The sequence below is a fragment of the Hylobates moloch genome, unplaced genomic scaffold, assembly GCF_009828535.3.
Source record: "Hylobates moloch isolate HMO894 unplaced genomic scaffold, HMol_V3 SCAFFOLD_15, whole genome shotgun sequence".
Lineage (NCBI taxonomy): Eukaryota > Metazoa > Chordata > Mammalia > Primates > Hylobatidae > Hylobates > Hylobates moloch.
The window spans coordinates 49,626,089-49,691,480 of NW_026652290.1; the positions used below are offsets into that span (position 1 = coordinate 49,626,089).

The 65,392-nt window shown below is 49.6% G+C and overlaps 1 protein-coding gene across 2 annotated transcripts; it reads left to right on the forward strand.

Moving 5' to 3' along the window:
* Positions 1-7,320: 7,320 nt before the first annotated feature.
* On the forward strand, positions 7,321-51,906 carry NT5M (5',3'-nucleotidase, mitochondrial). 2 transcript variants are annotated; one of them, XM_032177622.2, is made up of 5 exons: positions 7,321-7,763; positions 10,505-10,605; positions 26,823-26,883; positions 48,442-48,556; positions 51,048-51,906. In XM_032177622.2, the coding sequence occupies exons 1-5, from the start codon at positions 7,497-7,499 to the stop codon at positions 51,188-51,190; spliced, it is 687 nt and encodes a 228-aa protein (XP_032033513.1). In that variant the 5' UTR covers positions 7,321-7,496; the 3' UTR covers positions 51,191-51,906. The 2 variants fall into 2 exon arrangements, with proteins under 2 accessions (XP_032033513.1, XP_032033512.1); XM_032177621.2 differs by having other exon boundaries at positions 7,497-7,763; positions 48,442-48,574.
* The last annotated feature ends 13,486 nt before the right edge of the window (positions 51,907-65,392 follow it).

A 65,392-nucleotide genomic window follows, 5' to 3' on the forward strand; every position in this document is an offset into this window, starting at 1 on the left:
AACAAAAATACCCTGAAAGGAATACCCTGAAACACCCTGAAAAAAGGAATAAACATAAAAGCAGAAATTAATAATTAGAAATGTTAAATTAAGTTTAGCCTAAAGCTGCCTTCATACATACTTTAAGTTCAGCCTCTAGGTTCCTCCATACATAGTGAACTGTAACCTAACAATGTGCAAACAGACTGCATGTAACCTACTCTTCTGCTAATCACCGAGTTTCAGCCAATCACAGGCATCAACTGTTTAAACCCTGTTCAAATAAGGCAAAAGCTGAGCTGTAAGCCATCTGGCTGTTTCTGCACCTCACTTCCATTTTCTGTATGTACTTTCTTTTTTCTGTCCATAAATCCTCTCTGACCACGTGACAGTGCTGCAGTCATTCTTAATCTATTCTGCTTAGGGCAGCTACCAGATTTAGGAATCAAATCATTCTATGCTCAAACTGTGTCTTAAGTTTTTCTTTTAACAGGGAACAATAACAACAAAAATAGTAGATGAGCTTCAAGTTAGTCTAAAAAGAGAGGGAAAAAAGAAAAATATTTTTAAAAGAAGAAGAAAAAAGCTCCAGTATAACCAAAAACATAAACCTAAGAGCTTGTTCTTTAAAAAAAAAAATACAATTTTAAAAGTTAACAAAATAAGCAAAAATACACAAAATAAGATATTTGGGAGAAGTTAAAAGATTCACACAAGACTACTTTCCTCAACTTTATGCAAATACACTTGAAAATCTGGAAAAAAAAGGATAATTTGTTTTAAGAAATACAGGCTTTATTAAAATTAACTCTAGAATAATTTTTAAAATGTAAATTATAAAACTGCCACAGAAGAAACGTTTCTAGCCTTAAAAGATTTACCCTCCACAAAGAAAGCATCAGGCTGGGAGGGACATTTTTAACTGGGAAATGATCAAACCTCAAAGAATAGATAAATTTTAATGCTCCTTAAATTGTTCAGAGTAAAAGGAAAAAGCAAACACGCCCAATTTTTCTTTTTTCTTTTTTTTTGTAGAGATGGGGGTCTCACTATGTTTCCTAGACTGGTCTTGAACTTCTGGCCTCAAGCACTCCTCCTGCCCCAGTTCCAAATTCTTTATGATGTGAGCATAACATTGATTCTGAAACCAAACAACATTAAACATTCAAAATAAAAATTATTGCCCATCTCATTTTTGCATATCAATGCAAAGCTTATAAATATTAGCAAACAGAATCAAGCAGTATATTTTTAAAAAATATGACAAGTTTATTGCACGGACAAAGTGGGTTTTTATTAGGAATTTATTATAACTAGGACTCATTACTTCAATATGAGGAAATCCGCTGTCACCCGGTTTGCTCGTCCTTACAGACATCTCCCTCCTCTTCCTCTCTTCCTTTCCGGTGAAAATGTCTTCAAGTTACCTCTACCAAACCAAAACTTCACCCCTCTTCTTTTATTCTTTCCTCCTCTCTTCTCAGAACAAAGGGGTTGTTGCTGACCAGCCCAGGGCTTCTTATTTGGGGCCAGATCATTCTTCCTTGTGGGGCAGTCCTGTCCTTCAAGTACGATGTTGAGGAGCACCCTCGTGTCTACCCACTTAGGTAGCAGTAGCATCTCCCGCATCTTGACAACCAAAAATGTCTCCAGAGCTCCCCAAATGTCCGCGGGGCGGCGAGGAGGGGCAACACCGGCCCTGGTCGAGAACCACTGGTCTAGCTAGGCTCGCCCCTCTACCTGGGCACCGCCACTTGCCAGAGTTGGTTATTCTCCCTGGATCCTTTCCTTCCTCCTCATTTGATCTTCACGCCCTCAAATATGACCAAAGGTCCTGTCATTCCACTCCTGCAGCTTTCACTAAGATCTTAGGCCGCTTCCATGTCAAGAAACACAGTGGCTCTTTCTAACGCCTGGCCATGAGGCACCCTGGAGGAGGAGCGGTGAGGGTAGGGAAGATGCTGAGTGGGATGTTGACCTTGCCGACTTCCAGGCGCCTCCACGGCATCCCGGAGGAGGCATTGGGCGGTGAGGGTGCAGCGGCGGGGTGGGGGGGTGGGCCCCGCAGGATGAGGTGTCCGTGTGCGGCTAGCGCCACAGGCAAGACTGGGCCCCTTGCGGGGCAGAGGTGAGGCCGTGAGCATAGCTCTCAAACTGGAGGGCGCCTCAGAATCACTTGACGGGCTTGCGAGAATGTGGACTGCTGGGCCCCACCTTAGTGCAGGAAAAACCGAATAGCCTCGGTGGGACGGAGAATCTGCATTTTCTCGAGTTCCCAGATGAGGCTGAAGTTGCTGGTCCGGGCACCACCCTTAGAAAACCGCCGGTCTAGAGTGCGGAAATGGGGCCCATTTCCCCATTTCTGTCTTCCATAGATTACTCTCGCTGCAGTGTTGACAAGGTTAAATAGGAATCTTTGTCTTGGGCTTGGTTTTAGGGAGCATTCCCTCTGTATCTTCACCGAGTGTATTCTATCACATTAAGTACATTTCTGTTTATGCCTAATTACTAAGAGTTTAAAAAGTCAAGGGTGGGTGTTGGGTTTTTTGCCCAAATGCTTTTGTGTATCATGCATTGATATGATCCTGTAGATTTTCGTCTTAAAATTGTTAACATAAGTGGTCACATTGCTAGATTTTCTTTCTCTAAAACCCTGGGCTAATTTAAAATGCACTTTTGGATTGTTCACATCAGTAAGCTAGCATCTTATTTAGGGTTTTGGTATCTGAGATTGGCATATAGTTTACCCCATTTTTATCTGTGTTCATAATTAGGATTAGGCTGTCCTCTCTGATTAAATTGGGAAACTTTCCATCATTTTCTATGCTCTGGAATAGAAGAATTATCTGTTCCCTCAAGTTTGGCAGAACTTGACTGCAGACTGCCTGGGCTGCTGCTGGTGTTTTTTTTAGGAAGTTAGTATCAGTATTTAATTACCTTTTCTTTTTTTTTTTTTTTTTGAGACGGAGTCTCGCTCTGTCGCCCAGGCTGGAGTGCAGTGGCGCGATGTCGGCTCACTGCAAGCTCCGCCTCCCGGGTTCACGCCATTTTCCTGCCTCAGCCTCCCGAATAGCTGGGACTACAGGCGCCTGCCACCGCGCCCGGCTGATTTTTTTGTATTTTTAGTAGAGACAGGGTTTCACTGTGTTAGCCAGGATGGTCTCGATCTCCTGACCTTGTGATCTGCCCACCTCGGCCTCCCAAAGTGCTGAGATTTCAAGCGTGAGCCACCGCGCCTGGCCCATCCTTTTCTTTTTTTGTTCCTTTGTATATAATGTGTCTTTATTTTTCTGGATGCTTTTAAGTTTCTGTGTATTTCTGGCTTTGAGCAATTTGATTATGATGTGTCTAGTTTTCCCAATCAAAATAATTTAAATTTAAAAAATACTGCCTGAGTGCAGTGGCTCATGCCTGTAATCCCAGCACTTTGGGAGGCCGAGGCGGGCAGATCACCTGAAGTCGGGAGTTTGAGACCAGCCTGATCAACATGGAGAAACCCCGTTTCTACTAAAGAAAGTACAAAATTAGCTGGGCATGGTGGTGCATGCCTGTAATCCCAGCTACTCTGGAGGCTGAGGCAGGAGAATCACTTGAACCTGGGATGTGGAGGTTGCGGTGAGCCGCGATCATACCATTGCACTCACTCCAGTCTGGGCAATGAGAGCAAAACTCCGTCTCAAAAAACAAAAACAAACAAACAAAAAAAAACAAAAAGTGAAATATTTAGGTATAAATCAACAAAACACATGCAGGATCTGTATGTATACTGAAAACTACAAAACATTGGCGTAAGAAGCCAAGGAAAACTTAAGAGGGATATACTGTGTTCATGGATTGGAATAGTCAACATAATTAAGAAGTCAAGTCACTCCGAATTGATCTACAGATTTAGTGCACTTCCAACCAAACCAAGGAAGTTTGTGTGTGTGTGTGTGTGTGTGTGTGTGTGTGTGTGTGTGTGTGTGTAGATACAGACAAGCTCATTCTAAAATTTATATGGAAAGTCAATGAAACTAGAATAGTTAAAACAATTTTGAAAAAGAAGTTGTGGGACTCACAATACCTAATATTAAGACTTACTATGAAGCTAAAGTAATCAAGACGGTTTGCTAATAGCACAGGGAGAAACACACAGATCAATGGAACAGAATAAGAGAGTCTAGAAATAGATCCACAGAAATATAATGGATGGAGTTTGTTTTTGAGACGGAGTTTCACTCTTGTTGCCCAGGCTGGAGTGCAATGGCGTGATCTCTGCTCACTGCAACCTCTGTCTCCTGGGTTCAAGCGATTCTTCTGCCTCAGCCTCCCGAGTAGCTGGGATTACACGCATGCGCCACCATGCCCGGCTAATTTTGTATTTTTAGTAGAGACAGGGTTTCTCCATGTTGGTCAGGCTGGTCTCGAACTCCCCACCTCAGGTGATCCGCCCGCCTCGGCCTCCCAAATCCTGGGATTACAGGCGTGAGCCACCGTGCGCAGCCTGATGGATGGAGTTTTTTAAAAACTGCAAAGGCAACTCAATATAGAAGGCACAGCAGGAGCCCCGCCCCTCTTGAGTTGGCGGGGCGGGAGTTCCCCAGGTGCAGCTGCAGTCGCCCTGCTGCGGCTCTGGCCCAGCATCTCTGTGCTCTTGGGAACCTGGGAAGGCTCCACTGCCCCTCGCAGGCTCGGAAGTGCCTGCTCCTGCTGCCTGGCTTCTCCCTGCTGTTGATGCCTGCTTCAATCTCGGAGCAAAGTCGGGCTGAGCCAGGGTGCTGTCACAGCCCGGTCGGGAGTGCACACGCTCGGGGCAGCACTGACACGCCAGCCCCCTGCCTCCTTGGCCCCCTCCGGACTTGGGCGCCAACAGGCACAGGAGAGCGGCCGAGGTGGGGGCATGAGGACAGCCTGGTGTTGGCCTGCAGGTACCCCTTGGCATGAGCAGCCTGGGCACCATGAACAGCAGCAGGATGCAGACAGCTCCACGGTGGAAAGGGGCGGGTCCCTGGTGAAGCCCCACCTTCAATCCTGGAAGGGCCTGAAGCCTGGGGGCCAGGTCACCAGTCCCTGTACCAGAGCAGGGAACTTGTGGTGCTTTTCCCCAGGCCTGCTCATGGCCACCTACGGCCGCCCATGGACCAATCAGCACTCACTTCTTCCCCTCTGAGGTCCATAAAAAACCCTGGACTCAGCCAGACTCAAAGAGAGGACAGGTAGATGGGGAAAAAAACAGCTGCAGAGAGGAACTACCCTTTCTGCTGAGAGCTGGACACTTGTTGGGATGAGCTGCCTACCAGAGAGGAGCTACCCTCTCTGCTGAAAGCTGAACACTTGTGGGGAAACTCTGGCTATGGAGAGGAGCTGCCCACTGCAGGTCTCTTCTGAACTATTCTGTTGCTCAATAAAGCTCCTCTTCATCTTGCTCACTCTCCACTTGTCTGCCTACCTCATTCTTCCTGGATGCAGGACAAGAACTCGGGACCTGCCAAATGGTGGGGCTAAAAGAGCTGTAACACAGGCTGGGTGCAGTGGCTCAAGCCTTTAATCCCAGCACTTTGGGAGGCTGAGGGGGGGCGGATCACCTGAGGTCAGGAGTTTGAGGCCAGCCTGGCCAACATGGTGAAACCCTGTCTCTATTAAAAATACAAAAATCGGCCGGGTGCGGTGGCTCACACCTGTAACCCTGGCACTTTGGGAGGCCGAGGCAGGCAGATCACAAGGTCAGGAGTTGGAGATCAGCCTGGCCGACATAGTGAAACCCTGTCTCTACTAAAAATGCAAAAAAGCTGGGTGCGGTGGTGGGCGCCTGTAAAACCAGCCACTTGGGAGGCTGAGGCAGGGGAATCGCTTGAACTTGGGAGGTGGAGGTTGCAGTGAGCTGAGATCCTGCCACTGCACTCCAGCCTGGGCAACAAGAGCAAGACTCCATATCAAGAAAAAAAAAAAAAAAAGAGAGAGAGAGAATGTGGTACATATACACCATAGAATACTACACAGTCAAAAAATGAGTAAGATCATGTCTTTTGCAGCCACATGGATGGAGCTGGAGACGATTATCCTAAGCAAACACAGGAACAGAAAGTTAAATACCTCACGCTGTCACTTAAAAGTGGGAACTAAACACTGAGTAAACATGGACGTAATGATGGGGACAACAGACACGGTGACCTGCTTGAGAGTGGAGAGTGGGAGGAGGGTGAGGATGGAAAAACTACCCAGCAGGAACTATGCTTATTACCTGGGTAATAATAATCTGTACACTAAACCCCCAAGACAGTCAATTTATATAACAAATCTGCACATGTATCCCTGTACTTAAAAGTTGAAAAGAAAATTGTGCTTTTTTTGGCCTTCTCTCCCTCCTAAGCCCTCAGGCCTTTGAGCTTGCTGCCCTTGTGGATGGGGTCTCGTCTCTTTGGTTCTTGCCTGCCCTTTCTCATCATGTCTCTTTTCCAGCATCACTTCCTAGGAGAGGCCCTCCCTGCCCACCCCTGCTAATCCCTCCACCTCTCTCCACCATCCCATCGGCGTGTGGTTTTTGTTTTGTTTTTTTCTTGCAAAGAAAAAAAGTGGGCTGGACGTGGTAGCTCACTCCTGTTATCCCAGCACTTTGGGAGTGGGAGGCTGAGGTGGGAGGATCGTTTGAGCCCAACATAGGAAGACTCCTGTCTCAAAAAAAAAAAAAAAAAAAATTACCAGGGTGTGGTGGCAGGCCCCTGTGGTCCCAGCTACTCAGGAGGCAGAAGCAGGAGGATCCCTTGGGCCCAGAAACTCAAGGTTGCAGGGAACCGAGATCACGCCACTGCCTCCACGCCGGGTAACAGAGCAAGACCCTGTCTCCAAAAAAAAAAAAAAAGCAGACTATACAGGGGTACATAATATTTATTCATATATTTACCTGAGAATCATCAGTTTTACTAAGGCTGTATGATGTTAGCACGATATTGGTTCTATCAGTCTCTCCGCAGACACTTGCTGTAAATAAAGCAGAGAGGCTTTCAGAGTGCACCCTGTTTTGGTTCCTCCATACTGTTGTCTGGATCCCCTTCTAAAACATAAGTTCCAGAATGGCAGAAACTTCGTCTATTTGGTTCACACTCGACACAGTTAGTGCTCAAAGTCTAACGACACAGGCCTGCTTCTCGGTTTGCACTGCTCCTCCATGGTAGTCTGTGCAGTGGGAGGAGGCAGCCCGGGCAGGGTCCACGGAGAAGACGCAAATCGACAGCGCGGCAGCGCGGACCTTCCAGAGGCGCCCGGCGCCCGGCGCTTACCGCTGTCCGTCCTCGAAGCCCCGCCCTGGGGCTCCGCCCCCGCCGGCGCGTGTTCCTTTAAGGACCGCGCGCGCCGCGGCCTCGTTCTGGGGCCGGTACCTGCGCGCCCGCGCCCCGGGTTCCCCGCCCCGCTCCCCGTCCCGCGCCCCACGCGCGCCCCAGCGTTAGGGGCTTCTCCTCCGCGGCGGGCATGTCTGGCTGGCCCCGGCAGCACGGCGCGGCCCAGGTCCCCGCGCCCACGACGGGCTAGCGCGCTAGGCCATGATCCGGCTGGGCGGCTGGTGTGCGCGGCGGCTCTGCAGCGCGGCGGTTCCCGCGGGGCGGCGCGGGGCGGCGGGCGGGCCGGGCCTGGCGGGAGGCCGCGCCCTGCGGGTGCTGGTGGACATGGATGGCGTGCTGGCTGACTTCGAGGGCGGATTCCTCAGGAAGTTCCGCGCGCGTTTTCCCGACCAGCCCTTCATCGCGCTGGAGGACCGGCGCGGCTTCTGGGTGTCGGAGCAGTACGGCCGCCTGCGGCCAGGGCTGAGCGTGAGCGTCCCCGCCCCGCCCCGCGCCGGGCCTCCTTCTCGCCCCGGGCCTCCTTCTCGCCCCGAGCCCCAGACCCCGCCCCTGCGCGGGTGACCTTGGACGGTCAGCGCCCCAGCCTTGGGGTGGCCCTCTGGTAGAATGGAGTCTGGGGGGGACTAGGGGCCACAGCGCGCCGGGAAGATGCAGCCCCGCGCTCAGGATCTGTTGGCTGCCATCCAAGGCTTCTGAAAATGCCGGAGAGTACAAAGTGTTAATATACCTAACTCTCCAACTAAAGCTGGCTTCAAAATTTGTGGCATATTTGGCCTCAAGTCGTTTGTTAAATTTTTAGAAAAATAAACGTTGTAAGTTGTCCTCTTTCACCCCGACCGCAGTCACATTCCCACTTCTTTGTCCCCAGGACTTTGATGGGTGTCTTTACCCATCTTTTTTGCTGTTGTCCATCAAAGCATAGCTTCTAGGGGTATTTGAGGTCCAGAGAGGTTGTGTGACTTTCTGGGGGTCACACAGTGAGTCAGTGGTCCAGGTGAGGTGGGATCCACCTCATGTCTTATCCCCTTGCAGAGCTGGCCTTCCTAAACACCTGAGCTCAACCCCTACCATCCGACTCCCAAGGTGTTCTGTCCAGGATGGATAGAGGGGAAAGATCCAAGGAGGGACCTTTACACACAGATCTTGGTTGGTAAATTTGAAGTATTTTGCAAAAGGAACAGGGGATTTTGGTATGCACAAAATTAAAGAGGCTGAGTGTTTTCTGGCATCCCTTGATTGGCCACCTAGGGTTGCTGCTGGAGGGTTTGATAAAGAGGAGAAGGAAGTTACAAGAGCCCGTTTTTTAGCCACAAGTTCACTGCATCTTCTCTTTTGTTGGGTAGATATTATTATCTCTGTTTTCCAGATGAGGAAACTTGCCCCAAGTCACATGCTGCTCAGGGGCTCAGTCAGGACTCAAACCCAAGTCTGTCTGCCTCCCAAGCACAGTTAGTGCTCCCCACTCCACAGTCCTGTTCTCCGTACTACTGTCTCTAACAAGTGACATTTCTTGTGACTTCAGAAAGATGCCTCATCAGTAATGTAGTTTGTTGAGGGACAGGTGTTAAAAAAGGAAAACAAGTACCATTTGTCTCCATGAACACCAGGCACTTCAGAAGGTGACTTTCACAGAGCCCAGTGTGCTGAGCTCTTCCAGGGCTGATGCCTAATGATAAACTTTAAACCGGAGAAAATGCCCTGGTACTTTCTGCAGCCTCAGGAATAGGCTCCAGTGTGCAGCGAGTGTTCATTTATAGACAGCGCTCGGCATGGGGAGTCTGGACACCATATATCCACCCAGGAGTGTATTAACGTAGAAACCAAGCCCACCCCCAACTCTGAAAAGTGCAGCAGCTTTTCCAGTTCTTTGTGCAAATATGTAGGCTCTGTACGTGCGGGGTTACTGGTTTCCAAGCACAAGGCAAAGGCACGGGGCAGTAAGGAGGGTGCCCTGGGAGTAATCTGCTGGCTTCCCCTACTTCCCTTCCTGAGGCACGGCTTGCTGCTGTGGACATCCCTGGGCCTCCCCTTGGCCAAGCTGGCCCAGTATCTGTGGTTAAAACAATCCCCTCCACACACGTGGCTCCTTATGTGTATGTAGGCATTTCTACTTTTCAAAATTCTGCTCTGTGTGTATTCCCTTTGGTCTTCACAGTACTCCATGTGGGATGTGAGGATCAGATGTGTTTCAGTAATAAGCACACATTTGCCTAGTCCCTGTGGTTGCTGAGAGTGTTGCTGGTGTGCTGTCAGGGCATCCTCCGGCCGTCCATGTGACAGGGTGGCTGTCTTTCTGTAGTGTGCAGAACAGCTGGCAGAGGCACTTACTGCACTGCACACGTGGGATTTAGGCTCCTGCTTCTCATAGGCCGAGATGTGTCTCCCCTCTGGTTGTGACTTTCCCCTTGCCTGACCCTAGAAAAGGTGCTGCATTCTGGCCCTGCAGCAGAACAGGGGAAGGAGAAAGGCAGTGGGGGTTGGGGAGTGGGGAGGAGAGGGTTGGTGTTGGGGGTTCACCTCCCAGCTCAGCTGCTGTTTTGCTGTGTGACATCAGGTGGATCTCTTCCCCGTTCTGAGCCTCAGTTTTATGACATGTAAAATGAGGGTCTGCATTTTTGCTTTGCAACTCTAAAAGCAGCAGGATCCTTTTTTTTTTTTTTAATGTACTTATTGGCACCTCAACATATAAAACTGATAAAAGCAGAGCTCTTCTGATTAATGTGGGGAGGATCCTCGAGCTCCCTGAATTGTCCTTTTACCCTGTCTCCCCCTCCCCCTTATCCCTCATGGCACCTTAAAGATCTCTGAGTCCCTCCAGTTCTCAAGTTTAAGGACTTTACTACCATGGTAAGAGCTGGTCCAGCCTCAGTTTCCACAATGCTTTTGGCCACTCGAATCCAGCCTAGCAAGCACGCAGTTCCTGACGATTGTCCTCAGGTCCCAGAGAGCTCCGGCAGATGTAGGAGTCCATGGGCCTGACACCTTAGCTGGTCTCTGCTGGATCCCAACGAAGTCAGGTCCATTCTGGAAAGGGGTTCGAAGTCCACGTACTCTCTGCACTTCCCCCAGGAAATACGTCCTTGGGTGTGTGTTTGGGGGAGTGAGAGGAATGCAGAACCACTCCCCCTATAGCCTGGATATACTTCCCAAGATGAGGGCAGTAAGGTGCTGAGGACCCTAGAAGTAACTTGCTTTTCTCAACTTCTCAGGAGAAGGCCATCAGCATTTGGGAGTCAAAGAATTTCTTTTTTGAACTTGAGCCTCTGCCAGGGGCTGTGGAAGCTGTGAAAGAGATGGCCAGCCTACAAAAGTAAGTTTGTCCTCCCAGCCCTGCCCGGCCGGGCCACTCAGCCCTGTACCTCCTTCCTGCTTCTTCCCTCCTCTGCCTTCTCCTTTCTCTCTCCTTGGCCCTTCGCAAGGCTGCACTTGCTTCGTCATTACTGAGCCTGGGGAAAACCACCAAATACAATGATCTCAGTTTGTAGGCTGTGATGTTTTGATCCAGGAACTTGAGGAAATACCCAGTTTAATTTGATCTGGTTCCCTGGGTGTTCAAAGCTCATTTATTCAATGGCCGGATGTGGTGGCTCATGCCTGTAATCCCACTTTGCTGAAGTGGGCGAATCACCTGAGGTCGGGAGTTTGAGAACAGCCTGACCAACATGGAGAAACCCTATCTCTACTAAAAATACAAAAATTAGCCGGGCACAGTGGCGCATGCCTGTAATCCCAGCTACTCAGGAGGCTGAGGCAGGAGAAACACTTGAACCTGGGAGGTGGAGGTTATGGTGAGCCGAGATCATGCCATGGCACTCGAGCCTGGGCAAGAAGAGCAAAACTCCATCTCAAAGCTCATTTATTCAGCAAATATCTCAGAACTGACTGTGCTAGATACTGCAGGCCCCAGTGTTTCAGCAATGAGCAAAGTATAGTCCTTGCCTTCATGGAGCTTCCAGTCCAGACAGAGCAGACATTAAAGAATCACAAAATGGCCGGGCACGGTGGCTCACGCCTATAATCCCAGCACTTTGAGAGGCCGAGGCAGGTGGATCACCTGAGGTCAGGAGTTCGAGACCAGCCTGGCCAACATGATGAAACCTTGCCTCAGCCAGGTACGGTGGCTCACGCCTATAATCCTAGCACTTTGCGAGGCTGAGGCAGGTGGATTGCCTGAGCTCAGGAGTTCGAGACCAGCCTGGGCAGCATGGTGAAACGCCGTCTCTACTAAAATACAAAATCTTAGCCGGGCGTGGCGGCATGCAGGTGTAGTCCCAGTTACTTGGGACTCTGAGGCAGGATAATTGTTTGAACCCGGGAGGCGGAGGTTGCACTGTGAGCCAAGATCGTGCCACTACACTTTAGCTTAGGCGATAGAGCGAGATTCCGCCTCCAAAAAAAAAAAGAAACCCTGTCTCTACTAAAAATACAAACGATTAGCTAGGCGTGGTGGTGGGCACCTGTAATCCCAGCTACTTGAGGCTGAAGCAGGAGAATCTTCCCTGTTCTGAGCCTCAGTTTTATGACATGTAAAATGAGGGTCTGCATTTTTGCTTTGCAACTCTAAAAGCAGCAGAGTCCTTTTTTTTTTTTATGTACTTATTGGCACCTCAACATATAAAACTGATAAAAGCAGAGCTCTTCTGGTTAATGTGGGGAGGATCCTTGAGCTTGAACCCAGGAAGTGGAGGTCTCAGTGAGCTGAGATCGCTCCATTGCACTCCAGCCTGGGCAATAAGAGTGAAACTCTGCCTCAAAAAAAGAATCACAAAGTGAAGACAATCACAGATTGTCCAAAGAGCTGAAGGAAAAGAGGTTCAGCGGGAAACCTCATTTAGAAAAAGCGTTTAAGGAAAGAGAAGTAGTATTGCTTGAGATATTTCTGTTTTGTTCTGGTGAAATGAGTAGTTCTATGGACTGAAGCCCCCACTCAGTGACCTGTTGACAATTACAGAGATGTGCTTCCCTGAGAGCTTTTTAAAAACAGCCTTATTGACATATAATAATGACATACCAGCTGGGTGCCGTGGCTGATGCCTATAATCCCAGCACTTTGGGAGGCCGAGGTGGGCGGATCAAGAGGTCAGGAGTTTGAGACCAGCCTGGCCAACATGGTGAAACCCCATCTCTACTAAAAATACAAAAATTAGCTGAGCATGGGGGCAGGTGCCTGTAATCCCAGCTACTCGGGAGGCTGAGGCAGGAGAATCTCTTGAACCTGGGAGGCGGAGGTTGCAGTGAGCCGAGATTGCACCAGTGCACTGCAGCCTGGGCGACAGAGTGAAACTTTTTTTTTTTTTTTTTTGAGACAGAGACATACCATACAGTCCACCTATTTGAAGCATGTAATCCAGTGGTTTCACAAAACCATCTGCAAAGTTGTGCAACCATCATCATATCCGCTTCAGAGCTTTTTCATCATTCCCAAAAGAAACCCTGTACCCATCAGCAGTCACTCCCATTCCTGTGCTCCCTGCCAGCCGCTGGCAACCACTAATCTGCTTTCTGTCTTTAGGAATTTGCCTATTCTGGGGATTTCATATAAATGGCATCATATAACATATGGTCTTTTGGGTCTGGCTTCTTTCATTTAGCACATGTTTTCAAGGTTCATTCATGTTGTAGTATCTATAAATACTTCCTGTTTTTATGGCTGAATGATATTCCAGCCATTGGATACGTATGGATCTAATGTATGGACTACATGTGTTGATCCATTTATCAGTTGATAGATGTTTGGGCAGTTTTCACTTTTGGGCTACTGGGAATAGTGTTGCTATGAACATTCGTGTAAATATTTGTTTGAATCTTGTTTTCAATTCTTTTTTTTTTTTTTTTTTTTGAGGCAGGGTCTTGCCCTATCTCAAAAAGGCTGGAGTACAGTGGCACAATGACGGTTCACTGCAGCCTTTACCGCCTGGACTCAAACGATCCTCCTGCCTCAGCCTCTAGAGTAGCTGTGACCACAGATTAGCTACTACACCCAGCTAATTTTTCATTTTTTGTAGAGGTAGGATCTACCTATGTTGCCTAGGCTGGTCTCAAACTCCTAGGCTCAAGCAGTCTTCCTGCCTCAGCCTCCAAAAGTGCTGGGATTACAGATGTTTTCAATTCTTTTGAGAATATACCTAGGAATGGAATTGCTAGGCCATAGGATAATTCTATGTTTGACATTTTGAGGAACTGTCAAACTATTTTCCAAAGCAATTGTACTATTGCACATTTCCCACTAGCATCATATGAAGGTTCCAGTTTCTCCATATCTTTGTTGACACCTGTTAATTTCTGTTTTACTTTAGCCATCCTTGTGGGTGTGAAGTGATTTTGTGAGTTTTGGTTTGCATTTCTCTGATGGCTAATGATGCTCAAGCATCTTTTTTTTTTTTGAGACAGAGTTGCTGACCTTGGGTCAGCAATGGCTTCTTCATATGACACAAAAATGCAAGTGACAAAAGAAAAATACAGAAAAATTGGACTACACCAAAAGTAAAAACTTTTGTGGTTTTTTTTTTTTTTTTTTTGAGACGGAGTCTCACTCTTCCACCCAGACTGGAGTGCAGTGGCACGATCTTGGCTCACTGCAACCTCTGCCTCCTGGGTTCACTCTATTATCCTGCCTCAGCCTCCCGAGTAGCTGGGACTACAGGCACCCACCACCACACCTGGGTAATTTTTTGTATTTTTAGTAGAGACGGGGTTTCACCGTGTTAGCCAGGATGGTCTTGATCTCCTGACCTTGTGATCCACCCTCCTCAGCCTCCCAAAGTGCTGGGATTACAGGTGTGAGCCACCTCGCCCATCCTAACTTTTGTGTTTCTAAGGATAAAATTAAGAAAGTGAAACAAAAGTCTACAGAATGAGGGAATATATTTGTAAATTATGTATCTGATAAGAGACTTGTATCTAGAATATATAAAGAACTCTTATAAGTTAACAATGAAAAAAAGGCAGGCACAGTGGCTTATGCCTGTAATCTCAGCAGAAAGCCAAGACAGGAGGATCACTTGAGGCCAGCAGTTCAAGACTAGCTGGGGCAACATAGTGAGACCCTGTCTCTACAAAAAATACAAAAAGGTAGTGGTGTACCCAAAAGTAAGTTATCCTGTGCCTGACCTTGTGGAAAAGCTAACAATAAAAAAAGACAAATCAATTGAAAAACTCAACAAAGGATTGAATGAACATTTCTTTAAAGAAAATTTAAAATGTCCAGTAAGTACATAAAAAGATGCTTGAGGCCAGGTGTGGTGGCTCATGCCTGTAATCTCAACACTTGGCAGGCTGAGGCGGGCAGATCACTTGAGCTCAGGAACTTGAGCCCAGCCTGGCCAACATGGGGAGACCCCGCCTCCACTAAAAATACAACAAAAATAGCCAGGCATGGTGGTGCATGCCTGTGATCCCAGCTACTTGGGAGGCTGAAGTGGGAGGATCACTTGAGCCTCAGGGGGGTGGAGGGAGTGGGGGGAGGGGCAGGTTTGCAGTGAGCCAAGTTCACACCACTGCACTCCAGCCTAGGTGACAGAGCGAGACCCTGTCTAAAAGGAAAAAGATTCAGCTGAGCACAGTGGCTCACGCCTCTAATCCCAGCACTTTGGGAGGCCAAGGCAGGTGGATCACCTGAGGTCAGGAGTTCGAGATCAGCCTGGCCAACATGGTGAAACCCCGTCTCCACTGAAAATACAAAAAATACAAAGATTTGCCCCTGTGGTTTCTTTAAGAGTTTTAGTTTTGGGCCGGGCGCGGTGGCTCACGTTTGTAATCCCAGCACTTTGGGAGGCCGAGGCGGGTGGATCATGAGGTCAGGAGATCGAGACCATCCTGGCTAACACGGTGAAACCCTGTCTGTACTAAAAATACAAAAAAATTTAGCTGGGCGTGGTGGTGGGCGCCTGTAGTCCCAGCTACTCAGGAGGCTGAGGCAGGAGAATGGTGTGAACCTGGGAGGCGGAGCTTGCAGTGAGCCAAGATTGTGCCACCGGACTCCAGCCTGGGCCGACAGAGTGAGACTCCATCTCAAAAAAAAAAAAAGAGTTTTAGTTTTAGCTCTTCCATTTAGGCCTATGATCCATTTTTAGTTAATTTTTGTATATGATGTGAGGTAGGGGGTCAAACTTCATTCTTTTGCGTGTAGATATCTTGTCGTCCCAGTTCCATTTATTGAAAAGACTACTTTTTTCCCACTGTATTGTATTCACACTCTTGCTGAGAATTAATTGAGCATCAATATAAGGATTTATTTCTAGACTTGGATAACTTTTATTGGCCACATTTTTGCTTGAATTTAGCAACCCGAATGACAAATCAAATGTAAGGTATGATTTGGCCCTCATTGTTTCATATAAATGCCTCTAAAAATTGTCAACTTTCAAAGTTCTAATATGATAAATAGGTGTCAGAGAAACACAAAATACAGAGTTTGAGTTGAATCGTAGACCTTATTTGGTAGTAATTTATCTTTGGACGGGAGTCCAAGTCCTGCAGAATAGTGAATTTTATTCTGGTTTATGGTATGAACTTGATGTATTGTGTTCCCATAGCAAGAGTCTGAGAGGCAAAGAATATGTGTACAGCATTCACACTTAAGCTTTCAAAACCCTGCTTGTGGCCTGGATCAGCATGTGCTGACCTGCAGCCACATGGCTGTGTCCTGGGGAGCTGCAGGGCATGGTGGTTTGGAGTGGGGTTCTGGACATTGGCTGCCCAGGCTCACATCCTCACTTCCCCAGAATCTCATTCCCAGATGTCAGGCAAGTTATTAAACTTTCTGGGTTTCAGTAAAATGGAGATAAGGAGAAAGTCCTCAGTATATGTGCCTGGCACATAGCAGGTGCTCAGCAAGTGCTAGCTGCTACTGTTGCCATTCTGTAAGATTTAATAGGCATATCGCAAGAAAAGCATCTTTAAGCCACCACAGTATGGGAAACAATGGATTAGATTGGCTTTTTCACCGTAGAACTTTTCAGAGCTTTTAACTGCTTGTGTGCTTTGTGACACTTCATTGGGGTAGTAAGGGATGCAGCTTTCTTCAAAAGTATTCTAGTGGCCAGGCGTGGTGGCTCACATCTGTAATCCCAGCACTTAGGGAGGCCAAGGTGGGCAGATCACCTGAGGTCAGGAGTTCGAGGCCAGCCTGAACAACATGGAGAAACCCTGTCTCTACTAAAAATACAAACAGATTAGCCAGGCGTGGTGGCGCATGCCTGTAATCCCAGCTACTCAGGAGGCTGAGGCAGGAGAATTGCTTGAACCTGGGAGACGGAGGCTGCGGTGAGTCATGCCTGTAATCCCATCACTTTGGGAGACTGAGGCAGGAGAATCACCTGAGCCCAGGAGTTTGAGACCAGCCTGGGCAACACAGCAAGCTCCTGTCTCTACTGAAAAAAAATAATAATAATAAAAAGAAGCCAGGCATGCTGACCTGTCCCTGTAGTCCTAGCTACTTGGGAAGCTGAGGCAGGAGGATTACTTGAGCCCAGGAGTTCAAGGCTGCAGTGAGCTATGATCACGCCATGTACTCCTGCCTGAGCAACAGAGCAAGACCCTGTCTCTTAAAAAAAGATATTCTAGGCTGGGCGCTGGCTCACGCCTGTAATCCCAGCACTTTGGGAGGCTGAGGCGAGTGGATCACCTGAGGTCGGGAGTTCGAGACCAGCCTGACCAACATGGAGAAACCCTGTCTCTACTAAAAATAAAAAATTAGCTGGGCGTGGTGGCACATGCCTGTAATCCCAGCTACTTGGGAGGCTGAGGCAGGAAAATTGCTTGAACCCCTGGAGGCGGAGGTTGTGGTGAGCCGAGATTGCGCCATTGCACTCCAGCCTGGGCAAAAAGAGCAAAAATCTGTCTCAAAAAAAAAAAAAAAAAAAAAAAAAAAGGTGGGGCGTGGGGGAGCCGAGATTGCGCCATTGCACTCCAGCCTGGGCAAAAAGAGCAAAAATCTGTCTCAAAAAAAAAAAAAAAAAAAAAAAAAAAGATATTCTAGCCTGGAACATTTTTTTCATAGCTTCTCGATTAATACCTTTGCAGAAATTGCAGTTTGGGAATGCACATCTAGACCATACCCAGTGGTCCTTTATCTCCATTTGGCTCTTAACTTGGTAGAAGATTCCTATGGTCAGTTTGTGCCCATTATCTAGACAAAGCGAAGGGACTCATCAGTAACTGAGTGGATAACTGTATCTGGTGCTGAAGTGGGCACTCTTGAGTACAAGAGATGTGGGCCCAGCAGCAGAGACCAAGGCTGATCAGTCACCCTCATGACTATCCAGCATCTGCTGCATGCTCGGCCTCATCCCAGGGGCTGCGGACACACAAATAGGTAAGAGAGTTCTTACCTTCAAAGAGTTCCCTGGTGAACAGGCTTTGGAACATAGATCTCAAAGTAATCGTGGCGTTGGGGCTCAGGCAGGCAGGCAGGAACTGCTTCTCCCCAGGAGGCTGCACCATTGTGCTGCCATCTTGAGGAATGAAAAGGAACCTGCCAGGTAGTGAAGGGCAAGGGGACTCCAGGTAGGAGGGGAACAGTTGAGCAGACGCCGAGGGGACTCTCCTGAGATGGCCTGTGTGGCACGTCCTGCCCTGTTCCAGCAGCTCTGTGCGTGAGATAGGGCTTCCCTGGGCAGAGCCTCAGGTTCTGAGGAGCTTGGTTTGGAATATCTTCAGGGGTGACCATTCTTTTTATTGTTTGGGAATATATGAATATATTCTTTTTTTTTTTTTTTTTGAGAAGGAGTCTCGCTCTGTCGTCCAGGCTGGAGTGCAGTGGTGTGATCTCGGCTCACTACAACCTCCGCCTCCCGGGTTCAAGTGATTCTCCTGCCTCAGCCTCTGGAGTAGCTGGGATTACAGGCGCCCGCCACCACGCCCGGCTAATTTTTTGTATTTTTAGTAAAGATGGAGTTTCACCACATTGATCAGGCTGGTCTTGAACTCCTGACCTCGTGATCCGCCTGCCTCGGCCTCCCAAAGTGCTAGGATTACAGGCGGCTGAAATATTCTTTAAAAACTCAGGCCGGCAAGGCACCTGGAACCACACTTTGGGAGGCCGAGGCGGGATCACGGGTCACGAGATCGACACCATCCTGGTAAACGGTGAAACCCGCTCTACTAAAAAACAAAAAAATACCGGCATGGTGGCGGGCGCCTGTATCCCACTCCTCAGGATCTGAGGAAGGAAGGCTGAAACGGAGGCGGGATTGCATGACTGAGATTATCCACTGCACTCACCCATCTCAAAAAGAAAAAAAAAAAGACTCCAATAGCATGAGCATGTGTGAAAATGTGTCAGTTGACCTGTCTCCCTGCATATACCCACCTTGGCCCATTCTTCTTGCTCTAGTTAAGAATTTAGTGTGTATGCTTCCAGACCTTTTGAAGTGCACCGCCCTACATATTTAAATATAGATTTACAAATTTATATGTTCCACCTAGCAGTCAGAGTGATTTTTTTTAAACCAAATTCAAATGACGTTAGCCCCACTGAAAGCTCTCTGCTGGCTTCATCTTGTGGTGAAATCCCGCTGTGGGCTGGGAAGGCTGTCTACCATCTGACCCTGCCTTCCTTTCCAACCTCTTGTCTTCCTCTGCTCCTGTCACGCTGGCTTCTTTCCTGCCCCTTGGATGTGCCACACATGTTTCTGGTCTTAGGACCTTTGTTCTTGTTACATCTTCCCAGAATGTTTCTGCCCTAGTTCTTTACACAGCCAGATTGTTTCTCTCTTTCCAACTGAGAACCTTGCATGTTGCCTCCTCACAGAGGCCGTCCCTGACCACTGCAGCTGAGGTCTCTGCCCTCCCCTCCTGGTCGTTCTGTCCCATGACCCTGAGTATGTACTCTAAGCTGAAATTGCACGTCTGTATCTGTCCCTTCCTCTTTCGAGTGTCAGCCCCCTGAGGTCAGGGATTGTCTTGGTTCTGGCCCTATTCTCAGTTCCCAGAATGACGCCTGGCACGTCACACACTCAAAATATTTGCCAAATGAATAACTTCATTTGCATAATCCCATAGTAATTGTTGACTTAAAAAAAAATTTTTTTTAACAATTTTGGAGGAAACCACTCATTTAGAAGGATAAGAACTTAAACCTGATTTTAACATGGTGCTCACTGTTGTGGAGCCTAGAGTAAAAGGCAGTTTATTCATGGGTTCATTAAACAGATATATTTTATGACTTAATATGTATCCAGTACTATGCTAGCACTGGGGATATATATGTAAATAAGACACCTAAGGTCTCAAGTTTCAGGGCAGGTCTCACAGCAGGGAAGATGACAACATACAAACTAAAATAATTTCCAATTGTGATAAGCTTAGTGAAGGAACTAAACAAGGGGCTGTGCTGCAGAGGAAACAGGGAAGGGGCTGCTTTGGGTAGGGTGGGAAGCTGGCTCTAGGGAGCTGAGAATTGACATCAGACCTGAAGAGTAAGAATGAACAGGCCAGTGAAGAGTCAGGATAGGCCTTGCAGGCCAGGAGAGGAGCAGGTGCCAATGCCTGAGCTGGGCCAGGCCTTTGTTTGTCTGAGTAACATGAAGGAACTGGACAGCTGGCACTGGAACTTAGGAAGCATGTGGGGGGCGGCGGGGGTGGGCGGAGGGTGAGGTTGAAGAGAGATTGATGTGATCTGACTTAGGTTTTTGAGACAGAGTCTCGCTCCATCACCCAGGCTGGAGTGCAGTGGCACAATCCCAGCTCACTGCAAGCTCTACCTCCCAGGTTCACGCCATTCTCCTGCCTATGGGACAGAATCTCACTCTGTCCCCCCGGCTGTAGTGTAGTGGTACCATCTTGGCTCACTACTACAATCTCTATCTCCCGGGTAAAATCAGTTATCCTGTTTCAGCCTCCCAAGTAGCTGGGACTACAGATGTTCGCCACCATGCCTAGCTAATTTCTGTGTTTTTAGTGAAGACAGGTTTTCACCATGTTGGCCAGACTGGTCTTGACCTCTTAACTTCTTGACTTCCTGACACCTTGGCCTCCGAAAGTGCTGGAATTACGTGCATGAGCCACCGTGCCCAGCTGTAACTTACGTTTTTTATTTATTTATTTATTTATTTATTTATTTATTTATTTATTTATTTATTTATTTATCTGAGACAGAGTTTCACTCTTGTCATCCAGGCTGGAGTGCAGTGGCATGATCTCAGCTCACTGCAAGCTCCGCCTCTCGGGTTCAAGCGATTCTCCTGCCTCAGCCTCCTGAGTAGCTGGGATTACAGGCACCCGCCACCACACCTGGCTAATTTTTGTATTTTTATTAGAGATGGGATTTCACCATGTTAGCCACGCTGGTCTCGAACTCCTAACCACGGGTGATCAGCCCTCGTCGGCCTCCCAAAGTGCTGGGATTACAGAAGTGAGCCACCATGCCCAGCCATAACTTAGGGTTTTGTCTTTTTGGTTTGTTTGGTTTTTGTTTTTGTTTTTTTTTTGAGATGGAGTCTCACTCTGTCACCCAGGCTGGAATGCAGTGGCGCATAGGGTTTTGTTTTTTGTTTTGTTTTGTTTTGTTTTTGTTTTTTTATTGAGACGGAGTCTCGCTCTGTCACCCAGGCTGGTATGCAGTGGCGTGATCTCAGCTCACTGCAACCTCTGCCTCCTGGGTTCAAGCGATTCTCCTGCCTCAGCCTCCAGAGTAGCTGGGACTACAGGTGCATGCTACCATGCCTGGCTAATTTTTTGTATTTTTAGTAGAGACGGGGTTTCACCGTGTTAGCCAAGATGGTCTCGATCTCCTGACCTCGTGATCTGCCCGCCTTGGCCTCCCAAAGTTCTGGGATTACAGGCGTGAGCCACCGTGTCTGGCCATAACTTAGGCTTTTTTTTTTTTTTTTGAGACAGAGTCTCACTCTGTCACCCAGGCTGGAGTGCTGTGGCATGATCTCAGCTCACTGCAAGCTCCGCCTCCTGGATTCATGCCATTCTCCTGCCTCAGCCTCCCGAGTAGCTGAGACTACAGGTGCCTGCCACCATGCCTGGCTAATTTTTTGTATTTTTAGTAGAGACAGTGTTTCACTGTGTTAGCCAGGTTGGTCTCGATCTCCTGACCTCGTGGTCTGCCCACCCCGGCCTCCGAAAGTGCTGGGATTACAGGCGTGAGCCACCGCTCCCGGCCAATTTAGGTTTTTAAAATGTGGATATGGGGTAATGAATTTGGATAGACATTTTTCCAATGAAGATATACAGATGGCCAGTAAGTACATGAAAACATCATCAGTCATTAGGGAAATACAAGTCAAAACCACAAGGAGGAGCTGGGCGAGTGGCGCTCACCTGTGCTCCCAGCTACTCAGAAGGCTGAGAAGGGCAACAGAAGGCTGGAAGGCCAGCCTGGGCAACATAGTGAGACCGTCTCTAAAAAAAAACCACAATTCACATTGTGGATGTGAATATAAAATAGTGCAGCCAGTGTGGAAAAACACCTTGAAAAACATTTTCTCGAAATGTTAGGCCGGGCATGGTGCCTCATGCCTGTAATCTCAGCAGTTTGGGAGGCCTAGGAGGGCGAATCACCTGAGGTCAGGAGTTTGAGACCAGCCTGGCCAACACGATGAAACCCTGTCTACTAAAAATACAAAAATTAACTAGGCATGGTGGTTGGCACCTGTAATCCCAGCTCTTGGGAGGCTGAGGCAGGAGAATCTCTTGAACCCAGGAGGCGGAGGTTGCAGTGAGCTGAGATCATGCCACTGCACTCCAGCCTAGGTGACAGAGTGAGACTCCATGATCAAAAAAAAAAAAGTTAGACATAGACTCACTGTATGAGCCAGCAATTCAACTCATAGGTATATACCCAAAGGAATTGAAAACAGGTATTCAAACAAATACTAGTACCCGAATGTCCCAACAACACTATTCACAGCAACCGAAAGGTAGAAACAACCTCAAGTATCCACTAAGTGATGGATGGATATTTAAAATGTGACGTAGCCACACAATGGAATATGTTTCAGCTATAAAAAGGAATGACTGCCAGGCATAGTGGCTCACGCCTGTAATCCCAGCACTTTGGGAGGCTGAGGCGGATGGATTGCCTGAGCTCAGGAGTTTGAAACCAGCCAGGGCAACATGGCAAAACCCCGTCTCTATTAAAAATACAAAAAAAAATTAGCCAGGCTTGGCGGCAGGCACCTGTAATCCCAGCTACTTGGGAGGCTGAGGCAGGAGAATCACTTGAATTGGGGAAACGGGAGGTTGCAGTGAGTCTGGATCGTGCCACTGAACTCCAACCTGGGTGACAAAGTGAGACTGTCTCAAAAAAAAAAAAAAAAAAAAAGGAATGACCTAGCCATTCATGTGGCAACATGAATGAACCTTGAAAACGTGATACTGAGTGAAAGAAGCCAGACGCAGAAGGCCACATATTGTAGGATTCTATTTACATGAAATATTGTGGGGCAGGCATGGTGGCTCACACCTGTAATCCCAGTGCTTTGGGAGGCCAAGGCAGGTGGATCACCAGAGGTCAGGAGTTCAAGACCAGCCTGGGCAACATGGTGAAACCCCACCTCTACTAAAAATACAAAAATTAGCTGAGCATGGTGGTGGGTGCCTGTAATCCCAGCTGCTTGGGGGGAGACTGAGGTAGGAGAATCGCTTGAACCCGCGAGGCAGAGGTTGCAGTGAGCTGAGAGATCAAGCTACTGCACTCCAGCCTGGGCAAGAGTGAGTCCTTGTCTTAGAAAAAAAAAAAAAAATTCTGAACAAGAGGCAAATCCTTAGAGCTAGGCAGCCACTGTTTCCCCGGGCTGTGGGGAGGGGCTGTGGGAGTGACTGCTTAATGGGAATGGGGCTTCTATTTGGGGTGATGGAAGTGTCCTTAAATTCCATTGTGGTGATGGCCATAAAACCCTGTAAATATACTAACATTCATTTAATTATACACTTAAAATAGGTGAATATTAGGATATATGAATTCTATCTCAATAAAACTTTTAAGAAATGTTTACTCAAACATTTAAAAATTTAGGACAAACTATTGATACATTTATTTAACAATTAGGACACACTGTTGATACATTTATCTAACAATATGGGCGAATATCAGAATAGTTTTCCTAGATGAAAGAAGCCAGGCAAAACAGAGTATAGACTGTACTTTCTTTTATGTAACATTCTAGAAAATACTATCCAATCTGTACTGATGGAAAGTAGATGGGTGGTTGCCTGGAGCCCCAGGGGCAGGGAGGGATGGGAGGGGCAGCTGGGAGAGATAACAAAGGAGAACCTTTGGGGGTGGCGGGTGTGTTTATTTCTTGATTGTGGTGATCTGGGTTTCCCATGTGTCTTTTACTTTTTTTTTTTTATATTTCTTTCTTTCTTTTGAGACGGAGTCTCGCTCTGTCGCCAGGCTGGAGTGCAGTGGTGTGATCTCGGCTCACTGCAACCTCCACCTTCCGGTTCAAGTGATTCTCCTGCCGCAGCCTCCCGAGTAGCTGGGACTACAGGCGCTCATCACCACATCCGGCTATTTTTCTGTTTTTAGTAGAGACAGGTTTCACCGTGTTGGCCAGGCTGGTCTTGAACTCCTGACCTCAAGTGATCTGCTCGCCTTGGCTGCCGAAAGTGCTGGGATTACAGGCGTGAGCCACCACACCCAGCCTCCCATGTGTGTCTTTATGTTCGAATTTATTGAATTGTACCCTTTTAATATGTGCAGTTTATTGCATGTTGATTATTATATTATTTATACCTCTGTAAAGCTGTTTAAAAAGAGTCAGTCTGGATGCTGAGTGGAAATGGCTTGGAGGGGTGAGAACTGGAAGTTGAGGAGTCAGTGGAGGTGGTTGCAGCCACTCAGTGGGAGATGACTCAGTTTGACTGGGGTGAGGTCTGTGGAGAGAGGCAGGTGGATGACGTGTGCTTTGGTGGGACCCATAAGACCTGGGGATGGATCTGATATTGGGGGTGGAATAAAGGTAGGAAAAATAGGTGATTTTTAGGTGTTTTGCTTGAGCAGAGCTCTGTCTTTATCATCTGTTTATCTAAAATAGACTAGGAATGAGGGAAGACTCGGGGAGGGACACGCTTTAGGAGTAGGGGATCACATGTCCCACATTGGAAATCCTGTGTGAGGTGTGTGAGGCATCCAGGTGGGTGGAAACTTGGTGCTGGGAGAGGTTGGGACGCATCAGCACGCACATAGTGTTTAAAGCAGGAGTGCAGGCTGAGAGCTCCCGAGGTCCTAGACCCAACCTGGAGAGGTCAGGAGAGGAATAGACGGGGAGTCTGGGCCAGGTGGCTGGCGGGGATCAGGAGGCCAGGAGCGCAGGCTAGGACCCAGGATAGGGGAGCCCAGGAGAGCTGGCATGACCAGCTGGGCTGAGTACCTGTGGGTGAGGATGGTGAGATGGGCATTGGACAGAGGGACACGAGGGTCTTTGGTGACAAGGAGCAACTTCTGTGGAGTGAAGGGGCAGGCCCAGTCTAGAGTGGATTGAAGCAGGAGCAGGAGGCGAGGGAGTGGAGTCGGCGGGTGGAGGCAGCTTGTCGGGGACATTCTGCTTCGAAGGGAGCAGCTGGAGGGTGGGGGTCAAGGCTGTGTGTGTATATATCTAAGGCGGAAGTGCCAGCACACGTTTGAATGAGGAGTCATGGAGGAGGATAGCAAGCGGGCATTCAGGAGGTGCCAGCACGTGTTTGAGGATCGTGGAGGAGGATAGCAAGCGGATATTGCAGGGCATAGTGTCCGTAAAGGGCAGAAGGGGAGGATCCAGGGCACAGGTGGAGCCCAGGAGAGGGGAGTGTTGTGGCTTCCTCCTATGCAGCAGGAAAGGAGGAAAAAGTGAGCCCGGCGGCAGGCGAGTCTCCAGATCCATGATGAGGTAGGCTTGAGGTGGCTTCTCACCCACAAGAAGGTTGAGGAAATGGGGCGGGTGTGTCCTGGCTGTGCCCAGAGCACCAGAGAGGGCATTGGAGAGAGCTGCCAGGCAGCTGCAGGCCCTGGCTTGGTGTCAGGAATTGAAGGTGAAACAAGTCCAACCGATGATGTGAATTTCCTTCTCCAGCAACATTCAGTTGCTTGGGTGCAGGTGGGAGCAGTGGGATAGCTGGGCTCCTTCAGGGCCTGGCGAGACAGGCCTGGGTGGAGGATGAGAAGCACAAGCAGAGGATGGCAGCGAAGGCTGGGCCCCAGCTGGATGAAGGCAGGCCACCAAGCTGGGATGAGGAGGGTGTCTCCACGAGGCTGAAGAGTTGAGTGCAGGATGAGAGGACGCATTTGCTGAGGCGTCGTGGGTGGTGGCCAGGGAGGCAAAGCCTGAGAGAAGGATTCGGGGGCGATGTGATTCCAAGCTCTGGGGGTGACAATAGGAGAGGTATTGGAGGTTGGGTGTTTGGAGGTGGAGAGGAAGGTGTTTGGAGGTGGGGAGGGTTAGGAACTGAGCGACAAGGTGTTGGATCTGTACCTGTGCACACACATATATGTGGACATGTGTGTGTCAAGTCACTGAGGATGGTGATAGAGCAGGAGTGAAGAGGATGGTCAGCCAGCGAGCAGGGTGCATAAGGGACAGTAACTGGCAATGGTAGGTGACAGTGGCTAGGAAGGGCTGCAGGGGTGTGCTGTAGGGTGTGGGCATTGGCATCAGGGATCTGGAAGGAGCAGTGGAGAAGGCAGACGCCGCCCTCACCTGCCATCTCTGAAGTCTCGGGGGGGGTGAGGAAGAGGCAGCTCTCACTCAGAGGCGAGTTGGGGAGGTGCGCCCTTTGTGTGAGGCCAGTTTTGGTTGGGGCAGGAGTGAGGATGCTGGGGAGAGGCTGAGTCTTTAGGAGAGGGGATGGCGTGGTTGGTGGAGGTAGTGCCAAGTATCAGGTAATGAGAGGGCTCACCCTGTGCCCAGGGGCCCAGGAGTCTCACCTCTGCCTGTTGGGGGACGCGTTTGCCAGAGAGAAAGTGTCAGCAAAGTGCCGTCTTCCAGAGGCTCAGCAAGATGCGCAGGAGGCACAGGCTCCAGTGGCGAACGCCAGGCTCATGAGGGTGTTTGGGACCAGGTGGCCCCATTAGTGAGGGCTGGGACCCTGTGAGCATGAGGGCGCAGGCACCTGGGAGGCTGTTTGGGTCAGCTCTCCCATGGAACTGCGAGCCTGGGGATGTTGCGCTCCTCACACGGAGCCAAGCCAAGCCTGTCTTTCAGGGACTCGATCACTGCAGGGCTCAGCCCGGCATGGAGTAGGCTCCTTCTCTGTGTTCCCCAAGCCAGGGGACTTGCACGCCAGAATCCTTCTTCCTCATGGATTTCTCGACTTACCACTCTGCATTGCAGGAGGCTCTCCAGTCAGATGTCCAGCCCAGGGCTGGCTGCCCATGGTCAGGGCAGGGTCATGTGGCTGCCCAGGGCCATGGGATAGGGCAGACATGTGAGGCTGACGCCTCTGGTGTGGAGATAGTACAGGGGAGTGGGTCTCCCACAGCAGGGGAAGGGTTCAGACTCAGAGGGTCTAGCCCTGTGAAGGCAGGGCAGGTGGTGAAGACCTCGGGGTGGTGAAGTCGTGGGGCTGCAGGCTCAATCTCCTTTCTCTTGTTGACAGCACTGACGTCTTCATCTGCACAAGCCCCATCAAGATGTTCAAGTACTGTCCCTATGAGAAGGTAAGGTGTGCATCTGTTCAGCTGGGCCCTTACCCCATGCATCACAGGTGAGGGGTATGGGGCTCAGCCTGCCCATGGAAAGGGGATGGACCCTCACAGCACTCCCCAACCTCTGTGACAGCGGCTGCTGCTCCCTAAGGCCCTCTCCAGCCCCAGCCTGAGGCTCTAGATGGGGCCTCTTATGACGCAGGTTCTCCAGGAGGGATGCCTTTCACTGTGTCAGGTTAGCCTGGCCCAGAGCAGGCCTTTGAAGGGTGAGAACCGTGCCTGGGGAGGGCCTGGAGGCACATGGATGCATTAACATGAAAAGTCTTAAAAAGGTGAGGTGGGTAAAGTTCATTTTGCTATATACTCACTTTATTATCTTTATTGGAAAGAATTAGAATTGCATGAAATTGAGACCTTTCTGGAAATTGAGAACTTGCAGTTGCCAAACCCAGAGGAAAGGTCTGTGGCCCTGGAGGAGGGCACTCGTGCCGGAGGGGTCAGGGCCGGCCCTCCTTGGGGACGTTGGAGCAGCTCTTCCCGAGCTGAGGAAGGCAAGATCTTCAGTCCAGAGCCCCTCCTGCTCTGGGAGTGTCAAACCTTCAGGCATGAGTTCTTTCATGTTCTTCACATGACCTTTCCTCTCTGGATTCCCTTTTCTGTTGAGACAGAGTTTCACTCTTGTTGTCACCCAGGCTGGAGTGCAATGGCATGATCTTGGCTCACTGCCAAGATCACTGGGTTCAAGCAATTCTCCTGTCGCAGCCTCCTGAGTAGCTGGGATTACAAGTGCCCACCACCACATCCAGGTAATTTTTTTTTTGTATTTTTAGTAGAAACGGGGTTTTGCCATGTTGGCCAGGCTGGTCTCGAACTCCTGAGCTCAGGTGATCTCAGGTGATCTGCCTGCCTCAGCCTCCCAAAGTGCTGGCATTATAGGTGTGAGCCACCGTGCCTGGCCTGGATTCCATATTTAAGTGAAATTCATGGTCAGGCGCGGTGGCTCACACCTGTAATCCCAGCACTCTGGGAGGCCGATGCAGGTGGGTCACCTGAGGCTGGGAGTTCAAGACCAGCCTGGCCATCATGGTGAAACACCATCTCTACTAAAAATACGAAAATCAGCTGGATGTAGTGGTTCATGCCTGTAGTCCCAGCTACTCGGGAGGCTGAGGCATGAGAATTGCTTGAACCCGGGAGGTGGAGGTTGTAGCGAGCTGAGATGGTGCCACTGCACTCCAGCCTGGGTGACAGAGCGAGACTGTCCCCCCACAAAAAAACTTAATAAAAAAAAAAGAAATTCACACATTCAGCCAACATAGTGTGCCCTCTGTGTGCTCAGTTGGAATCACACTTGCTGAACAGTTGCTCTGGCATTATGTGGGTGCTTGGTGCCCACTGTTTCATCATGTCCTCATGACACCCTGACATAGATGACAGGGTTCCCTAGTTACCCTGACATCCCTCGTGTTTTTAGAGAGTGGGTCTTGTTCTGTCACCCAGGCTGGAGTACAGTGGCCACTCACAGGTACCATCCCAGCTCACTGCAGCCTCGAACTCCTGGGCTCAAGTGATCCTCCCACCTCAGCCTCCTGAGTAGCTGGGAACACAGGCGCACACTGCGCACCACGCACCACCATGGCCGGCTTTCGCTGACCCCCTTTTAACATGCTAGGAGCACGAGTTCAGTTATACTCAGGAGAGAGGAGTATCTTACCTGCAGCCAGTCAACGTGGATTCAGAGTGAGGGCCGGGCCCACTGTTTCTGGTTGAGCAGTGATCCCAAAAGGAGTCCTCAGACCAGAGTCAGCATCCCTTGGAGACTCCTTAGGAGTGGACATTTTCAGCCCCACCCTACACCTTCTGAATCAGACACTCTGGGAGTAGCAATGTGGGCCTGATGAGCTCGCCAGGTGATTCTTATATACCCTCAAGTTTAAGGATGGCAAGACTGGAGTCACTATTTCAGCTGGAGTTTCACTGGGTGGCCACAGTGGTTGACCAGCAGTTGTGGGAGTGAGATGAACAACATGGCCTCATTCATCCGTTCCTGGGGATTTAGATACCGTCTTTGTGCCGGCTGTCCCACCGGTGTTTCCTTGGCCCGGGACTGCCCTCTGAGCTCCAGACACTCAGACCCAATGTATCTGTCCCTGGGTTGCTGGTTTCCTTGTGCATGTCCTTCCTTCCCTCCTAGTGGATGGCAGTGCTGTCTGGTGGCCTCAGGTCAGAAATCAGGGGCCGTCCTGATGACGTCTTCCTCTAAGCCCTCACTTCCAGCCTGTTGGTGAGTCCCATGTCCTGTGGGACCGATTTTGAAAACGCGCCTGGCACCTGTCTGCTTCTCTCTCTTCTCATTGCCAGCACCTTGGCATTTACTCCCAGTACAGCTAACGGGGCTTCCTAAACTGCCTGCTCCTTTCAGTTCCATGCAGGCTGACAAGGCCTCTCACACAGCAGATCATGGCAGCTCCTGACTTGAAACTTTTGAATGGTTTCCCTTTAAAAACCACATACACCCTCCTGAGCATGACCTGCAGGGCCTGCCTGCCTCTCCACCCACTGTGCCCTCCTCTGTGTGTGCTTCTCCAGCAGCTTTTGGCTTGGAATGTTCTCCTCCCACCCCCAGGCCTGGTGCCTTCTTGTCCACGAGGCCTTGGCCCAGAAGTCTCCCCACATTTCGTGACTGTCATATTAAAGTGTATTCTTTCTCCATCTTGTTTTTTGGATAACACTTCCCACCACTTGAAATGGGTTTGTGTTTTCGTCTGTGGCTTGTTCTTGGTCCATCTCCTGACTGGGCTGGGACCTGTGCAGGCTGGGCTCTCACCCTCCTGCCCACTGTCAAGCCCAGCACCCTGCGCAGGGTGGCACGCTGGCAGGACTCAGCGTTTGTTGTTAAATGAGTAGATTCATTTGTCCAACAGAGTTATTAAACACCTGTGAGTAACAGTGCTTGCCATTCATTTGACACCTTTGATACGCCAGGCAATGTCCCTTTATTCTCGCTTTTGAGGTTTACAACAGCTGCCTGTGAAACAAGAAAACTCTTCTGATTTGACAGATGAAGAAACTGAGGCTCAGAGGGATGAGGCAGCTCATTTACCAGGTCTGACGCTTGGCCAGCCAGTGAGGCCTTCTCCGGGTCTGCCTGTCAAGAGCCTGTGCCCACCGCCAGTGTGTTCCCGTGGAGGTAGCGTGCATTCACTGGAGAGGATTTGGAAACAGCGCACATTTAAGAGGAAAGGGGTCAGGACCCCAGTCACAGCAACATCAACAGGCTCTGGCTCACTTGAACAAAGGCAGAACTGATTAGAAGGATATTGCTTTGCTCAGGGAATCAAAGGGGAAGCCCAAGGAAGCAGGCCTCAGGCTGCAGGGGCAGAGTCCTCAGACCATCTCTCCAGCAAACAGCCCAAGACGCTGGAGCGCCCTTTCTCCATCCTTGGGTTTCATTGCCCAAGATTCCTAGTCCCCAGGAGAGGGAGGCCCATCAGCTGAGCTTGGGTCGCACACCCAGCCTTGGGTGCCCTGAGGGACTGTCCTAAAAGGCTGCAACTGGTGGCAGAGGCGTGGCTTCCCAGAAGAGTTAAGATGCTGTTGCCAGAAGAAGGGGCACACTAATGGTGGATGTCCTGATCAAACTAAATGAAAGACCAGAGGCAACAAGAATCCATATCTACAATCCCACCACCTGGAGAAAGATGCTGTTAGCACTTTGATCTGTTTCTTTCTAGTTTTTTATGGGGGAGTGGGGGAGACAGGGTCTCACTATGTCACCCAGGCTGGAGTGCAGTGGTGCGATCTTGGCTTACTGCAACATCCACCTCCCAAGTTCAAGCGATTCTCCTGCCTCAGCCTCCTGAGTAGTTGGGATTACAGGTGTGCACCACCATATCTGGCTAATTTTTTTTGTATTTTTAGTAGAAACAGGGTTTCATCATGTTGGCCAGGCTGGTCTCAAGCTCCTGACCTCGTGATCCACCCGCCTTGGCCTCCCAGAGTGCTAGGATTATAGGTGAGCCACCGCACCCAGCCCTCCTTTTTCTTTGATGTGTATTAAATATAATACATGTATTTTAACAAACCTTTCATCCAACATAGTTATCCTTTTCTGCTTATTAATATATTTTTAGCCTTTTTTCTGTCATCAAACACTTCAGAAACATGATTTTTTTTTTTTTTTTTTTTTTTGAGACAGGGTCCAGCTCTGTGGCCCAGGCTGAAGTGCAGTGACACGATCTTGGCTCACTGCAACCTCCGCCTCCTGAGTTTAAGTGATTCTCGTGCCTCAGCCTCCCAAGCAGCTGGGACGACAAGTGTGTGTCACTATGCCTGGCTAATTTTTTATATTTTTGTTTTGTTTTGTTTGAGACAGAGTCCCACTCTGTCGCCCAGGCTGGAGTGCAGTGGTGCAATCTCAGCTCACTTCAACCTCCACCTCCCGGGTTCAAGTGATTATCCTGCCCCAGCCTCCTAAGTAGCTGGGATTACAGGTGCGTGCCACCATGACCAGCTAATTTTTGTATTTTTAGTAGAGACAGAGTTTCGCTATGTTGATCAGGCTGGTCTCAAACTCCTGACCTTGTGATCCACCCGCCTCGGTCTCCCAAATGCTGGGATTACAGGCGTGAGCCACTACGCCCGGCCAATTTTTTGTATTTTTAATAGTGATGGGGTTTCACCATGTTGGCCAGGCTGGTCTCAAACTCCTAGCCTCAAAGTAGTCTGCCCACCTCAGTCTCCCAAAGTGCTGGGATTACAGTTGTGAGCCACTATGCCCAGCCAGAAACATGATTGTTAATAGCTGAAGACGTCTTGTGAGTAAGCCTTTGTATGGTCATGTTCTTAGGGTGAATTCCAAGAAATACAATTCCTGGGTCACGCGAGGAAAGGTAGGGTTCGGGTATATCTCACGTAGAAAGTTGTATTCATTTCCACTGTACCAGCCTTGGGCAGGGTCCTTTCCTCCTGCCGGGGGCTAGGCTGGGCCACATAGGGTCAGTCAATAGAGGAAGCGGGCCACTGAACAAACACGAAGACGGGAAAGTGCGCAGCAGATTTGAGGAATTCAGGGTGAATTTTTTTGGCTGGTGGCTACAGGGGCTGGTTGGGAGTGGAGTTGGGCCGGGTGAAATGGATTGGTTTATCCAAATCTCCCAGCTGTCCTCATGGTTTAGCCACACCACCACCTTTAACCCTAGAACTAAGACAAGGGGAGAAGTGTGGGGGAGAAGTGAGTAATGTGAAGGTTGCTCCAAGCACCCCCTCGCCCACCGTTTGTGCCCCTCCCACCCCTATAGACTGGTACTTCTTCCCTGGCTGAGGGCAGGCAGGTATTAATGGTTCCTCTGTTCCATGCCTGGGGGAGGCAAGGAAGGCTGGAGATGGGTCCAGGGCACATCTGCACAGGACAGAGGTCTCCTCCATGTTAGCCCTGGTCTAGGCTTAGGCCCCAGGGCACTCACAGTTCCTTCCCTAGCTCCTGTCCACTGAGTAAGATCAGCTTTTGTTGCCAGAAGTGGAAACTTTTCTCCTTGGTTGATTTTCTTTCAAGACCCAGTCAGAGGATGGGAACCTGACTGCTGTGAGGTCTCTCACTTTATCACCACATGGAGGGAGTGGAATTGGGTTACCTTCAGGTTGCCAGAACCTTCTTTCTAGCTGGAAAGAAAGTTTCCCAACATTCGAAACCCAGATTGCTCAGTAATAGTTAACAATAGCCAAGCTGGTAGTATACATCTCCAAGGGCTTTCCTTGTAGTGATCCATTTAGCCTTCATAGTAGCCCTACAAAATAGGTATTTTTTTTTTTTTTTTTTTTTTTAGATGGAGTCTCGCTCTGTTGCTCAGGCTGGAGTGCAGTGGCATGATCTCAGCTCACTGCAAGCTCTGTCGCCCGGGTTCATGCCATTCTCCTGCCTCAGCCTCCCGAGTAGCTGGGACTACAGGTGCCTGCCACCACGCCCGGCTAATTTTTTTGTATTTTTAGTAGAGACGGGGTTTCACTGTGTTAGCCAGGATGGTCTCGATCTCCTGACCTTGTGATCTGCCCGCCTCGGCCTCCCAAAGTACTGGGATTATAGGCGTGAACCACTGCGCCCGGCCTCAAAATAGGTATTTTTGTTATCCCTGTTCTACAGATGGGCAGACTGAGGCACAGAGAGTTGAAGCTCAGGGTTAGCGGCCAGAAAGTGGGGAGTCGGACTTCAGAGCCCATGCTCTGCTCCTCGGCCTCACTGCCTCTTCTTGGACTCCCTGACTCGAAACTTAAGCAGCATGACCTGTACCTTTTCACCCCCCAGAGAGATTTGAAAATCCATGGCAGATTCTTCATGAACAGGCATGGCATTTTACTCTGAGATTTTCCAGTTCAACAAGGGGAGTAATCAGAAGCCAAATTAAGGGAAGGGCTTGGGTATGAAGGGAAATGTGCTCTTCTGATTTGAAGTCTGGTTTCCAGATGACATGTCTGCCCGGTTCGATGTTGATTTTTAGAATAAATGTCAAAAATTCCCACTTCAGGCCGGGTACAATGGCTCACGCTTGTAGTCCCACCACTTTGGGAGGCGGGCAGGAGGATCACTTGAACCCAGGAGTTCAAGACCTGCCTCGGCAACATGATGAGACCCCATCTCTACTAAAAAAAATTAGGCAGGTGTGCTGATGTGTGCCTGTAGTTGCAGCATTGTGGGAAGCTGAGGTGGGAGGATTGCTTGAGCCTGGGAGGTCAAGGCTGCAGTGAGCTATGATCATGCCACTGCATTACAGCCTTAGTGACAGAGTAAGTCCCTGTCTCAACAACAAAACAAAACAAAACCCACTTCTAGCCGGGTGCGGTGGTTCACACCTGTAATCCCAGCACTTTGGGAGGCTGAGGTGCACAGATCACGAGGTCAGGAGATCAAGACCATCTTGGCTAACATGGCGAAACCCCGTCTCTACTAAAAATACAAAAAATTAGCCGAGTGTGGTGGCGGGCGCCTATAGTCCCAGCTACTCGGGAGGCTGAGGCAGGAGAATGGCGTGAACCTGTGAGACGGAGGTTGCAGTGAGCTGAGATGGTGCCACTGCACTCCAGCCTGAGTGACAGAGCGAGACTCCGTCTCAAAAAAAAAACAAAAAAACAAAAACCCACTCCTTAATTGAGCCTCTTCCTCTAACCTGAAATAAAAGCGTAGACTTTTTTTTTTTTTTTTTTTTAGACAGAGTTTTGCTGTTGTTACCCAGGCTGGAATGCAATGGCACGATCTCAGCTCACTGCAACTTCCGCCTCCTGGGTTCAAGTGATTCCCCTGCCTCAACCTCCTGACTAGCTGGGATTATAGGCATCTGCCACCATGCCCAGCTAAATTTTATATTTTTTGTAGAGACGAGGTTTCACCACATTGGCCAGGCTGGTCTCGAACACTGTGCCTGGCCAACATAGACCATTTTTTTTAACTTGAGATAATGAATTACATTTCTTTGCTTTCTTTTTTTTTTTTTTTTTTTTTTGAGACGGAGTCTCGCTTTGTCACCCAGGCTGGAGTGCAGTGGCATGATCTGGGCTCACTGAAAGCTCAGCCTCCCGGGTTCACGCCATTCTCCTGCCTCAGCCTCCCGAGTAGCTGGGACTACAGGCACATGCTGCCACACCCGTCCAATTTTTTGTATTTTAGTAGAGACGGGGTTTCATCGTGTTGCCCAGGCTAGTCTCGAACTCCTGAGCTCAGGCAATCGCCTGCCTCAGCCTCCCAAAGTGCTAGGATTACAGGCGTGAGCCACTGTACCCGGCCTTCTTTGCATATTTTACATTGAATTTCCAATTGCTCCAGTACATTTTCCAGTTACTCCCTGTAGGACTTATGCTAAAAGACTTGGCACTTTCTCTTGGCATGTAAAGAAACCCTAGGTTCTTTTGGGGATGGCACGGGGGCCACACTGCCAGCATTCAGGAGCTTGCCCTGGAGCTCCTGAACCCGTCTCACCCCTGCCATCTCAGTGGGGCTCATGGTGTTTTTCTTGGCGTGTTTCTGGCCCATACCAGTGTTTATTTTAAAAATTGTTCATGCTAATTGGCATGGAGTTTCTTTTGGGGTGATGAAAACATTCTGGAATTTAGGTAGTGGTAGTGGTTGCATAACGTTGTCAATACACTAAAGACCATTGAATTGTAGACTTTAAATTGGTGAATTTTATGATATGTGAATTACATTTCCAAAAAAAAAAAATAAAATTGGCTGTTCAGATGGCTAATAATTCCAAAGCTAACTCACTCCTTCTAGTTAGATCTGGCCATTTCATCATTGTAATAGGGATTGTAGACAAAAGTGCATGATCCCTTTATTTATTTATGTAATTTTTTTTTTAAAGACAGGGTCTTGCTGTGTTGCCCAGGTGGATTGTAGTCGATTGATCATAGCTCACTGCAGCCTCTAACTCCTGGACCATCGTGCCTGGTCATAATACCTTTAAAGTGTCCTAGATCAAGCCATTCATTTTGAAAACCTCCAGTTTTATGGTATTATTTTTCTTTTTCTTTTCTTTTTTTTTCTTCGAGATGGAGTCTCGCTGTGTCGCCCAAGCTGGAGTACAGTCGCGGGATCTCTGCTCACTGCAAGCTCCGCCTCCTGGGTTCATGCCATTCTCCTGCCTCAGCCTCCCAAGTAGCTGGGACTACAGGTGCCCACCACCATGCCCGGCTAATTTTTTGTATTTTTAGTAGAGACAGGGTTTCAGTGTGTTAGCCAGGATGGTCTTGATTTCCTGACCTCGTGATCCGCCCACCTCGGCCTCCCAAAGTGCTAGCATTACAGGTGTGAGCCACCGTGCCCGGCCTATGGTATTATTTTTCTAACAGTGTCATTCACCCAACTCCACACCTGCATACCCCACCCTCCTTGATTTAAGGCCTGTCTTGGGATCTGCTCATCTGAGTAGAGCAGGACTCTGTCCCTTCCAACATTTTGCCTGCCAGGGACCGTGTCTAGCTCATAGGTCTCTATTTCTGATGTATGCATTTGGTCATGGGCCTGTGAGCCACGCGGAGCAGGAAGGGCAGGGAGGTGGGGTCGAGAGCTGCCAGCCATCTGCCCCTCTGATCTTTTCTAGCACTGTCCTCTGCCAGCATCCCCCTTTACTCCTATGTCTTCTTGGTAATCACTGAACTCTTTGCTCTCGAGGTGGTTCATGGACTTCCTGCCTGCACTCCTAGGTCTTGGAGAGAGGGCCTCCCCTGGGAGTCCTGCCAGTAATTCTTTAGCTACATGTAGTTTTAGGTTCCATGGCAGGCATTTTTCCTGATTCTGGTTTAGAATGACAGCACCGCTTTATGCTTGGATACCTTTACATTCATCTGGGCTGAACTATTTTCTCCCCAGAGCTTTCAGGAACCAAAATGGTAATCAGGTGATGAGCAGCCCTTCTCCTTCCAAACTGCTGTTGTTAAACTGCTGCTGATAAACCTAACAGACCCTTGTCAGGCAAATCTGAGCTGAAGGCACAATGCCCCCACCAGTGTGCACATTATTATAGCTGATGAACCCACCTCAGCACACCATGGTCACTCAGAGCCCATAGTTTACATCAGGGTTCACTCCTGGTATCCTGCGTTCTATGGTATTGATAATCGGGGAGGCTGTGCGTTGTGTGGGAGCGGAGGGTATATGGGAACTCTGTACCTCTGCTCAATTTTGCTGTAAACCTAAAATTGCTCTAAAAAGTAAAGTCTCTTAAAAAAAATCCACAGTGAATGAGAGTCCCTCTTGCTCCATATCCTTGGCAGCATTTGGTATTGGTAGGGCTCTGGATTTTGGCCATTCTCATAGGCATGTAGTGGTGTCTGGTTGTTGTTTTAATTTGCATTTCCTTGATTAATGATACTGGACATCTTTTTAAGCAAGTAGCCCTTTGTTTATTTTCTGTAACGAAATGTTCAAGCCTTTTGCCTCGTTTCTCATTGAGTTGTTTGTGAGTTGTGAGAGTTCTTCAGACATGCTAGAAACAAGTTCTTTATCAGATAATGTGTTTTACAAATATTTTATCCCAGTCTGTGATTTGTATTTTAATTTTCTTTTTCTTTTTTGAGAGACAGGGTTTTGCTCTGTCACTCCAGCTGAAGTACAGTGGCATGATCACGCCTCACTGCAGCTGTGACCCCCTGGGCTGAAGTGATCCTCCCACCTTAGCCTCCTGAGTAGTTGGGACTATAGGTGTGTGCCACCATGACCAGCTAATTTTTAAAACAATTTTTCTTTTGTAGAGATGGGGTCTTGCTGTGTTGTCCAAGCTGGTCTTGAACCCCTGGACTCAAGCAATCCTCCTGCTTCAGCCTCCCAAAGTGCTGAGATTACAGGTGAGTTTTCTCAACAGAGTCTTTAGAAGAGCAGAAGTTTTATACTTTTAGATTTTTTATTTAGGTTATGATCCATTTGTTTTTTTGAGACGGAGTTTTGCTCTGTCTCCCTGGCTGGAGTACAACGGCATGATCTTGGCTCACTGCAGCCTCCGCTTCCCAGGTTCAAGCAATTCTACCTGCCTCAGCCTCCCGAGTAGCTGGGATTACAGGCACCCACCACCACGCCCAGCTAATGTTTTTTTTTTTGTTTGTTTTGTTTTTTTTTTGAGACAGAGTCTCACTCTGTCACCCAGGCTGGAGTGCAGTGGCACAATCTCAGCTCATTGCAAACTCTGCCTCCCGGGTTCATGCCGTTCTCCTGCCTCAGCCTCCCAAGTAGCTGGGACTACAGGCGCCCGCCACCACACCTGGCTAATTTTTTGTATTTTTAGTATTTCACGTGTTAGCCAGGATGGTCTCCATCTCCTGACTTCATGATCCGCCCGCCTCGGCCTCCCAAAGTGCTGGGATTACAGGCGTGAGCCACCAAGCCCGGCATGTTTTTGTATTTTAGTAGAGATGGAGTTTCACCATGTTGGCCAGGCTGGTGTCAAACTCCTGACGTCAGGTGATCCACCTGCCTTGGCCTCCCAAAGTATTGGGATTACAAGCGTGAGCCACCATGCCTGCCTCGTTTTGAGTTAATTATCATATATTGTAGGAGGTAAAAATGGAGAGGTTTTTTTTTTTTTTTTTTTTGCTTATGGATCCAGTTGTGCCTCTGTTGGAAAGGCCACCCTTTCTCACTGAAGTGTCATGGTAGCCTGAGGTCCATTTCTGGAATGTATGCTGCTTCTCTGATCCAAGTGTCCCACTAATGTAAATACCACACTGTCTCAGTTACTGTCATTTTTTTGTTTTTTTTGAGATGGAGTCTTGCTCTGTCGCCAGGCTGGAGTGCAGTGGTGCGATCTCGGCTCACTGCAGCCTCCTCCTGGGTTCAAGTGATTCTCGTGCCTCAGCCTCCTGAGTAGCTGGGATTACAGGCACACACCACCACACCCAGCTAATTTTTGTATTTTTAGTTGAGACAGAGTTTCACCATGTTGGCCAGGATGGTCTTGATCTCCTGACCTTGTGATCCGCCCACTTTGGCCTCCCAAAGTGCTGGGATTACAGGCGTGAGCCACTGTGCCTGGCCACTGTAGTTTTATAGTAACTTTTGAAAGCAGTGTGAGTTTTCCAAAATTATTCTTCATTTTAAAAATTGTTTTGGCTATTCTGGGTCCTTTATATTTCTATAGAATGTTTAGAACAAGCTGGTCAGTTTCTACAAAGAACCTGGTGAGAATTTGATTGCAAGTGCATTGTAGCTATAAAGCTTAACAATATTGGGTCCTCTGATCCACAAGCACATACACATCCTCATTTATGTAGGCCACCTTTACCTTCTGTCAGCAATGTTTTGTAGCTTTCAGTGTACCAGTCTTGCACATATTGTGTTAAATTTATCTCTATTTCATGGTGTTTTTTTTTTTTTGGCATAGAGACTATCTTTATAAAAATATTTTAAAATATTTTATAGTGGTAAATACACATGATAAAATTTATCAAGTATACAGTTCAGCTTATTTCATTTTTAATGCTATTATAAACTTTGTTTAATTGCAATTTCCAAATATATAGAATACAAGTGATTTTTTTTTTTTGAGATGGAGTCTTGTTCTGTTGCCCAGGCTGGAGTGCAGTGGCACGATCTTGGCCCACTGCAAGCTCCGCTTCCTGGGTTCATGCCATTCTCCTGCCTCCGCCTCCCAAGTAGCTGGAACTATAGGCGCCCCCCACCATGCCTGGCTAATTTTTGGAATACAAGTGATTTTTTAATTTTAATTTTTAATTTTTGTGGGTACATAGTAGGTGTGTATAGTTATGAGGTACATTAGATGTTTTGATACAGGCATGCAATGTGTAACAAACACATCAGGGCAGTTGGGGTATCCATCACCTCAAACATTCAATCCTTTTTGTTATAGACAATCCAATTATATTCTTAGTTGTTTTAAAATGAACAATTTTTTTTTTTTTTTTTTGAGATGGAGTCTCTCTCTGTCACTCAGGCTGGAGTGCAGTGGCACGATCTTGGCCCACTGCAAGCTCTGCCTCCTGGGTTCATGCCATTCTCCTGCCTCCGCCTCCCAAGTAGCTGGGACTATAGGCGCCCCCCACCATGCCCAGCTAATTTTTGGAATACAAGTGATTTTTTAATTTTAATTTTTAAATTTTGTGGGTACATAGTAGGTGTGTATAGTTATGAGGTACATTAGATGTTTTGATACAGGCATGCAATGTGTAACAAACACATCAGGGCAGTTGGGGTATCCATCACCTCAAACATTCAATCCTTTGTGTTATAGACAATCCAATTATATTCTTAGTTGTTTTAAAATGAACAATTTTTTTTTTTTTGAGATGGGAGTCTCTCTCTGTCACTCAGGCTGGAGTGCAGTGGCACGATCTCTGCTCACTGCAACCTCCACCTCCTGGGTTCAAGCAGTTCTCTTGCCTCAGCCTCCTGAGTAGCTGGAACTACAGGCACATGCCACCATGTCCAGCTAATTTTTGTATTTTTAGTAGAGATGGGGTTTCACCGTGTTGGCCAGCTGGTCTCTAACTCCCGACCTCAGGTAATCCACCTGCCTTGTCCTCTCGAGGTGCTGGGATTACAGGCATGAGCCACCACTCCTGGCCATGAACAATTAAATTATTTTTTATTATAGTCACCCTGTTGTGCTAGCAAATACTAGGTCTTATTCATTCTTTCTATTTTTTTGTACCCATTAACCCTCTTCACTTCCCCTCTAGATACTCCTCCACTCCCCTTCCCTGCCTCTACTAACCATCCTCTTACTATCTCCATGAGTTCAATTGTTTTAATTTTTAGCTCCCATAGGTAAGTGAGAACATGTATAGCCCTTTCTGTGCCTGGCTTATTTCACTTAACTTAATGACCTCCAGTGCCATCCATGTTGTTGACAACGACAGGCCCTCATTCTTTTTCTTTTTTTGACAGAGTCTTGCTCTGTCACCCAGGCTTGAGTGCAGTGGTGTGATCTCTACTCACTGCAACCTCCGCCTCCTGGGTTCAAGTGATTCTCCTGCCTCAGCCACCTGAGTAGCTGGGACTACAGGCATGCACCACCACACCTGGCTAATTTTTGTATTTTTAGTAGAGATAGGGTTTCATCATGTTGGTAAGGCTGGTTTTGAACTCCTGACCTCTTGATCCACCCTCCTCGGCCTCCCAAAGTGCTGGGTTGCTCTCATTCTTTTTTATGGCTGAATAGTTGTTGATTGTGTATATTTACCACATTTTTAAAATCCAGTCATCAGTTGATGTACACTGAGGTTGCTTCCAAATTTTGGCTATTGTGAATAGTGCTGCAATAAACATGGGAGTGCAGGTATCTTTTTCATATACTGATTTCCTTTTTGGGGGGGGTATATACCTAGGAGTGGGACTGCTGGATTTTCAGAGGAACTGCCATTATATTCCTACGAATAGTGTACAAGGGTTTTATTTTCTTCTTGTCCTCTCCAGTGTTTGTTATTGCCTGACTTTTGGATAAAAGCCATTTTGACTGGGGTGAGATGATATTTCCTTGTAGTTTGATTTGTGTTTCTCTGATGATCAGCGATATTGAGCACCTTTTTATATACCTGTTTGTCATTTGTATGTCTTTTGTGTTGTTGAGACAGGATCTCTCTCTCTAGCTCAGGCTGGAGTGCAGTGGTGTGAACATAGCTCACTGTAGCCTCAACCTCCTGGACTGAAGCTATCTTTCCACCTCAGCCTCCTGAGTAGCTGGGAATATGGGTGTGTGCCACCAAGCCTGACTAATTTTTTTTTTTTCTTGAGACTGGGTTTTGCCCTGTTTCCCAGACTGGTGTACAAGTGGTATAATCATGACTCACTGCAGCCTTGACTTCCCAGGCTCAATCAGTCCTCCCACCTTAGCCTCCCAAGTAGCTGAGACTACAAGCTTGTGCTACCATGCCTGGCTAATTTTTGTATTTCTTGTAGAGATGGGGTCTCACTATGTAGCCCAGGCTGGTCTTGAACTCCTGCCCACCTCAGCCGCCCAAAGTGCTGGGATTATAGGTGTGAGCCATCACATGCAGCCACCATATGTCTTCTTTTGAGAAATGTCTATTCAGATCTTTTGCCCATTTTAAAATCAGGTTATTAGATTTTTTTCTATAGAGTTGATTGAGCTCCTTATATATTCTGGTTATTAATCCCTTGTCAGATGGATAGTTTGCAAATACTTTCTGCCATTCTGTGGGTTGTCTTTTCACTTTGTTGACTGTATCCTTTGCTGTGCAGAAGCTTTTTAACTGGATGTGATCCCATTTGTCCGTGTTTGCTTTGGTTGCCTGTGCTTTTGGGGTACTATTCAAGAAATCTTCATCCAGACCAATGTCCTGGAGAGTTTCCCCAATGTTTTCTTTTAGTAGTTCTTGTATATGGCAAGAGATAGGGGTCTAGTTTCATTCTTTTGCATATGGATATCCAGTTTTCCAGTGCCATTTATTGAAGAGACTGTTCTTTCCCCAGTGTGTATTCTTGGCACCTTTGTCAAAAATGAGTTCAAGTTAGATATATGGATTTATCTGTGGGTTCTGTATTTTTTTTTTTGAGATGGAGTCTTACTCTGTCACCCAGGCGGGAGTGCAGTGGCACCATCTCGGCTCACTGCAATCTCTGCCTCCCGGGTTCAAGTGATTCTCCTGCCTCAGCCTCTGGAGTAGTTGGGACTACAGGCATGTGCCACCACGCCCAGCTAATTTTTGTATTTTTAGTAGAGATGGGGTTTCACCATGTTAGCCAGACTGGTCTTGAACTCCTGACCTCAGGCTATCCGCCCGCCTCGGCCTCCCAAAGTGCTGGGATTTCAGGCATGAGCCACTGCACCTGGCCTGGTTCTGTATTCTTATCCACTGATCTATGTGTCTGTTTTTATGCCAGTAACATGCCATTTGGGATACTGTAGCTTTGTAGTATAATTTAAAGTCAGGTAATGTGATTTTTCCAGTTTTGTTCCTTCTGCTTAGGATAGCTCTGGCTATTCTGGAATTTTTGTGGTTCTGTGTAAATGTTAGGGTTGTTTTTTCTATTTCTGTGAAGAATGTCATTGGTATTTTTTTTTTTTTTTTTTTTTTTTGAGATGGAGTCTCACTCTGTCACCCAGGCTGGAGTGCAGTGGCATGATCTCGGCTCACTGCAAGCTCCACCTCCCAGGTTCACACCATTCTTCTGCCTCAGCCTCCCAAGTAGCTGGGACTACAGGCGCCCACCACCACACCCAGCTAATTTTTTGTATTTTTTAGTAGAGATGGGGTTTCACCGTGTTAGCCAGGATGATCTCGATCTCCTGACCTCATGATCTGCCCACCTCGGCCTCCCAAAGTGCTGGGATTACAGGCGTGAGCCACCGCGCCCGGCCTGTCATTGGTATTTTAATAGGGATTGCATTAAATCTGTAAATTGCTTTGGGTAGTATGAACATTTTAACTATATTTATTCTTCTAATCCATGGACATGGAATGAATATCTTTCCACTTTTTGTGTCTTCAATTTCTTCTATCAGTGTTTTATAGTTTACAGCGTAGAGCTCTTTCATTTGGGTTAATTCTTAGGTATTTTATTTTATTTGTAGCTATTTTCAATGGGATTCTTAATTTTTTTCAGGATTGTTCCTGTTTTTTTCAGATATTGTATCCTGCAACTTTGCTGACTTTATCAGTTCTAGTAGTTTTTTGGTGGAGTCTTTAGGTTTTTCCAAATACAAGATCATGTCATCTGCAAACAAGGATAATTTGACTTCTTCCTTTCCAGTTTGGATGCTTTTTATTTCTTTCTCTTGTCTGATTGCTCTAACGAGGACTTCCAGTACTATGTTGAATCACAGTGGTGAAAGTAGGCATTCTTGTCATGTTCCTGGTCTTAGAGGAAAGGCTTTCAGTTTTTCCCCATTCAGTGTGATACTAGCCATATATAGGTCTGTCATATATGGCTTTTATTATGTTGTGGTATGTTCCTTACATACCCAGTTTTTTGAGGGTTTTTATCATGAAAGGATACTGAATTTTATCAAATACCTTTTCAGCACCAATTGAAATAATCATATGTTTTTTGTCTTTCATTCTGTTGATATGATATATCACATTAATTGATTTGCATTTGCTGAACTATCCTTGAATCCCTGGGATAAGTCCCACTTGGTCATGCCAGATGATCTTTTTAATGTGTTGTTGAATTCCATTTGCTAATATTTTGTTGAGGATTTTTGCATCAGTATTTATCAGTGATATTGGCCTATAGTTATCTTTCTTTTTTTTTTTTTTTTGATGTGTTTTTGTCTGGTTTTGGTATCACGGTAATACTGGCTTCACAGAATAAGTTTGGAAGTATTCCTTCCTTCTGTATATTTCTGAATAGTTTAAGTAGGATTGGTATTAGTTATTTAAGTGTTTGGTAGAATTCAGCAGTGAAGCTATTGGGTCCCGGCCTTTTCTTTGCTGGGAGACTTTTTATTATGGCTTCAGTTGTTGTTACTTGTTATTGGTCTGTTTGTTTTGGATTTCTTCATGGTTCAATCTTGGTAGATTGCATGTATCTAGGAATTTGTCCATTTCCTCTAGATTTTCTAATGTATTGGCATGTAGTTGCTCACAGTAGCCACCAATGATCCTTTAATTTCTGTAATATCAGTTGTAATGTTTCCTTTGTCATCTCTGATTTTATTTATTTGGGTCTTCTCTCTTTTTTTCTTAGTCTGGCTAAAGTTTTGTCATTTTGTTTACCTTTCCAAAAAACCAACTTTTTGTTTTTTTTCACAAAACCAATCTTTTGTATTTTTTTATTTCATATTCATTTATTTCTGCTCTGATTTTTGTTATTTCTTTTCTTTCTTTTCTTTTTTTCAAATTTTGAGACGGAGCCTTGCTGTGTCGCCCAGGCTGGAGTGCAGTGGCACAGTCTCGGCTCACTGCAACCTCTGCCTCCTGGGTTCAGGCGATTCTCCTGCCTTAGCCTCTCAAGTAGCTGGGACTACAGGCAGGTGCCACCATGCCCAGCTTATTTTTGTTTTTTTAGTAGAGACGGGGTTTCACCATGTTGGCCAGGCTGGTCTCGATCTCCTGACTTTGTGATCTGTCTGCCTCGGCCTCTCAAAGTGCTGGGATTATAAGCGTGAGCCACCATGCCTGGCCTGCTCTTGTTTTTCTGTTTCTTTAGGATGCATCATTAGGTTGTTTACTTGAAGTTTTTCTTCTTCTTTTTTTATTTTTTTAAAATTCAGGCCCCCACAAAAGCATTTTCTTCTTTTTTGATGTGGCACTTATAGCTATAAACTTCCCTCTTAGTACTGCTTTTGCTGCATCCCATAGGTTTTGGTATGTTGTGCTTCCATTATCATGTGTTTCAATAAATTTTTCAATTTCCTTCATTTCTTCATTGACCCACTTCATTCAGGAGCATGTTGTTTAATGTCTATGTGTTTGTATAGTTTCCAAAATTCCTCGTTATTGACTTCTAGTTTTATTCCAAAAATACATGTGATTTTTTTATATTGACCTTGTATCCTGTTACTTTGCCAAATTAATAGTTCTAGTTGCTTTATGTAGATGATTTGGGGCTATGAAAGTCTAGTTATAATAATTACATTTATTTAGTACGTCTGTATCAAGCATTACTCCAGGTGTCCTCACAGTTTTTTATTTGATCATACCAGCAACACTGTGAGGAAACTGACCTCACAGTGGAAGTCACTGGCTTGCCCAAGGTCCCCAGCTCATATGTATCAGAACCAGACTTAGGGCCTAATTTTGAGGGTAAGTCAAAAAGCTAGAATCCTTTTTCTGAAGACTTTCTGTGTGCCAGGTGCAGTACTGAGACTTTGATGCATAATTTTCCACTAAATCCCCAAAGGCCCCCACGAGGTAGATGCTGTTTTCATCCCTGTGTGACCACACAGGGACCAGACAACCTGCTGAGGGATAGAGATACTCACGTGAGAAGCTGGTGGTATCTATGCGCAGTGGCCACAAAAGTGATCATGGCTGGGCTCCAGGAGGCTCATGGGGAGCCCCATGCCCTCTTCTATTTTTACCTCTTACAATATATATAATTTAACCCTGGCTGGGTACAGTGGGTCATGCCTGTAATCCCAGCACTTTGGGAGGCTGAGATGGGTGGATCACAAGTTCAGGAGTTCAAGACCAGCCTGGCCAACATGGTGAAACCCTGTCTCTACTAAAAATACAAAAAACTTAGCCGGGAATGGTGGCGGGCGCCTGTGATCCTAGCTACTTGGGAGGCTGAGGCAGGAGAATCACTTGAACCCGGGAGGTAGAGGTTGCAGTGAGCCGAGATCGTGCCATTGCACTCCAGCCTGGGTGACAGAGCAAGACTGTCTCTAAAAAAAAAAAAAACCCCAAATGGGTTAAATACATATATACATATAAAAGCCAAAAGTGTAAAACTTCTGCTCTTCAAAAGGCACGTTCAGAAAATGAAAAGACAAATCACAGATCATGAAAAAATATTTGCAAAATGCATTGTCTGATAAAGGACTGGTTTCTAGAATACATTAACTATTCTCACAACTCAATACAAACAGCCCACTTTGCTTTGCCATTTATGTGACCCCTGCTAAGTCACAGACCCTCTCTGAGCCTCCGTTTCTTCATCTGTACTGGATCTCGTCACCACTGTCGTGGCACATCATTTTCCCACGCAAACCCTTTCTGCAGAGCAGCTCCGTATTTTGTCTGCAGAGTGGCGCCGGTCCAAGATGAAACACGGAAACTGGGTGTGTGTGATTGGAAACGTTCATGGCAATTTGTCAGTGATGCAGTGTTCAGGCACGTGATTTGATTTCATATCTTACAAAAGCATTGGTCACAATGCAGTGGAAATTAAAAAAGCAAAACCTGACCCTTCTCTTCCCACACTCCCAGATTTTCCATGTTCCAGCCACACTCTAGGGTTTTCCCCATTCCTCAAACACCTGAGCACCGGCCTGCCTTGGAACATCAGTGCTTGTTGTTCCCTCTGCCTGGAATGTCCTTGCCGACCTGCGGAGAGCTGGCCGCCTTGTCAGTCGGGTCCAGAGCAGATGCCGCCTTTGCAGTGAGGCCTCTGTGTGAGGCTGGAGCTCTGTGCTGACTGCAGAGCCGTTGCCCCCTGGCTGGCGTTGTCTGTGGCCTGTGTGCCTCCACCTGCTATGTGCACTCCATGGGTCTCCTGTTGACCGTTGTCTCTCTGGTTCCTGGAACTGTACCTCATGCAATATTGGCTAAATTACTACACAAGTAAGGAAAGTTTGGCTACTTGGAAGGTTGCTGTGAGGCTTAGATACGATGGCGGACACTGCATGCCTGTGGAGTAGGTCTGCTAAAAATGTTAGCCCCAGGCTCTTGCTCCCCATCCAGCCTGCACCAGCAATTTACAGTCCTGTGGGGCAGATGTGAAGTAAGTTATAGAGATGTATAGCTCCAACTGTGACATTGCTAGGAAGGACAATTAGACTGGGAAGGCTCAGGGAAGGCTGAGGAGGTGACAGCTTTAGAAGGATAGGTGCTCACTGGGCTAGGAGAAGGGCCCTGTGCATACGCGTGTGTGTGTGTGCATGTGTGTGTGTGCACATGTTCTCTCGTGTGTGCATGTGTGCACGTGTCCATGAAGGAATGTTCCAGTCAGAGGAAATGGCACATTTGAGGCTCTGAGCAGGAAAAAGCATAATACAGTCAAGCAGTGAGAGGAGGTTGTTGTGGGTGGGCGTGGCAAGCGAGGTGGCCACAGGGAAAGGTGGCGCTGAGACAGTGGTAGGGCTGGTCTGCTCTGCAGATCCGGCCCTTTTCTCATGTCCTGTGTGCTGGCCGGTTGCAGAGGGTCATGCGGTGTCTGCCTTTGTGAAGTGGAACTCCTGAAGCGACCTCCAACTGGAAGAAAGCCACCCTAAGGCACCCATGTCCCATCCCCTTGTCATACACAGGGAAAAACGGAGTCCTTGAGAGGGCAAGGACCTGCCCGGCTCTGCCCCAGGGTGGCAGCTGATGCCTTGAGCTCCCTGCGCAGCCTGGGTCGCTCAGTATTTCTGTTTGTTTATGCAGGAACCAGAGGAGCTTTGGGGAAAAGTGCATCCAGTCCTGCCCCTCCTCTGCTTAAAATCTGCTGCTGGTTAACCTCTGTAGTTGTAACAGGGTCTGTGAGTTAAGGCGTTGGTTGCCAATGTCAGAAATCAACAAGGGTGTTGGAATCTGGGTGGCTGTAGAGACAGCCTGGAGCTGGGCAGGGCTCAATCAGGGTGCCTGGGGCCCATGGGCCAGAGCAGGTGCCATGCTTAGGCCATGCCCACCCCTGGCTGCACTGGGGTGGTGAGAGCAGCCAGGACCAGCTACCCTATAGGAAAAAGTCAATTTCCCCGGAATCGAGGAAAAGGGAAAGGATGCCGAGAGGCTACCAGTGGCGAGAGGATGCTGGTGGCTTGCCAGGCCCCGGTCTGCTCCCCGCCCCCTGGGGAACACCAGCACCCCAGTTTGCTATCTGTCGGCCCAGACACACCCTGCCCCATGTCCATTAGCGCCTAGAACGTGCTGTGTGCTAGGGGTGCCCCTGTGGTCAGCTTGCCTCTCCTGAAGAAAGCCGTCCTTGGGCAGCCTGTGGCTTCTTTGTAGGCCTGTCCCAGGTGTTATGTAACCATTGTTTAAGAGGGCCTTGACCACTGTCTCCTCAGCTGTAAGCTCCCTGAGGGTAGGAACTGCTTTTTGTCTTGGTTTTCTTTCTTCAGTGCCTAACAGAACACACTGCCCACATGCATGTGGGGCAGGAGGTGGCAGTGGCCCAGCAGGTGGCAGGGGTGGCACACACGGCCGCCCTCTGCTCCCTGTGTTTGGGTTATGCTGTGCAGTGTTCGCTGGGTGTGAAGGGGGGAGAGGGCTGGGTTTGTTGTGACTCTGCTGCTTTCTAGCTACTGGGGTGTGGACCAGCCACGCGTGCTCCCTGAGTGCTGGCATCCTGGGCTGGACTCCCTCCCAGCACTGACTGCCTGGCGCTGGGCCTTGGCGTCAGGCCTCCGTCCCTCCCTGCCTGTTAGCTGAGATCTAGGCTGACCCCTGCCCTCGGCTCTTGGTCGGCTCCCAGGTCTGATGTCACTTTCTTCTCACCACCCACCCCCGCCTGTTTGCGTCCAGTATGCCTGGGTGGAGAAGTACTTCGGCCCTGACTTTCTGGAGCAGATTGTGCTGACCAGAGACAAGACCGTGGTCTCTGCTGACCTTCTCATAGATGACCGGCCAGACATCACAGGCAAGTGGCCTGCGACAGGTGAGCACGTGGGGAGGGCCCCAGCCTTGGCCCCCTTCTCCTGGGCAGTGAGCACTCAGTTGCTTCCTGCCCCACTTAGTCACCAGCTGTTTGCCAGGCACTGAGCCCCTCCCCTTCGGGAAGACAAGGCCCCCTCTGTATGGGCTGTGGCCTGGTGCTCCTGGGAGCTGGGAGGAGTGGGTGCCAGCTCTAAGGTTAGCTTGAGGGGTGGCCTTGGGGAAGTCCCTTCAGCTTCAAAGCCTTGTCTTCCTCATGTAACATGGGGACTCAACTCTGGTTTCCAAATGTTTGTTTTTAGCAACAAAACCCATTTTTTCCCCCAAAAGCAATGTGGACTGATGCAATGAATGACAGGAGGGCAGAGCAGAGCTCCTGCGGGGAAGATGGGTTGGGACAGAAGACCCCCCTCCCAAAAACCAAACAAGCCAGTCAACCTTGAACTGCCATAGAAACGAGAGGGAGACGGGCGTGGCGACTCACACCTGTAATTTGGGAGGCTGATGCGGGTGGATGGCTTGAGCCCAGGAGTGTGAAACCAGCCTAGCCAACATAGCGAGACTCTCTCTACAAAAAATACAAAAATTATCTGGGCATGGTGGTGCATGCCTGTAGTCCCAGCTACTTCAGGGGCTGAAGTGGAAGGATTGTTTGAGCCTGGGAGTTGGAGACCAGCCTGGGCAATGTGGTGAGACTCCCTGTCTCTACAAAAAAAAAAAAAAAAAAATTAGCTGGTCATGGTGGTGCATGCCTGTGGTCCCTGCTACTCTGGAGGCTGAGGTGGGAAAATCACCTGAGCTGGGGAGGTAGAGGCTGCAGCGACTTGTGATTGCACCACTGCATTCCAGTCTGGGTGACAGAGTAAGACCCTGTCTCGAGAAAACAAAACAAAACACAACACAGCACAGGAGAGGGGAAGTTTTTTGGTTTACCTAACTGGAAAGAGGGGTGAGGAGGGCTTCGGCCGGCCAAATCTAGGCGTTGAAACTGCCCGTGAGTGTTGTTTCTTTGCCTCCTGGCTCTGCCCTGGCCTGGTTTTCGACATCCTCCTCCTGGTAGCCGTCAGTAGTTTCAGGTCGAGTCTTTTGGACACCCCAGTGGGAATATACATTCTGTTTTTTCCCTGATTGTTTTAGAACTGGCTTGGGAAACATGCCCACCTCCATCACTGCATCCAGAGGGTGGACTCCACGAGTGTACCCACCCCACCCCACCCTTCCCAGCCTCGTGGGTTCCCGCCAGAGTCAGGGCAGACAGTGGCCTGTGGGGGGCCATGACCTTGAGGGCCCAAAGGCTGGCTTGGCCTCCATCTCCAGCCACAGGTTGCTGGGGGCAGGTGTATAACCCAAAGGGGTGGCGTCTCACCAGCAGTACCAGTGTGGACACAAGGGATTGAGGCCTGGAGAGGCTGTAGGGGCCTGTGGTCAGCGGCTGGTGAGCTGCAGAGCTGGTGCCACCCGGCCTTCCCACACTGGGCCAGCAGGATGGCGGGGCACGGAGAGGGAAGTCAGGGAACACCATGTGGTGTAAGCCATCAGGATGGCGGGGCACGGAGAGGGAAGTCAGGGAACACCGTGTGGTGTAAGCCATCAGGATGGCGGGGCACGGAGAGGGAAGTCAGGGAACACCGTGTGGTGTAAGCCATCAGGATGGCGGGGCACGGAGAGGGAAGTCAGGGAACACCGTGTGGTGTAAGCCATCAGGATGGCGGGGAACGGAGAGGGAAGTCAGGGAACACCGTGTGGTGTAAGCCATCAGGATGGCGGGGCACGGAGAGGGAAGTCAGGGAACACCGTGTGGTGTAAGCCATCAGGATGGCGGGGCACGGAGAGGGAAGTCAGGGAACACCGTGTGGTGTAAGCCATCAGGATGGCGGGGCACGGAGAGGGAAGTCAGGGAACACCGTGTGGTGTGATTTCATCAGGATGGTGGGGCACGGAGAGGGAAGTCAGGGAACACCGTGTGGTGTAAGCCATCAGGATGGCGGGGCACGGAGAGGGAAGTCAGGGAACACCGTGTGGTGTAAGCCATCAGGATGGCGGGGCACGGAGAAGGAAGTCAGGGAACACCGTGTGGTGTAAGCCATCAGGATGGCGGGGCACGGAGAGGGAAGTCAGGGAACACCGTGTGGTGTAAGCCATCAGGATGGCGGGGCACGGAGAGGGAAGTCAGGGAACACCGTGTGGTGTAAGCCATCAGGATGGTGGGGCGCATGTCCCTTGGCAGTGCTGGTGGTGACGGCGGCCCACAGTCAGTCCTGTTGACTGAGCACTGGCTGCACGTGCTGAGGGCCTCCTTGCCGCATCTCGTGCCATCCTCACACCTGTTGCGAGGCAGGTGTGCGTGCAGTCACCACTTTACAGAGGAAACAAGTTTCGGCGAGGCCAGATGCCTGCCTGGATACCCAGGTTTCCACCCTAGGCAGCTGCGCTCCAGGTCTCCACTGCTGAGCTGAGTGCCACTTTCCCACCCACAGGGGCCGAGCCAACCCCCCGCTGGGAGCATGTCCTCTTCACTGCTTGCCACAACCAGCACCTGCAGCTACAGCCCCCCCGCCGCAGGCTGCACTCGTGGGCGGACGACTGGAAGGCCATTCTGGACAGCAAGCGGCCCTGCTGAGCTGGACTGTGCTTCAGGCTCCTCTGTGGGGCTCTGACCTCAGGGCTCCCAGCTCGGGGCCTGTGGGGCCAGTACGCTCGTCTGGGAGTCCCTCCTAGACTCCTGGGTCCCATGACCTCCTGCTGCATGTCCCTTCCCTTCCCCAGCCCTGCCAGGCCTTAACCTGATCATGGGGCAGGGCTGGGCCCTCTGGGCGCTTGGACATAGACACGTGGTCCCAGGCCATTCAGCTTGACCTCAGGCAGCAGGCTCCAAGCTGCCAGAAGCCCAGGGGCTCAGGACAGGGAGGAGTCGAGGCCACTGTTCAGGGGGCTGGCGGCCGTCTCCACTCCCTAGGCAAGTTCTCTGAGGCAGAGGGGGGTTCCCTGTTCCCAGAGTCTGCAGCCATCAGCAAGGAGGACCAGGAACCCAGCGACTGAGGTGCTTCCAGGTGGGGATGAACCCCTCATGGTCTCAGCCACAGCACCCCTTATTCCGGCTGCCCTGCCCAACCTGCTCACCCCACATGACCTTCTGTGTATTCAGCAAACACTCACTAGGTGACAGCAGCCACCAGGCTCTGTGCTGGGGAACGATACTGGCCCTGGCCTCGACCAGCTCAGAGGTTTCTCACACCTCTGTTCCCAGGGCCCTGCTCAGGGCCCAGCAGAGAGTCCGTAAGCTCGAACATGTGTTGAGTGCATGAAAAATAAATGCTGTTCATGTGTGTAGCTCAAGGCTGTGGCCTGCCCCAAGATCCTCTAGCGTCTGCCCCCCCTGGGGACCCAGCTTCAGGTCTTATAAGTGTCTGGGCAGTTCCACTGCATTGAAGACAGGCAGAGGAAGGCATGACTTCAGCCCATGCCTCGCAGGGTGGGCCCTAGCAGTGGTCTCCTCGGGCCACCCACCCACTCTCGTTGGTGAGACTTACGTGGGTCTTAGCGGTGGTCTCCTTGGGCCACCCACTTGATCTGGTTAGTGAGGCTTAGGAGATGGGTCTTAGCGGTGGTCTCCTCAGGCCACCCACCCCCTCTGGTTGGTGAGGTTTAGGAGATGGGCTCCAGACACTTGGTTGCTCTCTCAAGTGCCTCCTTCCCGCACCTGCCCCAGTGCCCCAGAGCAGGGTCCCCTGTCCTCCATTCTTCTCCCAAGGCCAAGTTTCTGTGGGATGGCAGGAGCCCTGTGGGGAAGGCTGGTGTTAGAGCCTCAGCTTCTGTTCCTTTTGACCCACTGGGAAGTGACAGCTTGAACCAGCCACCTCCCCACTACCCTTTGGAGAGGTTTTGGGACCACTTTCTTGTCCTTATGCCCTTCCCCTTACTGCTCTGGCCACTCTCCCATCATGGCCCTTGAAGGGAACATGGGTTGCCCACGCCCCTAATTCACCCCACCTCTGGGGCCCTCCTGGCAGGCCTCTCTGCCTTATATGACAGAGATGCTTTGGGCTGCCCTGGAGGCAGGGTCAGATAGGAGAGAAGACAAGGGGAAGGCACCCATGGCCCAAGGTTGGCAGAGTTTTTTGATTTTCTTGTTCTTATAGTCTCAGGAGCTTGGGCTCCATCACCCACCTTAGGGAGGACCCCTCCAGGCTCCATCACCCCAGCTTAGGGAGGAAGAACTCTAGGCTTGGCCAAAGGCAGATCTCCACGGCACCCCCACCCCCCCACCCGCTGAACTGACATTTTTCTTTGGGGTGAAGGGGAGAGGCTGGACCAGGAATATAGTTGGGGTTGCATCACATGATCTGAAACCATCTGGTCCAGGCAGGGTGGTGGTTGGAGGAGTCCTGGCTGTCTTGCCACATGGCTCTGGAGGGAAGTCTGACCCTGGGGTGCTGGCTGCCCAGCTGCTCCTGAGTCCCTCTGCCTCTTCCTGCTGTCTGAGGTCTTACCTGTGGGGCCCTGAAAGTCCCCCGTCATGAAGGGCCAGGAGAATGTGCAATGTGCAACTCGTCCCCAGCAGGGCCTGTCCACCTGCTCCACGCCCTGTCCTGAGAGGGACTGCCCCATCAGAAGACTCGAGTCACAGGGACTCCTGGGGCCAGCCATACCCTGAAAACATGGTGACTATTACTTGGGGTGCAGAAAGCAACTTGGCTTGTTTCCATCCTGGGGATCCTTCTGATGACAGAAACTCAATCCTGTCTGGATTTTCTCAGCTGCATCCTGGTTTCTCCCTCCTCCTACCCAGGGAGAGCCCCGGGCCTGGGGGCCGACTTGGTGCAGGGGTGTGGGTCGGGTTGCTGAGAGCGGTGTTCACGGACCCCGAGGGAGCTGTGGAGGGGCCCTGAGGCCTTCTGTCCACAAAGAGGGGAGCAGGGCTTGGCAGGGTACCACTGGGGGACATTCCCTCCTGCCTCTTGCCCCAGCCAGGGGATCTTTGTTGAGTCTAGGGCAGGGCAGGGCAGGGCTGGGCAGTCTCCGTCAGCTCCTAACCAAGCGTCCGCAAGAATAACATGCTCTGAATCCTTCAGGAGACGGACAGTTCCGAAACCTTTTAGACTGATAATTACCATCAGTTTTAAAGGTCAGTTTAGGAACTCCATGCTCCAAATGCCGCATTTGTTCTCTGCTGTTATCATCACTCACCCCGAGGTGGGCAGCTGCTTCAGCCGCATAATTTATTTAAAGAAGAAAAAATAATTGCAGGGGCAAAAATGTTTCAGAACATGACCCCACCCGACAAATGGTCTCAAAGCAACTTGCTGTGACGGTGACAAGCGCTTCAAGGGGTGACTGAGAGGCTGCTGAGGCACTGTGGAGCGGCAGGAGGAGGCCCCTAGGGCCTCAGGTCCCAGCATGGTCTCCCATGTGGAAGAAGGGGCCAGCCCCTGGCTGAGGCGCCCTGCAGAGGCCCAGGGCTGGGGGGAGCTTGCTGAGGTGGAAACGGGAAGCAGGTGTTGACGAGCGAGGTGCCGTCTGCACCTGGATGCTCAGCTGCCCACTACCGTCCCCACTGCACTGACCTCGGCTGAGACCCCAAATTCGTGATCGTGTCAACAGTCTCCTGATTGAGGCCAGGCGCAGTGGCTCACGCCTGTAATCCCAAAACTTTAGGAGGCTGAGGCAGATGAATCAGTTGAGGCCAGGAGTTCGAGACCAGCCTGGCCAACATGGTGAAACCCTGTCTACTAAAAATACAAAAGTTATCTGGGCGTGGTGGCGGGCACCTGTAATCCCAGCTACTCGAGAGGCTGAGGCAGGAGAATCACTTGAACCCGGGAGGCAGAGGTTGCAGTGAGCCAAGATCGTGCCACTGCCCTCCAGCCTGGGCAGCAGAGAAAATTCCATCTCAACAAACAAAAAAATTCTGATTGAAATGAAGGTCACTTTCTTGGAAGCTTGGGAAGCTTGTGTTTTGCATCAGAACCAGTTTTTGAACTCCAGAAAAGAAGATCCACCCACGCTAGGAGAGCTAGGCCTGGTTCTGCCCCATGGCACGTCAGCTCTATCCCTCCCTTATCCACCAGGCTGGCCTCCAGTGGCTCCGCTCTTGGTGAAAGTTGTGATTCATTTGAAAATGTTGGAAAGATTCAGAGCTCTAGGACCAGAGCCCCTGGAAGGGGTGACATCCCCCAGGTGGAGAGGGCGCTGGGAAAGCAGGTTTGTGGAGCATGTAGGAATCGCAGCCGCACCCTTAGGTGTGTGGGGAATGTGCCCGTTTCTCTGTTCTGCCAGAGGGCGGAGGCATCTGACTCCCCCACCTGCTCTTCAGCAGCGGGGCCTCCAGCAGGGGGGGCCTTGTTGTCCCCATGCTGCTCCCCCTTGGCCCTTCATCCCTGTCCATGCAGGATGTCCTTCTGTCCTCGGTGAGGGGCCACTGCTGCCCGGCCTCGCCCCCACCCTGGGGACCCTGCTGAGGATGGGGACACTGCTCCTGGGCCCTCAGACCTCTCTGGGGTTCGTGGTTCCCTGAGCCTGGGGTTCTGACCGGGGTGGGCTGAGCACAGGTCACCTTCTGAGGGACGCCTGGCATCTCCCGCATGGACTCCTCGAGTGCCTGAGCCCAGGGGGAGGGCAGCCTGGGCCTGTCCAGGGCTCAGTGGCCCAGGTCCCCCAGCCTAGGCCAGCTCTTCTTGACACATCTAGGCTATGAGTCCTCACCCTGTGGGGTCGTCAGGCCAGATGAGGCCATGCATGTGAGGAAAGCTTCCGATCCTTCTCTAGCCCACGGCAGCGCCATTCTCACCTGTGGGGGGAGGAGGCAGGCTCGGGAGGTGCAGTGATGTTCCCGAGTCCGTGCGGTGTTTGACCTGGGTCAGCCTTGCTCAGTGTTTCTCAGGAGGCCTTCCTTTTTGTCCACGTGGCCTTTTCCTCAGATGTTTTTGTGAAGGACGGTGTGGCAGAGCCCTTCTGTCTGGGCCCTCTACCCGTCTCCACCCCAGAGGGCCCAGGGGCTGCGCAAGCTGCTGATGGGGACTTCCACACCGAGCAGGGTGTCCCATGCCTCGGAAGGACAGATTCCTTGGCCAGCTTTGCTGAGCCTCTGTCCTGTCACTCACCCCCTTCCAGGCTCCGAGGGATGTGAGGACTTCAGACCACACACTTCCCAGGGCACATGTGTCGCTGGGGATCTCTCATCAGTCCATTTGCACCTGTGCTGTGGGGAGCTGGTCTCTGCTGTGCTCGGGCAGCCCGCCCCAGCGGAGGGCAACCCCTTAATGAGCCTTAGCAGGTGGCATATGGGCCATCGTGTCCCAGCGTGAGACGTTCTTGTGCTGGGTCCCTTCAGCTTTAGCCTTAGTGGGCAATTGGCCCAAGTCCCCGGCTGCTTCCTCACTGCAGCCCCTACCCAGCTTGGGCAGGGTCCTCACTGCCCGCCCCACCCCCCGCCACCTCTCCTCGGCCCCCTTCCGGGTTCCAGACTTCCACTTGCGTGTGTCAGACATGCAGCTCAAACCCACCCATGTGCACATGCGCAAAGCTTGTCGGCCTGGGAGGCCCAGGGCACGCTCACCCCCAGGGGGTCACACAGTCTGACCAGGCTTTCTCTTCCTTCCTGCTCTCTCACTGCACTGTCCACTTCTGCTTCCCGGCCTATGGGCGCTCCCTGGAGGGCAGAGCAGCTGGCGCACCATGCCCATGCTCCGAGTGAGCAGCTGAGCCCTGGCCCACAGTGGTTGCAGATGATGTAGAAAGGGCTCAGAAATAGCAAGGGGTGGTGGTGGCAGCAAACCTGGCAGCAGAGCCTGTGACGAGTGCAGTGACGCCTCGCAGCGAGGCTCAGGGGGCGGGTGGCCTGGTCTGAAGTCACCACGAGCAGAACAGGCTTTGCACCAGGACATTCAGGTCAATAACAGCCGGGCCCAGGCTGGCGATGACTCATGTTGGAGGGGCTCTGGCCAGTGCCCTGGAGGACAGGCGTGGGAGCAGTCTCACCAGATTAAGTTTACTTCCAGCATTTGGGTCTAAACCCTCCAATGCACAGATGGCTGGGGATGTGGCCTGTTTGCCGCGGGGGACAGAGGCTGCTGTGTGGCGAGTACTGCGGCAGGGCCTGCTCTACTTCCCGTACACCCTGGGGTGGCACTAACGGCACTTTCCAGTCCTAGGGTTCCATTGCGTGGTCTTCTTACATGGGCCACTGGGTGGTCACAGGGGGGTCACATGACTCTGTAAAATGTGTCCTCATTCACGAGGGGCCCAAATGCTGGTGAGGGAGGGAGGCCTGGGGCAGCCCAGCCAGGCAGGGAAGCTCGGCAGCAGGAGCCACAGCCCAGGGCAGAGGAAGGGTGGCTGCCTCCCCAACTCCCATCCCAACCGCCCCGCAGACCTCTGTGCTCTGTGTCTACACCTGAGCCTCAGTGGGGGTGTTTTTTTAAATTGCAAAATGGACATTTTAAGGGCATCTCTCTCTGAGTGCCCGGCATATAGATGCGGCTCAAAGGATGGCAGCCGGGATGAGGATGACAAGGCAGAGATGAAGGGGGCACACGTGTGTGCACCATACACACACACACACCCGAAGTGGTGCGGACTGGAGCCCTCCAGGCTGGCCTTGGGCTTCAAGGCAGAAAGACTGTGGGGTTTCTTTAGTTTTCTGGATCAGGATTTCCCATTTGTTGGGACCCCATCAAGCATCAATCCAACAATAGCTGTTTCCTTAGTGCTTACTGTGTCCCGCCACTGTGATCAGCACATTTCACGGCCACAGAACCACCCTCTGGAGCTGTTCCTGGTTAGGGATGGCATGAACCATCTCTGCGTGACCAGGCCTGCCCGGGTTGCCCTAGGCGGTGGCCATATTGGGGCTGCGCTTGTGGCCTCCTGGCACTGTCCTCTGGCCTGGTATTCTCTTGGGCCCCAGGTGTTCCTGGGTAAAGCAGGGCCTGAGGTCAGGAGCTGGGCTTCCATCTGAGGGGGGTGCCAGGCGCTCAGCTTGCAGCAAAACCACAGGACAGGCAGAAAGGGTCAGGCCAGAGCAGGCCAATTCTTAGAGGCCAGAGGGGCAGGCCCAGCCACTGAGGTGACCTCAGTTGTCATCTTGGGGCCGGGGAGGGTGAGGAGAAGGGGATGTGAGCGAATTGACCTTCTACCATGTGACTGGCCTGGCGCTTACATATGCAATGGAGACAGCACTTTGTAGACAACTCCTGTTGCCCCAGTTTTCTTCCCTGCACTCCTACCAATCAGGCCAAGTGATGACCCTCAACACCTCATGGGAAGGTAGGGCAGGTGTCATCCAGGACAGGAAGTCCATGGGGTAGGGAGGAAGGAGGTGACCTGGGGAGAGTTCCCACTAGACTGAAATCTGCCTTTGGTGCTAGGTGGGAGGAGAGCCTTGGAGGGGCCACGCTGTTGGAGGATGAGCCAGGCCCTGCGAAGTGACCCCCATTTGTCTTGGTTCAATAGTAGTTGTATGTGTTGGGGGGTATAAGCAAGAGAACAGGAATCCCACAGAAACTCTGGCTGGTGAGGGGCCGGTTCTGCATGGCATGACAGAGGTTGAGCAGGTGAGCCCCAGGTAGGGCTCCAAGGTCCCCTGCTCTCCCTCAGCCTGGAAAGGGAAAATCCAGGGGATCCTGTGTGCTTGTGGAGGAACCACGGTCAATAACTTTGGTGGGCAACTGCCTGCTTGGAGAAGTGAGCTGGGGCTGAGGGCTGCAGGAGACCATGCAGTCTGGGGTCAGATGGGAGCTGCAGCCAGATGTGAGGGGCTCAGAGCACCCCTGGAGCCCAGTCAGGACTTCACTGGCTGGGCCTCGGGAGCAGGCCCCTTGCTGAGCTTTAGGAACTTGATAGTGGAGCAGGCAGGGCGGAGGCCCACCCCCCGAAACAAGGCAGCACAGCCAGGCCCTGAAGCAGAAGCCAGCTCTTGGATCCAGATGTCCCTGTGGCAGGGAAGGAAATGAGGGAGACCCTCTCAAGTGGAGAGGGATCATCAGCCCCTCCAGGGCATGGAAACTTTGAACAGACTCAGTGCTTCCCCCAAAGAGCCTGAATTAAACCAAAGACCACTTTAATGGAAAGACTGAGTTCATTTTAACTGGCAATTAAAAAAAGTGATTAGTTGTAGTTAATAGGGAACAGTTATTTGCACATCTGAGTTTTCGCATGTGCACCCGATTCTGTTACACCTGCGCCTCATTTAACCCTTCCTACACCCTGCATCATGGTGTCAACCCCAGGAAACCAGGGCTCAGAGAGGCTCATCGGCAAGCCCCAAGCCACACAGCAAACAAGGCTGGGGTGGGAGCTCAGCCCCCAGAGTTTGCTTCAGAGGCGGGAGGGACAAGAAGTCTGCAGGACAGGGCCTAGCGCTGCCATCGACTTGCTGTGTGACTGTTCTCTGAGCCGACTTCCTCTGCTGACAAATGAGAGTGGGTCAGCATCCATGAGAAAGGGTTGAAGGAGATAGGGACATTTATTCCAGAATGTTGCTGCTCGATTGAGGGAACTGAATTCCTCTGTAAAGCAAGGCGGTGGGCTCAGGGGAGGGAGTCCTAAATGGGGAATCGAGGGGCCTTCCACAGGAACTTGGAGTCTTTCCAGGGGCATTGTCCTGGTGTGGCCACCAGGTGGCAGCACAGCCCCCTTCAAATGACTGCTCGTGCGTGCTTATGATGGGGCGTGCATGGGTACAGGCAGCTGTGGGGAAAGAAGGGGGAAGGGCCCCACTCCCTACTTGCTCTTCTTGCCTCCTGGGCCAGCTCTTCTTCCCCTTAACGCCCCGGGCTGCTGTGGACAAATGTCTGATGGGCCCAGGGCGCCAGCCAGACTGAGGACCCGTGAGCAGTCTACCAGGGTAGGGGGCTCACCCTTGGCCAGCAGAAACCTTGTCTCCAGCCACAAACCTCAAGCACCCACTACCAGCAAGACCTTAAGGAGGCCTGAAGAGGAAAGTCGCTCTGCTTCCAAGCCAGGGCTTTGTGCAGGTTTCAGCCAGACCCCGGGCTGCATCTCTAGCCCACCCACAGCTCCCTGTCATGTTGGGGATAAAGTGGGGTCTCCTTAGCTTAGCACTGGAAGAAGACCCTTCAGAACCTGGCCTTCCCCATCTCCCCGGCGCTCTGGGCTCCTGGGGCTCCTCGCATGCCTCTCACCCGCGGCTTTGCACCTGGCGCTCACCTGTCTTTACCGGCGCTTTCTGCACGAGCCCTGGCTCTGACTTCCCTGCAGCGGGGAGGCAGTGTGGGCTGTGTCAGCAGCAGCTTTTGCGGTGTTACCTTTATCCAGAGCTGCCCAAGCCTGGGGGGCTAGGCTGAGGGTGCCCTGCGGCTTTGGAGAGGGAGAGGCTGGGTCTCCACGAGCTACAGTCCAAAAAAGACTTTTCCTCTGGGCTCTTACAGGACCTAAGCCGGTTTATGCTGTAACAAGGTGACTCTTAAGGGTAGAAATATGTACAAATAGTAGCCAAATTGCCTGTCCAGGAATCATCTCTGCCTGGTTGGCAATTTGGGTAAAATTACAAAAAAAAAAAAAAAAAAAAAAAGCCTTGATTAGATTTGGCAAGGCTGGCTTGTACCCACAGGTCGGGGCCTAAAGGAACCCAGCAACAATCAGTCTCCTTAAAATTTGGAGAGAAGCAGGGCTGAGGAGATGCAAACAGGCTGTGGGCAGAAATCTTGTATTCTCACCCTGGTTTTCTGCTGACTCCTGGCAGTTTTGGCCCCTTGGAGAATGATCAGGCAGTGGTGTGGGGCTGCAGTTCACACAAATGGCCACTGGATGATGCCAGAGGACCGGCTCTGGATGCTTAAGTCCTCACTGCCTCCCTGGAGGGGCCTCCCTTGGGGCCTACAGTCACTACCTAGACAAGACCTGCCCCATGTTCTGGTCCCATAAGGATGTTCCTAAAAATCAGCATCTTTTTCTGACCCCAGGCACATTCTGGAAGCTCCTGTGGGCAGGCCCTGGGGACCTCAACCACTTGGTTGGCCGGGGGGCAAGATGAATCACCTGAGCCGTGACTTCACCTAAAAGAGCAAAGTGCTGTGGGCATTTGAGGCCCCAGAGACAGACTAGGGGGTGGCTGGGGTCTTGCACGGGCCTGGCTAGGAGGAAGGCAGGTGCCCAAAGACATCCATGGGTCCCTGTTCTCATGGTAGGTTCCGTTTGCTGCGGGGCCCTCCCATGGTGCCAGCACTGAGCGCCCACACACGCCAGAGGTTGCAAGCTGGCAGCCCTCAGAAGCGCTTTGGCGGCTCACCGTGTTTTTTCAGAGTACTTTTATATCCTCCACCGCAAGTCCTCAGGAGGTGGGCACAGACAGCTGGGCTGGTTGGGCAGTAACCTGACTAAACATCCTGCCCCAGGATTCAGCCCCTGCCCCTCTCAGACCCAGCCCTGGTCACAGGTTTGTCACCTCCTGGCCCCCTATGGCATTTGAGACCCTGACCTCTGCCTAAACAAAGCAGATGACGGTTTTCCCTGACATTCCCACACCTCACCTTGGTCTGTCCTTCCCGCCTGCCCCCACCTCCAGCCTGAATCTCTTCCTTCCCTCACCACTTATTTCAAGCCTGTTCTTCCTTGAAGGCCCTGTCCACCTCTTCCTTCCCCCAAAAGGTCCCCGACAACTCCATCTCCTTGGTAGTCTATCTCTTCTGTCCCCTACAGCACTCACTGCCTAGACCACTAACTGCAAACAGACACCAGGGAAGGAGTTGACTTTCTACAGTGGTGGAAAGAGAGAAATGGGGAGAGGATCCTACATGCATTGAGCAGATGCCGGACACTTCATCACGTCATGAATCCTCCTGGTGAGGATGAAGTAAGGTCTACATAGACGTTTTCTTTGTTTTTGAGACGGAGTCTCACTCTGTCGCCCAGGATGGAGTGCAATGGTGCTATCTCTGCTCACCACAACCTCAGCCCCTCCCAAGTTCAAGCGATTCTCCTGCCCTAGCCTCCCGAGTAGCTGGGACTACAGGTGTGAGCCACCATGCCTGGCTAATTTTTGTATTTTTAATAGAGACAGGGTTTCACCATGTTGGCCAGGCTGTTCTTGAACTGCTGACCTCAGGTGATCCACCTGACTCGGCCTCCCAAAGTGCTGGGATTACAGGCATGAGCCCAGATAGACTCTTTCTTTTTTTTTTTTTTTTTGAGACAGAGTCTCGCTCTGTCGCCCAGGCTGGAGTGCAGTGGCGCGATCTTGGCCCACTGCAAGCTCCGCCTCCCGGGTTCACACCATTCTCCTGCCTCAGCCTCCGCAGTAGCTGGGACTACAGGCGCCCGCCACCACGCCCGGCTAATTTTTTGTATTTTCAGTAGAGACGGGGTTTCACTGTGTTAGCCAGGCTTGTCTCGAACTCCTGACCTCAGTTGATCCACCCGCCTCGGCCTTCCAAAGTGCTGGGATTACAGGCGTGAGCCACCGCGCCCGGCCTAGACTCTTTCAATTCTGTGAAAAGTCATGCTGAGAAGGTGCAGCCCAGGCTCAGCTTGACTCCAGGGCTGATGCCTAGCACCTCAGGCTGCAGAGATTAAGACGCCCAGAGGCATGCAAGAAATAGAAAGGGATGGAGTAGCAGGTGACTCACACTGAAGCCTCCCTCATCATCCCAAATCCTCTAAGGGGAAAAAAATATGTTTTTAAAATTCACAACCACATTGAAAACAAGACTGGTGAACTTGGTTGACCAGACAGTATGCTGAAGGCCTTAAAGACAGAAGAGGCTGGGGCCAATGGTGGGAGAGGGCTGGCTGCTGCAAAAAGCTGGGGCCACTGTAGGCCCCTGGGCCCTGATGGGATGATTGTTCAAGGTACTCAGTAGGAGCCACAGGTGAATTCAACCCTCTTCCTGACCACCACCACCACCACCACACACACACACACACACACCACACACACACACACACACACAGACCAAGCAGAGAACACAGGTATCTGTGTTTTGAGGGAGTGGTCATCAGAAGTAATGTGAGTGCAAGGCTTGAAGGGGCAGGCATTGTCCTGGAAGGCTGGTGTGTTTAGGGAGAATGGAGGCCCCCATGCACAGAACATTAGGTAGCGGCTAGTGGTGCATTCTGCTACCCCACAAGTGGGGCAGGCTGTAGGAGAGAGCTGTGATGCTTGCAGATTGGCTAACCACGAGCCGCAGACATAGAGATGAGCCTGTGAATGACAGGCAGCAAACTCCTCCATGAGAGAATTGACACCCAAGGAAAGGGAGTTAAGGCACCAGGATGAGGACTTAGAAAGGTGTAATCAATATCCCTGGAGAGATGGGATAGACTATTGGATCCCCAAAAAATCAACTAGAGAATCTAGAAAGTTAAAATCTGGTCATTGAAAAAACTCCATAAATGGGATGAATAGCAGAATGAACACAGCTGACAAGCAAAGAAATGAGTGAGAGGATTGAGTTGAGGACTTCTAGAAGGCAGCATGAAAGGACAAAGAGATGGAAAGCACAGAATAAAAGTTAGGATACATGGAGGACAGAGTCAAAGTTTCATTTTCTGGTCCCAGAAGACACAACCAAAAGAATGCAGGGGAAGAAATTTTCCAGAGCTGAGATTGGCAATGTCCCAGAACTCTGCCAGTGCCTATCAGGATAAATGAAGAGGGAGCCTCTGCTGGACAGACATGTTGAAATTTCAAAACACTGGGGATAAAAAAGACTCTAAATATATCAGACTGAAAACAGACAAGAAGCCAGAAAAAAAAAAGAAGTAATTATCTTTAAAACCTGAAGGAAAATAATGTCTAAGACGTTTAGCATTGATAAAATTCCTTTTTGAAAGAATTGTTAAATGATATGCCCTAGCAAGAAGAAAAAGCAATCCAAGAAACAGAGGCTGAGTGCAGTAGCTCACACCTGTAATCCCAGCACATTGGGAGGCCAAGGCAGGAGGATTGCTTGAGGCCAGGAGTTTGAAACTAGCCTGGGAAACATAGTGAAACCCCATGTCTACAAAAAGTAGCAAAATTGGCTGGGCGTGGTGGTGCTTGCATGTAGTCCCAGCAACTTGGGAGGTTTAGGCAGGAGGATCACTTGAGCCTAGGAGTTTGAGGTTGCAGTGAGCTGTGATTGCTCCACTGCACTCCAGCCTGGGTGACAGAGGAAGACCCTGTTTTAAAAAAAGAAGTGGAATACAAGAAACAGTGATGAGCAAAGAAACCAACAAAACTTATTAAATCTAAGTAAGTGTTGATTGCTTGAAAATTAATAACAATCTGCAACTAAAATATTAGATATTATCAGTTTAAGTGTTGAGGAGTTTGTGGAGCAGTAGAGAGTAAATGTGTGCAAAAGCTCTTGTCTTGATGGAGAGTAGATATAGATTCTAATTAACTGTAGATATTCGTAGAATAAGGTTAAGCATGTATGTGAAAATGTTAAGGGAAATCTCCAGAAAAATAGAAGTAGTATGTGTAACTTATAAACTATTAGAGGGAAAAACTGAAATGGGAAAAATGAAGTCAGTCCAACAAATATCAGGAAAGAGATGAAAAACAAACCATGGGAGATAGAAAATAAAAACTTATATAAAAGGAATAAGTTCAAACATTTCAATAATCACATACAATAAATGTGAATGGGTTAAATTCACCTATTCAGGAGTCTCCCTAGACAAAAAAAAAAAGAAAACAAAAGAAATCCTGCTTTCAAAAAACACATATAAATCCTAATGACCCAGGAGGGTCCTAAATAGGGGAGTAGAAAAAGATATAATTTATAAAATCCTAACAAAAAGCTATCGGTGAGCATACATCAGTATCACACAAAGCAGAGTTCAAGGCAAAAACTTTATTTAAAAAGGAAATTTGAATTCATATTGCTAAGAGACAATCTACCAGCAAAATAAAAATGTTGAAATCTTATGCTCTTACCATAGTTTCAAAATATTTAACACAAAAACTGATAGAACTATGAAGAGATATGGACAATTTTACAATTAAAGTGAGAGACCTTAATATATTTTTCTCAGAAATTGATGGATGTAATACAATTTCTTTTTCAAACTGTTCAAATCTATATAGGTCCTATAGGTTTTTTGTCTAGGGAGACTCCTGAATAGGTGAATTTAACCCATTCACATTGATTACATGTGATTATTGAAATGTTTGAACTTATTCCTTTTATATAAGTCTGTTTTCTACTTCCCATGTTTTGTTTTTCTTCCCTTTCCTGATATTTGTTGGGTTGGTTTCATTTTTCCCATATTTCAGTTTTCCCTTGAATAGTTTACAAGTTATACTTTCTATTTCCATTTTTCTGGAGATTTCCCTTAACATTTTCTTTCTTCTTTCTTTCTATTCTTTTCTTTTTCTTTTTTTTTTTTTTTTTGAGACAGAGTTTTGCTCTTGTCTCCCAGTCTGGGATACAGTGGCACAGTCTCAGCTCACTGCAACCTCTGCCTCCCGGGTTCGAGTGATTCTCTTGCCTCAGCCTCCCGAGTAGCTGGAACTACAGGCATGCACCACAATGCCTAGGTAATTTTTTGTATTTTTAGTAGAGACGGGGTTTCACCATGTTGGCCAGGCTGGTCTTGAACTCCTGACCTGAAGGGATTTGCCCGCCTCAGCCTCCCAAAGTACTGGAATTACAGGCGTGAGCCACTGTGCCCAGCCTCCCTCAACATTTTCACACACCTACTTAACCTTATTCTACCAACATCTAGAATTAATCAGAATCTATATCCACCCTCTAACAAGATAGATAGATAGATAGATAGATAGATAGATAGATAGATAGATAGATAGATAGATAGATAGACAGACAGATAGATTAGATAGATAGATAGATGATAGATAGATAGATAGATAGATAGA

Bases quoted from the DNA above. Each gene is read 5' to 3' on its own strand.
- NT5M (XM_032177621.2), top strand. From the start codon at position 7,497: ATGATCCGGCTGGGCGGCTGGTGTGCGCGGCGGCTCTGCAGCGCGGCG. The intron at 7,764-10,504 runs GTGAGCGTCCCC...TCAACTTCTCAG, and splicing joins GCCTGCGGCCAGGGCTGAGC to GAGAAGGCCATCAGCATTTG. The intron at 26,884-48,441 runs GTAAGGTGTGCA...GTTTGCGTCCAG, and splicing joins AGTACTGTCCCTATGAGAAG to TATGCCTGGGTGGAGAAGTA.